This window comes from Sus scrofa, chromosome 17 (genome assembly GCF_054392235.1).
Source record: "Sus scrofa isolate SSC_HxYL_T2T_F1_AM1 chromosome 17, Sscrofa_HxYL_maternal_Yorkshire_Landrace_v2.0, whole genome shotgun sequence".
In the NCBI taxonomy this organism is placed as follows: domain Eukaryota; kingdom Metazoa; phylum Chordata; class Mammalia; order Artiodactyla; family Suidae; genus Sus; species Sus scrofa.
Window position 1 is genome coordinate 4,244,989 of NC_139399.1, and position 72,089 is coordinate 4,317,077.

Sequence of the window (72,089 nt, forward strand, 5' to 3'; positions counted from 1 at the left end):
CCTCTGCATTCAATGACGCTGCATGGAATCCACTGCATTCAAAAGGGATGGTTTGGGCCATGCTGCATAAAATCCACTGCATTCAATCGGGATGCATTGGGCCTCTCTGCATGGACTCCACAGCATTACATCTGGCTGCATGGACTCCACTGCATTATATCTCGCTGCATGGAATCCTCTGCATTCAATGACGCTGCATGGAATCCACTGCATTCAATCGGGATGCATTTTACCAGGCTGCATGGACTCCACTGCATTCAATCGGGATCCATTGCACCACAATGAATGGAATCCTCTGCATTCAATGACGCTACATGTAATCCACTGCTACCAATCGGGATGCATTTTACCAGGCTTCATGGAATGCACTGCATTCAATCACACTGCATGGAATCCACTGCTTTCAATCGGAATTCATTTTACCACGCTGCATGGATTACACTGCATTCAATCACAATGCATGGAATCCACTGCATTCAATGAAGCTGCATGGAATCCACTGCATTCAATCGGGATGCTTTGGGCCAGGCTGAATAAAATCCACTGCATTCACTCGGGATGCATGGGCCTCGCTGCATGGACTCCACTGCATTAAATCTCGCTGCATGGAATCCTCTGCATTCAATGACGCTACATGGAATCCACTGCGCTCAATCAGGATGCATTTTACAACGCTGCATGTATTACAATGCATTCAATCACAATGCATGGAATCCACTGCATTCAATCGGGATGCTTTCAGCCATGCTGCATAAAATCCACTACATTCAATTGGGATGCATTGGGTCTCACTGCATGGATTCCACCGCATAAAATCGGGATCCATTGCGCAACAATGCATGGAATCCTCTGCATTCAATGACGCTGCATTGAATCCACTGCATTCAATCGGGATGCTTTGGGCCATTCTGCATAAACTACACTGCAATCAATAGGGTTCCCTTTCTTCATGCTGCATGGAATACACTGATATCAATCACGCTGCATGGAATCCACTGCATTCAAGCAGGAGGCATTTTACCAAGCTGCATGGAATCCACTGCATTTAATCACGCTGCATGGAATCCACTGCATTCAATCAGGATGCATTTTTCCAGGGTGCATGGAATCCACTGCATTCAATAATGCTGCAGGAAACCACTGCATTCTATCATGCTGCATGGAATCCACTGCATTAAATAGGGTTCCATTTCTTCACCCTGCATGGAATCCACTGCATTCAATCACGCTGCATGTAAACCACTGCATTCAATCGGGATGCATTTAACCAGGCTGCATGGAATCCATGCATTCATCACGCTGCATGGACTCCACTGCATACAATCGGGATCCATTGCGCCACAAGGCATGGAATACTCTGCATTCAATCGGGATGCTTTGGGCCATGCTGCATAAAATCTACTGCATTCAATCATGCTGCATGAAATCCACTGCATTGAATGACGCTGCATAAAATCCACTGCATTCAATAGGGTTCCATTTCTTCACACTTCATGGAATACTGCATTCAATCACGCTTCATGGAATCCACTGCATTCAATCGGGATGTATTTTACAACCCTGAATGGAGTACACTGCATTCAATCACAATGCATGGAATCCACTGCATTCCATCGGGATGCTTTGGGCCATGCCTCATAAAATCCACTGAATTCAATCGGGATGCCTTGGGCCTCGCTGCATGGACTCCACTGCATACAATCAGGATCCATTGCGCCACAATGCATGGAATCCTCGCATTCATTGACGCTGCATGTAATCCAATGTATTCAATCGGGATGCTTTGGGCCATGCTGCATAAAATCCACTACATTCAATCATGCTTCATGGAATCCACTGCACTCAATCATGCTGCATAAAATCCACTGCATAAATAGGGTTCCATAACTTCACACTGTATGGAATACACTTCATTCCATCACGCTGCATGGAATCCACTGCATTTAATCGGGATGCATTTTACCACGCTGCATGGAGTACACTGCATTCAATCATGCTGCAGGGAATCCACTGTATTCAATCGGGATGTTTTGAGCCATGCTGCTTAAAATCCACTGCATTCAATCAGGATGCATTTGGCCTCGCTGCATGGACTCCACTGCATAAAATCTGGATCCATTGCGCAACAATGCATGGAATCCTCTGCATTCAATGACGCTGCATGGAATCCAGTGCATTCAATCGGGATGTTTTGGGCCATGCTGCATATAATCCACTGCATTCAATCGGGATGCCTTGGGCCTCACTGCATGGACTCCACTGCATACAATCGGGATCCATTGCGCCACAATGCATGGAATCCTCTGCATTCAATGACGCTGCATGGAATCCACTGCATTCAATCGGGATGCTTTGGGCCATGCTGTATAAAATCCACTGCATCAATCATGCTGCATGGAATCCACTGCATTCAATCATGCTGCATAATATTCACTGCATTCAATAGTGTACCTTTTCTTCACACTGCATGAAATACACTGCATTCAATCACGCTGTATGGAATAAACTGCATTCAATCGGGATGCATTTAACCACGCTGCATGGATTACACTGCATTCAATGACGCTGCATGGAATCCACTGCATTCAATCGGGATGCTTTGGGGCATGCTTCATGAAATCCACTGCATTCAATCATGCTGCATGGAATCCACTGCATTCAATAGGGTTCCATTTCTTCATGCTGAATGGAATACAGTGCATGCAATCACGCTGCATTGACTCCACTTGATAAAATCGGGATCCATTGCGCCACAATGCATGGAATCCTCTGAATTCAATGACGCTGCATGGAATCCACTGCAATCAATCGGGATGCTTTGGGCCATGGTGCATAAAATCCACTGCATGCAATCATGCTGCATGGAATCCACTGCATTCAATAGGGTTCCATTGCTTCACGCTGCATGGAATCCACTGCATTCAATCACGCTGCATGGAATCCACTGCATTCAATCGGGATGCATTTTACCACGCTGCATGGAGTACACTGCATTCAATCACAATGCATGTAATCCACTGCATTCAATCTGGATGCATTGGGCCATGCTGCATAAAATCCACTGCATTCAATCGTGCTGCATAAAATCCACTGCATTCAATTGGGTTCCATTTCGTAACACTACATGGAATACACTGCATTCAATCACGCTGTATGGAATAAACTGCATTCAATCGGGATGCATTTAACCACGCTGCATGGATTACACTTCATTCAATCACAATGCATGGAATCCACTGCATTCTATCAGGATGCTTTGGGCCATGCTGCATAAAATCCACTGCATTCAATAGGGTTCCATTTCTTCACGCTGCATGGAATCCACTGCATTCAATAGGGTTCCATTCCTTCACGCTGCATGGAATCCACCTCATTCAATAGGGATGCATTTTACCACGCTGCATGGATTACACTGCATTCAATCGCAATGCATAGAATCCACTGCATTCAATCGGGGTGCATTTTACACCGCTGAATGAAATCCACTGCATTTAATCACGCTGCATGTAATCCATGGAATTTAATCGGGATTCATTTTACTAAGCTGTATGGAATCGACTGTATTTAATCACGCTGCATGGAATCAACTGCATTCAATCGGGATTCATTTTACAAGGCTGCATGGAGTTCACTGCATTCAATCACAATGCATGGAATCCACTGCATTCAATCGGGATGCTTTGGGCCATGCTGCATAAAATCCACTGCATTCAATTGGGTTCCATGTCTTCACTCTGCATGGAATACACTGCATTCAATCACGCTGCATGGAATCCCCTGCATTCAATCGGGATGCATTCTACCTGGCTGCATGGAGTTCACTGCATCCAATAACAATGCATGGAATCCACTGCATTCAATCGGGATGCTTTCGGCCATGCTACATAAAATACACTGCATTCAATCATGCTGCATAATATCCGCTCCATAGTATCCCCTGCATTCATTCATGCTGTAAAAAAACCACTGCATTCAATAAGGTTCCATTTCTTCACAATGCATGTTATACACTGCATTCAATCATGCTGCATTTAATTCACTGCATTCAATCGGGATGCATTTTACCACGCTGCATGGATTAAACCGCATTCAATCACAATGCATGGAATCCACTGCATTCAATCGGGGTGATTTTGGCCATGCTGCATAAAATCCACTGCATTAGTTCGGGATGCATTGGGCCTCACTGCATGGACTCCACTGCATACAATCGGGATCCATTGCGCCAAAATGCATTGAATCTTCTGCATTCAATGACGCTGCATGGAATCCACTGCATTCAATCGGGATGCTTTGGGCCATGCTGCATAAAATCCACTGCATTCAATCATGCTGCATGGAATCCACTGCATTCAATCATGCTGCATAAAATTCACTGCATTCAATAGGGTTTCATTTTTTCATGCTGCATGGAATCCACTGCATTCAATCATGCTGCATGGAATCCAATGCATTCCATCGGGATGCATTTTACCAGGCTGCATGGAATTCACTGCATTCAATCAACATGCACGGAATCCACTGCATTCAATCGGGATGTATTTTAACACGCTGCGTGGTATCCACCGCAATGAATAACGCTGCATGGAATCCAATGCATTAAATCGGGATGAATTTTAAAAGGCCGCATGGAATCCAGTGCATTCAATCAGGAACCATTGCGCCTTGATGCATGGAATTAGTGCATTCAATGAGAATCAATTGCACCACACTGCATGAAATCCACTGACTCAATCGGGATGTTTTGGGCCATGCTGCATAAAATCCACTGCATTCAACGGGATGCATTGGGCCTCGCTGAATGGACTCCACTGCATACAATCGGGATCCATTGCGCCAAAATGCAAGGAATCCTCTGCATTCAATGACGCTGCATGGAATCCACTGCATTCAATCGGGATGCATTTTACCACGCTGCATGGATTACACTGCATTCAATCACAATGCATGGACTCCACCGCATAAAATCGGGATCCATTGCGCCACAATGCATGGAATCCTCTGCATTCAATGACGCTGCATGGAATCCACTGCATTCAAAAGGGATGGTTTGGGCCATGCTGCATAAAATCCACTGCATTCAATCGGGATGCATTGGGCCTCTCTGCATGGACTCCACAGCATTACATCTGGCTGCATGGACTCCACTGCATTATATCTCGCTGCATGGAATCCTCTGCATTCAATGACGCTGCATGGAATCCACTGCATTCAATCGGGATGCATTTTACCAGGCTGCATGGAATCCACTGCATTCAATCGGGATGCATTGGGCCTCACTGCATGGACTCCACTGCATTCAATCGGGATCCATTGCACCACAATGAATGGAATCCTCTGCATTCAATGACGCTACATGTAATCCACTGCTAACAATCGGGATGCATTTTACCAGGCTTCATGGAATGCACTGCATTCAATCACGCTGCATGGAATCCACTGCTTTCAATCGGAATTCATTTTACCACGCTGCATGGATTACACTGCATTCAATCACAATGCATGGAATCCACTGCATTCAATGAAGCTGCATGGAATCCACTGCATTCAATCGGGATGCTTTGGGCCAGGCTGAATAAAATCCACTGCATTCACTCGGGATGCATGGGCCTCGCTGCATGGACTCCACTGCATTAAATCTCGCTGCATGGAATCCTCTGCATTCAATGACGCTACATGGAATCCACTGCGCTCAATCAGGATGCATTTTACAACGCTGCATGTATTACAATGCATTCAATCACAATGCATGGAATCCACTGCATTCAATCGGGATGCTTTCAGCCATGCTGCATAAAATCCACTACATTCAATTGGGATGCATTGGGTCTCACTGCATGGACTCCACCGCATAAAATCGGGATCCATTGCGCAACAATGCATGGAATCCTCTGCATTCAATGACGCTGCATTGAATCCACTGCATTCAATCGGGATGCTTTGGGCCATTCTGCATAAACTACACTGCAATCAATAGGGTTCCCTTTCTTCATGCTGCATGGAATACACTGATATCAATCACGCTGCATGGAATCCACTGCATTCAAGCAGGAGGCATTTTACCAAGCTGCATGGAATCCACTGCATTTAATCACGCTGCATGGAATCCACTGCATTCAATCAGGATGCATTTTTCCAGGGTGCATGGAATCCACTGCATTCAATAATGCTGCAGGAAACCACTGCATTCTATCATGCTGCATGGAATCCACTGCATTAAATAGGGTTCCATTTCTTCACCCTGCATGGAATCCACTGCATTCAATCACGCTGCATGTAAACCACTGCATTCAATCGGGATGCATTTAACCAGGCTGCATGGAATCCATGCATTCATCACGCTGCATGGACTCCACTGCATACAATCGGGATCCATTGCGCCACAAGGCATGGAATACTCTGCATTCAATCAGGATGCTTTGGGCCATGCTGCATAAAATCCACTGCATTCAATCATGCTGCATGAAATCCACTGCATTGAATGATGCTGCATAAAATCCACTGCATTCAATAGGGTTCCATTTCTTCACACTTCATGGAATACTGCATTCAATCACGCTTCATGGAATCCACTGCATTCAATCGGGATGAATTTTACAACCCTGAATGGAGTACACTGCATTCAATCACAATGCATGGAATCCACTGCATTCCATCGGGATGCTTTGGGCCATGCCTCATAAAATCCACTGAATTCAATCGGGATGCCTTGGGCCTCGCTGCATGGACTCCACTGCATACAATCGGGATCCATTGCGCCACAATGCATGGAATCCTCGCATTCATTGACGCTGCATGTAATCCAATGTATTCAATCGGGATGCTTTGGGCCATGCTGCATAAAATCCACTACATTCAATCATGCTTCATGGAATCCACTGCACTCAATCATGCTGCATAAAATCCACTGCATAAATAGGGTTCCATAACTTCACACTGTATGGAATACACTTCATTCCATCACGCTGCATGGAATCCACTGCATTTAATCGGGATGCATTTTACCACGCTGCATGGAGTACACTGCATTCAATCATGCTGCAGGGAATCCACTGTATTCAATCGGGATGTTTTGAGCCATGCTGCTTAAAATCCACTGCATTCAATCAGGATGCATTTGGCCTCGCTGCATGGACTCCACTGCATAAAATCTGGATCCATTGCGCAACAATGCATGGAATCCTCTGCATTCAATGACGCTGCATGGAATCCACTGCATTCAATCGGGATGTTTTGGGCCATGCTGCATATAATCCACTGCATTCAATCGGGATGCCTTGGGCCTCACTGCATGGACTCCACTGCATACAATCGGGATCCATTGCGCCACAATGCATGGAATCCTCTGCATTCAATGACGCTGCATGGAATCCACTGCATTCAATCGGGATGCTTTGGGCCATGCTGTATAAAATCCACTGCATCAATCATGCTGCATGGAATCCACTGCATTCAATCATGCTGCATAATATTCACTGCATTCAATAGTGTACCTTTTCTTCACACTGCATGAAATACACTGCATTCAATCACGCTGTATGGAATAAACTGCATTCAATCGGGATGCATTTAACCACGCTGCATGGATTACACTGCATTCAATGACGCTGCATGGAATCCACTGCATTCAATCGGGATGCTTTGGGGCATGCTTCATGAAATCCACTGCATTCAATCATGCTGCATGGAATCCACTGCATTCAATAGGGTTCCATTTCTTCACGCTGAATGGAATACAGTGCATGCAATCACGCTGCATTGACTCCACTTGATAAAATCGGGATCCATTGCGCCACAATGCATGGAATCCTCTGAATTCAATGACGCTGCATGGAATCCACTGCAATCAATCGGGATGCTTTGGGCCATGGTGCATAAAATCCACTGCATGCAATCATGCTGCATGGAATCCACTGCATTCAATAGGGTTCCATTGCTTCACGCTGCATGGAATCCACTGCATTCAATCACGCTGCATGGAATCCACTGCATTCAATCGGGATGCATTTTACCACGCTGCATGGAGTACACTGCATTCAATCACAATGCATGTAATCCACTGCATTCAATCGGGATGCATTGGGCCATGCTGCATAAAATCCACTGCATTCAATCGTGCTGCATAAAATCCACTGCATTCAATTGGGTTCCATTTCGTAACACTACATGGAATACACTGCATTCAATCACGCTGTATGGAATAAACTGCATTCAATCGGGATGCATTTAACCACGCTGCATGGATTACACTTCATTCAATCACAATGCATGGAATCCACTGCATTCTATCAGGATGCTTTGGGCCATGCTGCATAAAATCCACTGCATTCAATAGGGTTCCATTTCTTCACGCTGCATGGAATCCACTGCATTCAATAGGGTTCCATTCCTTCACGCTGCATGGAATCCACCTCATTCAATCGGGATGCATTTTACCACGCTGCATGGATTACACTGCATTCAATCGCAATGCATAGAATCCACTGCATTCAATCGGGGTGCATTTTACACCGCTGAATGAAATCCACTGCATTTAATCACGCTGCATGTAATCCATGGAATTTAATCGGGATTCATTTTACTAAGCTGTATGGAATCGACTGTATTTAATCACGCTGCATGGAATCAACTGCATTCAATCGGGATTCATTTTACAAGGCTGCATGGAGTTCACTGCATTCAATCACAATGCATGGAATCCACTGCATTCAATCGGGATAATTTGGGCCATGCTGCATAAAATCCACTGCATTCAATCATGCTGCATGGAATCCACTGCATTCGACCATGCTGAATAAAATCCCATGCATTAAATATAGTTCAATTTCTTCACGCTGCATGGAATCCACTGCATTCAATCAGAATCCATTTTACAACGCTGCATGTATTACACTGTTTCAATCACGCTGCATGGAATCCACTGCATTCAATCGGGATGCTTTCGGCCATGCTACATAAAATACACTGCATTCAATCATGCTGCATAATATCCGCTCCATAGTATCCCCTGCATTCATTCATGCTGTAAAAAAACCACTGCATTCAATAAGGTTCCATTTCTTCACGATGCATGTTATACACTGCATTCAATCATGCTGCATTTAATTCACTGCATTCAATCGGGATGCATTTTACCACGCTGCATGGATTAAACCGCATTCAATCACAATGCATGGAATCCACTGCATTCAATCGGGGTGATTTTGGCCATGCTGCATAAAATCCACTGCATTAGTTCGGGATGCATTGGGCCTCACTGCATGGACTCCACTGCATACAATCGGGATCCATTGCGCCAAAATGCATTGAATCTTCTGCATTCAATGACGCTGCATGGAATCCACTGCATTCAATCGGGATGCTTTGGGCCATGCTGCATAAAATCCACTGCATTCAATCATGCTGCATGGAATCCACTGCATTCAATCATGCTGCATAAAATTCACTGCATTCAATAGGGTTTCATTTTTTCATGCTGCATGGAATCCACTGCATTCAATCATGCTGCATGGAATCCAATGCATTCCATCGGGATGCATTTTACCAGGCTGCATGGAATTCACTGCATTCAATCAACATGCACGGAATCCACTGCATTCAATCGGGATGCATTTTACTAGGCTGCATGGAATCCTCTGCATTCAATGATGCTGCATGGAATCCACTGCATTCAATCGGGATGTATTTTAACACGCTGCGTGGTATCCACCGCAATGAATAACGCTGCATGGAATCCAATGCATTCAATCGGGATGAATTTTAAAAGGCCGCATGGAATCCAGTGCATTCAATCAGGAACCATTGCGCCTTGATGCATGGAATTAGTGCATTCAATGAGAATCAATTGCACCACACTGCATGAAATCCACTGACTCAATCGGGATGTTTTGGGCCATGCTGCATAAAATCCACTGCATTCAACGGGATGCATTGGGCCTCGCTGAATGGACTCCACTGCATACAATCGGGATCCATTGCGCCAAAATGCAAGGAATCCTCTGCATTCAATGACGCTGCATGGAATCCACTGCATTCAATCGGGATGCATTTTACCACGCTGCATGGATTACACTGCATTCAATCACAATGCATGGACTCCACCGCATAAAATCGGGATCCATTGCGCCACAATGCATGGAATCCTCTGCATTCAATGACGCTGCATGGAATCCTCTGCATTCAAAAGGGATGGTTTGGGCCATGCTGCATAAAATCCACTGCATTCAATCGGGATGCATTGGGCCTCTCTGCATGGACTCCACAGCATTACATCTGGCTGCATGGACTCCACTGCATTATATCTCGCTGCATGGAATCCTCTGCATTCAATGACGCTGCATGGAATCCACTGCATTCAATCGGGATGCATTGGGCCTCACTGCATGGACTCCACTGCATTCAATCGGGATCCATTGCACCACAATGAATGGAATCCTCTGCATTCAATGACGCTACATGTAATCCACTGCTACCAATCGGGATGCATTTTACCAGGCTTCATGGAATGCACTGCATTCAATCACGCTGCATGGAATCCACTGCTTTCAATCGGAATTCATTTTACCACGCTGCATGGATTACACTGCATTCAATCACAATGCATGGAATCCACTGCATTCAATGAAGCTGCATGGAATCCACTGCATTCAATCGGGATGCTTTGGGCCAGGCTGAATAAAATCCACTGCATTCACTCGGGATGCATGGGCCTCGCTGCATGGACTCCACTGCATTAAATCTCGCTGCATGGAATCCTCTGCATTCAATGACGCTACATGGAATCCACTGCGCTCAATCAGGATGCATTTTACAACGCTGCATGTATTACAATGCATTCAATCACAATGCATGGAATCCACTGCATTCAATCGGGATGCTTTCAGCCATGCTGCATAAAATCCACTACATTCAATTGGGATGCATTGGGTCTCACTGCATGGACTCCACCGCATAAAATCGGGATCCATTGCACAACAATGCATGGAATCCTCTGCATTCAATGACGCTGCATTGAATCCACTGCATTCAATCGGGATGCTTTGGGCCATTCTGCATAAACTCCACTGCATTCAATAGGGTTCCCTTTCTTCATGCTGCATGGAATACACTGATATCAATCACGCTGCATGGAATCCACTGCATTCAAGCAGGAGGCATTTTACCAAGCTGCATGGAATCCACTGCATTTAATCACGCTGCATGGAATCCACTGCATTCAATCAGGATGCATTTTTCCAGGGTGCATGGAATCCACTGCATTCAATAATGCTGCAGGAAACCACTGCATTCTATCATGCTGCATGGAATCCACTGCATTAAATAGGGTTCCATTTCTTCACCCTGCATGGAATCCACTGCATTCAATCACGCTGCATGTAAACCACTGCATTCAATCTGGATGCATTTAACCAGGCTGCATGGAATCCATGCATTCATCACGCTGCATGGACTCCACTGCATACAATCGGGATCCATTGCGCCACAAGGCATGGAATACTCTGCATTCAATCGGGATGCTTTGGGCCATGCTGCATAAAATCTACTGCATTCAATCATGCTGCATGAAATCCACTGCATTGAATGACGCTGCATAAAATCCACTGCATTCAATAGGGTTCCATTTCTTCACACTTCATGGAATACTGCATTCAATCACGCTTCATGGAATCCACTGCATTCAATCGGGATGAATTTTACAACCCTGAATGGAGTACACTGCATTCAAACACGCTGCATGGAATCCACTGCATTCCATCGGGATGCTTTGGGCCATGCTGCATAAAATACACTGCATTCAATCGGGATGCATTGGGCCTCGCTGCATGGACTCCACTGCATACAATCGGGATCCATTGCGCCACAATGCATGGAATCCTCTGCATTCAATCACGCTGCATGGAATCCACTGCATTCAATCGGGATGCTTTGGGCCATGCTGCATAAAATCCACTGCATTCAATCATGCTGCATGGAATCCACTGCACTCAATCATGTTGCATAAAATTCACTGCATTCAATAGGGTTTCATTTTTTCATGCTGCATGGAATCCACTGCATTCAATCATGCTGCATGGAATCCACTGCATTCGACCATGCTGAATAAAATCCCATGCATTAAATATAGTTCAATTTCTTCACGCTGCATGGAATCCACTGCATTCAATCAGAATCCATTTTACAACGCTGCATGTATTACACTGTTTCAATCACGCTGCATGGAATCCACTGCATTCAATCGGGATGCTTTCGGCCATGCTACATAAAATACACTGCATTCAATCATGCTGCATAATATCCGCTCCATAGTATCCCCTGCATTCATTCATGCTGTAAAAAAACCACTGCATTCAATAAGGTTCCATTTCTTCACGATGCATGTTATACACTGCATTCAATCATGCTGCATTTAATTCACTGCATTCAATCGGGATGCATTTTACCACGCTGCATGGATTAAACCGCATTCAATCACAATGCATGGAATCCACTGCATTCAATCGGGGTGATTTTGGCCATGCTGCATAAAATCCACTGCATTAGTTCGGGATGCATTGGGCCTCACTGCATGGACTCCACTGCATACAATCGGGATCCATTGCGCCAAAATGCATTGAATCTTCTGCATTCAATGACGCTGCATGGAATCCACTGCATTCAATCGGGATGCTTTGGGCCATGCTGCATAAAATCCACTGCATTCAATCATGCTGCATGGAATCCACTGCATTCAATCATGCTGCATAAAATTCACTGCATTCAATAGGGTTTCATTTTTTCATGCTGCATGGAATCCACTGCATTCAATCATGCTGCATGGAATCCAATGCATTCCATCGGGATGCATTTTACCAGGCTGCATGGAATTCACTGCATTCAATCAACATGCACGGAATCCACTGCATTCAATCGGGATGCATTTTACTAGGCTGCATGGAATCCTCTGCATTCAATGATGCTGCATGGAATCCACTGCATTCAATCGGGATGTATTTTAACACGCTGCGTGGTATCCACCGCAATGAATAACGCTGCATGGAATCCAATGCATTCAATCGGGATGAATTTTAAAAGGCCGCATGGAATCCAGTGCATTCAATCAGGAACCATTGCGCCTTGATGCATGGAATTAGTGCATTCAATGAGAATCAATTGCACCACACTGCATGAAATCCACTGACTCAATCGGGATGTTTTGGGCCATGCTGCATAAAATCCACTGCATTCAACGGGATGCATTGGGCCTCGCTGAATGGACTCCACTGCATACAATCGGGATCCATTGCGCCAAAATGCAAGGAATCCTCTGCATTCAATGACGCTGCATGGAATCCACTGCATTCAATCGGGATGCATTTTACCACGCTGCATGGATTACACTGCATTCAATCACAGTGCATGGACTCCACCGCATAAAATCGGGATCCATTGCGCCACAATGCATGGAATCCTCTGCATTCAATGACGCTGCATGGAATCCACTGCATTCAAAAGGGATGGTTTGGGCCATGCTGCATAAAATCCACTGCATTCAATCGGGATGCATTGGGCCTCTCTGCATGGACTCCACAGCATTACATCTGGCTGCATGGACTCCACTGCATTATATCTCGCTGCATGGAATCCTCTGCATTCAATGACGCTGCATGGAATCCACTGCATTCAATCGGGATGCATTTTACCAGGCTGCATGGAATCCACTGCATTCAAAAGGGATGGTTTGGGCCATGCTGCATAAAATCCACTGCATTCACTCGGGATGCATGGGCCTCGCTGCATGGACTCCACTGCATTAAATCTCGCTGCATGGAATCCTCTGCATTCAATGACGCTACATGGAATCCACTGCGCTCAATCAGGATGCATTTTACAACGCTGCATATATTACAATGCATTCAATCACAATGCATGAAATCCACTGCATTCAATCGGGATGCTTTCAGCCATGCTGCATAAAATCCACTACATTCAATTGGGATGCATTGGGTCTCACTGCATGGACTCCACCGCATAAAATCGGGATCCATTGCGCAACAATGCATGGAATCCTCTGCATTCAATGACGCTGCATTGAATCCACTGCATTCAATCGGGATGCTTTGGGCCATTCTGCATAAACTACACTGCAATCAATAGGGTTCCCTTTCTTCATGCTGCATGGAATACACTGATATCAATCACGCTGCATGGAATCCACTGCATTCAAGCAGGAGGCATTTTACCAAGCTTCATGGAATCCACTGCATTTAATCACGCTGCATGGAATCCACTGCATTCAATCAGGATGCATTTTTCCAGGGTGCATGGAATCCACTGCATTCAATAATGCTGCAGGAAACCACTGCATTCTATCATGCTGCATGGAATCCACTGCATTAAATAGGGTTCCATTTCTTCACCCTGCATGGAATCCACTGCATTCAATCACGCTGCATGTAAACCACTGCATTCAATCGGGATGCATTTAACCAGGCTGCATGGAATCCATGCATTCATCACGCTGCATGGACTCCACTGCATACAATCGGGATCCATTGCGCCACAAGGCATGGAATACTCTGCATTCAATCGGGATGCTTTGGGCCATGCTGCATAAAATCTACTGCATTCAATCATGCTGCATGAAATCCACTGCATTGAATGACGCTGCATAAAATCCACTGCATTCAATAGGGTTCCATTTCTTCACACTTCATGGAATACTGCATTCAATCACGCTTCATGGAATCCACTGCATTCAATCGGGATGTATTTTACAACCCTGAATGGAGTACACTGCATTCAATCACAATGCATGGAATCCACTGCATTCCATCGGGATGCTTTGGGCCATGCCTCATAAAATCCACTGAATTCAATCGGGATGCCTTGGGCCTCGCTGCATGGACTCCACTGCATACAATCAGGATCCATTGCGCCACAATGCATGGAATCCTCGCATTCATTGACGCTGCATGTAATCCAATGTATTCAATCGGGATGCTTTGGGCCATGCTGCATAAAATCCACTACATTCAATCATGCTTCATGGAATCCACTGCACTCAATCATGCTGCATAAAATCCACTGCATAAATAGGGTTCCATAACTTCACACTGTATGGAATACACTTCATTCCATCACGCTGCATGGAATCCACTGCATTTAATCGGGATGCATTTTACCACGCTGCATGGAGTACACTGCATTCAATCATGCTGCAGGGAATCCACTGTATTCAATCGGGATGTTTTGAGCCATGCTGCTTAAAATCCACTGCATTCAATCAGGATGCATTTGGCCTCGCTGCATGGACTCCACTGCATAAAATCTGGATCCATTGCGCAACAATGCATGGAATCCTCTGCATTCAATGACGCTGCATGGAATCCACTGCATTCAATCGGGATGTTTTGGGCCATGCTGCATATAATCCACTGCATTCAATCGGGATGCCTTGGGCCTCACTGCATGGACTCCACTGCATGCAATCGGGATCCATTGCGCCACAATGCATGGAATCCTCTGCATTCAATGACGCTGCATGGAATCCACTGCATTCAATCGGGATGCTTTGGGCCATGCTGTATAAAATCCACTGCATCAATCATGCTGCATGGAATCCACTGCATTCAATCATGCTGCATAATATTCACTGCATTCAATAGTGTACCTTTTCTTCACACTGCATGAAATACACTGCATTCAATCACGCTGTATGGAATAAACTGCATTCAATCGGGATGCATTTAACCACGCTGCATGGATTACACTGCATTCAATGACGCTGCATGGAATCCACTGCATTCAATCGGGATGCTTTGGGGCATGCTTCATGAAATCCACTGCATTCAATCATGCTGCATGGAATCCACTGCATTCAATAGGGTTCCATTTCTTCACGCTGAATGGAATACAGTGCATGCAATCACGCTGCATTGACTCCACTTGATAAAATCGGGATCCATTGCGCCACAATGCATGGAATCCTCTGAATTCAATGACGCTGCATGGAATCCACTGCAATCAATCGGGATGCTTTGGGCCATGGTGCATAAAATCCACTGCATGCAATTATGCTGCATGGAATCCACTGCATTCAATAGGGTTCCATTGCTTCACGCTGCATGGAATCCACTGCATTCAATCACGCTGCATGGAATCCACTGCATTCAATCGGGATGCATTTTACCACGCTGCATGGAGTACACTGCATTCAATCACAATGCATGTAATCCACTGCATTCAATCGGGATGCATTGGGCCATGCTGCATAAAATCCACTGCATTCAATCGTGCTGCATAAAATCCACTGCATTCAATTGGGTTCCATTTCGTAACACTACATGGAATACACTGCATTCAATCACGCTGTATGGAATAAACTGCATTCAATCGGGATGCATTTAACCACGCTGCATGGATTACACTTCATTCAATCACAATGCATGGAATCCACTGCATTCTATCAGGATGCTTTGGGCCATGCTGCATAAAATCCACTGCATTCAATAGGGTTCCATTTCTTCACGCTGCATGGAATCCACTGCATTCAATAGGGTTCCATTCCTTCACGCTGCATGGAATCCACCTCATTCAATAGGGATGCATTTTACCACGCTGCATGGATTACACTGCATTCAATCGCAATGCATAGAATCCACTGCATTCAATCGGGGTGCATTTTACACCGCTGAATGAAATCCACTGCATTTAATCACGCTGCATGTAATCCATGGAATTTAATCGGGATTCATTTTACTAAGCTGTATGGAATCGACTGTATTTAATCACGCTGCATGGAATCAACTGCATTCAATCGGGATTCATTTTACAAGGCTGCATGGAGTTCACTGCATTCAATCACAATGCATGGAATCCACTGCATTCAATCGGGATAATTTGGGCCATGCTGCATAAAATCCACTGCATTCAATCATGCTGCATGGAATCCACTGCATTCAATCGGGATGCTTTCGGCCATGCTACATAAAATACACTGCATTCAATCATGCTGCATAATATCCGCTCCATAGTATCCCCTGCATTCATTCATGCTGTAAAAAAACCACTGCATTCAATAAGGTTCCATTTCTTCACGATGCATGTTATACACTGCATTCAATCATGCTGCATTTAATTCACTGCATTCAATCGGGATGCATTTTACCACGCTGCATGGATTAAACCGCATTCAATCACAATGCATGGAATCCACTGCATTCAATCGGGGTGATTTTGGCCATGCTGCATAAAATCCACTGCATTAGTTCGGGATGCATTGGGCCTCACTGCATGGACTCCACTGCATACAATCGGGATCCATTGCGCCAAAATGCATTGAATCTTCTGCATTCAATGACGCTGCATGGAATCCACTGCATTCAATCGGGATGCTTTGGGCCATGCTGCATAAAATCCACTGCATTCAATCATGCTGCATGGAATCCACTGCATTCAATCATGCTGCATAAAATTCACTGCATTCAATAGGGTTTCATTTTTTCATGCTGCATGGAATCCACTGCATTCAATCATGCTGCATGGAATCCAATGCATTCCATCGGGATGCATTTTACCAGGCTGCATGGAATTCACTGCATTCAATCAACATGCACGGAATCCACTGCATTCAATCGGGATGCATTTTACTAGGCTGCATGGAATCCTCTGCATTCAATGATGCTGCATGGAATCCACTGCATTCAATCGGGATGTATTTTAACACGCTGCGTGGTATCCACCGCAATGAATAACGCTGCATGGAATCCAATGCATTCAATCGGGATGAATTTTAAAAGGCCGCATGGAATCCAGTGCATTCAATCAGGAACCATTGCGCCTTGATGCATGGAATTAGTGCATTCAATGAGAATCAATTGCACCACACTGCATGAAATCCACTGACTCAATCGGGATGTTTTGGGCCATGCTGCATAAAATCCACTGCATTCAACGGGATGCATTGGGCCTCGCTGAATGGACTCCACTGCATACAATCGGGATCCATTGCGCCAAAATGCAAGGAATCCTCTGCATTCAATGACGCTGCATGGAATCCACTGCATTCCATCGGGATGCATTTTACCACGCTGCATGGATTACACTGCATTCAATCACAATGCATGGACTCCACCGCATAAAATCGGGATCCATTGCGCCACAATGCATGGAATCCTCTGCATTCAATGACGCTGCATGGAATCCACTGCATTCAAAAGGGATGGTTTGGGCCATGCTGCATAAAATCCACTGCATTCAATCGGGATGCATTGGGCCTCTCTGCATGGACTCCACAGCATTACATCTGGCTGCATGGACTCCACTGCATTATATCTCGCTGCATGGAATCCTCTGCATTCAATGACGCTGCATGGAATCCACTGCATTCAATCGGGATGCATTTTACCAGGCTGCATGGAATCCACTGCATTCAATCGGGATGCATTGGGCCTCACTGCATGGACTCCACTGCATTCAATCGGGATCCATTGCACCACAATGAATGGAATCCTCTGCATTCAATGACGCTACATGTAATCCACTGCTACCAATCGGGATGCATTTTACCAGGCTTCATGGAATGCACTGCATTCAATCACGCTGCATGGAATCCACTGCTTTCAATCGGAATTCATTTTACCACGCTGCATGGATTACACTGCATTCAATCACAATGCATGGAATCCACTGCATTCAATGAAGCTGCATGGAATCCACTGCATTCAATCGGGATGCTTTGGGCCAGGCTGAATAAAATCCACTGCATTCACTCGGGATGCATGGGCCTCGCTGCATGGACTCCACTGCATTAAATCTCGCTGCATGGAATCCTCTGCATTCAATGACGCTACATGGAATCCACTGCGCTCAATCAGGATGCATTTTACAACGCTGCATGTATTACAATGCATTCAATCACAATGCATGGAATCCACTGCATTCAATCGGGATGCTTTCAGCCATGCTGCATAAAATCCACTACATTCAATTGGGATGCATTGGGTCTCACTGCATGGACTCCACCGCATAAAATCGGGATCCATTGCACAACAATGCATGGAATCCTCTGCATTCAATGACGCTGCATGGAATCCACTGCATTCAATCGGGATGCTTTGGGCCATTCTGCATAAACTACACTGCAATCAATAGGGTTCCCTTTCTTCATGCTGCATGGAATACACTGATATCAATCACGCTGCATGGAATCCACTGCATTCAAGCAGGAGGCATTTTACCAAGCTGCATGGAATCCACTGCATTTAATCACGCTGCATGGAATCCACTGCATTCAATCAGGATGCATTTTTCCAGGGTGCATGGAATCCACTGCATTCAATAATGCTGCAGGAAACCACTGCATTCTATCATGCTGCATGGAATCCACTGCATTAAATAGGGTTCCATTTCTTCACCCTGCATGGAATCCACTGCATTCAATCACGCTGCATGTAAACCACTGCATTCAATCGGGATGCATTTAACCAGGCTGCATGGAATCCATGCATTCATCACGCTGCATGGACTCCACTGCATACAATCGGGATCCATTGCGCCACAAGGCATGGAATACTCTGCATTCAATCGGGATGCTTTGGGCCATGCTGCATAAAATCTACTGCATTCAATCATGCTGCATGAAATCCACTGCATTGAATGACGCTGCATAAAATCCACTGCATTCAATAGGGTTCCATTTCTTCACACTTCATGGAATACTGCATTCAATCACGCTTCATGGAATCCACTGCATTCAATCGGGATGAATTTTACAACCCTGAATGGAGTACACTGCATTCAATCACAATGCATGGAATCCACTGCATTCCATCGGGATGCTTTGGGCCATGCCTCATAAAATCCACTGAATTCAATCGGGATGCCTTGGGCCTCGCTGCATGGACTCCACTGCATACAATCAGGATCCATTGCGCCACAATGCATGGAATCCTCGCATTCATTGACGCTGCATGTAATCCAATGTATTCAATCGGGATGCTTTGGGCCATGCTGCATAAAATCCACTACATTCAATCATGCTTCATGGAATCCACTGCACTCAATCATGCTGCATAAAATCCACTGCATAAATAGGGTTCCATAACTTCACACTGTATGGAATACACTTCATTCCATCACGCTGCATGGAATCCACTGCATTTAATCGGGATGCATTTTACCACGCTGCATGGAGTACACTGCATTCAATCATGCTGCAGGGAATCCACTGTATTCAATCGGGATGTTTTGAGCCATGCTGCTTAAAATCCACTGCATTCAATCAGGATGCATTTGGCCTCGCTGCATGGACTCCACTGCATAAAATCTGGATCCATTGCGCAACAATGCATGGAATCCTCTGCATTCAATGACGCTGCATGGAATCCACTGCATTCAATCGGGATGTTTTGGGCCATGCTGCATATAATCCACTGCATTCAATCGGGATGCCTTGGGCCTCACTGCATGGACTCCACTGCATACAATCGGGATCCATTGCGCCACAATGCATGGAATCCTCTGCATTCAATGACGCTGCATGGAATCCACTGCATTCAATCGGGATGCTTTGGGCCATGCTGTATAAAATCCACTGCATCAATCATGCTGCATGGAATCCACTGCATTCAATCATGCTGCATAATATTCACTGCATTCAATAGTGTACCTTTTCTTCACACTGCATGAAATACACTGCATTCAATCACGCTGTATGGAATAAACTGCATTCAATCGGGATGCATTTAACCACGCTGCATGGATTACACTGCATTCAATGACGCTGCATGGAATCCACTGCATTCAATCGGGATGCTTTGGGGCATGCTTCATGAAATCCACTGCATTCAATCATGCTGCATGGAATCCACTGCATTCAATAGGGTTCCATTTCTTCACGCTGAATGGAATACAGTGCATGCAATCACGCTGCATTGACTCCACTTGATAAAATCGGGATCCATTGCGCCACAATGCATGGAATCCTCTGAATTCAATGACGCTGCATGGAATCCACTGCAATCAATCGGGATGCTTTGGGCCATGGTGCATAAAATCCACTGCATGCAATCATGCTGCATGGAATCCACTGCATTCAATAGGGTTCCATTGCTTCACGCTGCATGGAATCCACTGCATTCAATCACGCTGCATGGAATCCACTGCATTCAATCGGGATGCATTTTACCACGCTGCATGGAGTACACTGCATTCAATCACAATGCATGTAATCCACTGCATTCAATCTGGATGCATTGGGCCATGCTGCATAAAATCCACTGCATTCAATCGTGCTGCATAAAATCCACTGCATTCAATTGGGTTCCATTTCGTAACACTACATGGAATACACTGCATTCAATCACGCTGTATGGAATAAACTGCATTCAATCGGGATACATTTAACCACGCTGCATGGATTACACTTCATTCAATCACAATGCATGGAATCCACTGCATTCTATCAGGATGCTTTGGGCCATGCTGCATAAAATCCACTGCATTCAATAGGGTTCCATTTCTTCACGCTGCATGGAATCCACTGCATTCAATAGGGTTCCATTCCTTCACGCTGCATGGAATCCACCTCATTCAATCGGGATGCATTTTACCACGCTGCATGGATTACACTGCATTCAATCGCAATGCATAGAATCCACTGCATTCAATCGGGGTGCATTTTACACCGCTGAATGAAATCCACTGCATTTAATCACGCTGCATGTAATCCATGGAATTTAATCGGGATTCATTTTACTAAGCTGTATGGAATCGACTGTATTTAATCACGCTGCATGGAATCAACTGCATTCAATCGGGATTCATTTTACAAGGCTGCATGGAGTTCACTGCATTCAATCACAATGCATGGAATCCACTGCATTCAATCGGGATAATTTGGGCCATGCTGCATAAAATCCACTGCATTCAATCATGCTGCATGGAATCCACTGCATTCGACCATGCTGAATAAAATCCCATGCATTAAATATAGTTCAATTTCTTCACGCTGCATGGAATCCACTGCATTCAATCAGAATCCATTTTACAACGCTGCATGTATTACACTGTTTCAATCACGCTGCATGGAATCCACTGCATTCAATCGGGATGCTTTCGGCCATGCTACATAAAATACACTGCATTCAATCATGCTGCATAATATCCGCTCCATAGTATCCCCTGCATTCATTCATGCTGTAAAAAAACCACTGCATTCAATAAGGTTCCATTTCTTCACGATGCATGTTATACACTGCATTCAATCATGCTGCATTTAATTCACTGCATTCAATCGGGATGCATTTTACCACGCTGCATGGATTAAACCGCATTCAATCACAATGCATGGAATCCACTGCATTCAATCGGGGTGATTTTGGCCATGCTGCATAAAATCCACTGCATTAGTTCGGGATGCATTGGGCCTCACTGCATGGACTCCACTGCATACAATCGGGATCCATTGCGCCAAAATGCATTGAATCTTCTGCATTCAATGACGCTGCATGGAATCCACTGCATTCAATCGGGATGCTTTGGGCCATGCTGCATAAAATCCACTGCATTCAATCATGCTGCATGGAATCCACTGCATTCAATCATGCTGCATAAAATTCACTGCATTCAATAGGGTTTCATTTTTTCATGCTGCATGGAATCCACTGCATTCAATCATGCTGCATGGAATCCAATGCATTCCATCGGGATGCATTTTACCAGGCTGCATGGAATTCACTGCATTCAATCAACATGCACGGAATCCACTGCATTCAATCGGGATGCATTTTACTAGGCTGCATGGAATCCTCTGCATTCAATGATGCTGCATGGAATCCACTGCATTCAATCGGGATGTATTTTAACACGCTGCGTGGTATCCACCGCAATGAATAACGCTGCATGGAATCCAATGCATTCAATCGGGATGAATTTTAAAGGCCGCATGGAATCCAGTGCATTCAATCAGGAACCATTGCGCCTTGATGCATGGAATTAGTGCATTCAATGAGAATCAATTGCACCACACTGCATGAAAACCACTGACTCAATCGGGATGTTTTGGGCCATGCTGCATAAAATCCACTGCATTCAACGGGATGCATTGGGCCTCGCTGAATGGACTCCACTGCATACAATCGGGATCCATTGCGCCAAAATGCAAGGAATCCTCTGCATTCAATGACGCTGCATGGAATCCACTGCATTCAATCGGGATGCATTTTACCACGCTGCATGGATTACACTGCATTCAATCACAATGCATGGACTCCACCGCATAAAATCGGGATCCATTGCGCCACAATGCATGGAATCCTCTGCATTCAATGACGCTGCATGGAATCCACTGCATTCAAAAGGGATGGTTTGGGCCATGCTGCATAAAATCCACTGCATTCAATCGGGATGCATTGGGCCTCTCTGCATGGACTCCACAGCATTACATCTGGCTGCATGGACTCCACTGCATTATATCTCGCTGCATGGAATCCTCTGCATTCAATGACGCTGCATGGAATCCACTGCATTCAATCGGGATGCATTGGGCCTCACTGCATGGACTCCACTGCATTCAATCGGGATCCATTGCACCACAATGAATGGAATCCTCTGCATTCAATGACGCTACATGTAATCCACTGCTACCAATCGGGATGCATTTTACCAGGCTTCATGGAATGCACTGCATTCAATCACGCTGCATGGAATCCACTGCTTTCAATCGGAATTCATTTTACCACGCTGCATGGATTACACTGCATTCAATCACAATGCATGGAATCCACTGCATTCAATGAAGCTGCATGGAATCCACTGCATTCAATCGGGATGCTTTGGGCCAGGCTGAATAAAATCCACTGCATTCACTCGGGATGCATGGGCCTCGCTGCATGGACTCCACTGCATTAAATCTCGCTGCATGGAATCCTCTGCATTCAATGACGCTACATGGAATCCACTGCGCTCAATCAGGATGCATTTTACAACGCTGCATGTATTACAATGCATTCAATCACAATGCATGGAATCCACTGCATTCAATCGGGATGCTTTCAGCCATGCTGCATAAAATCCACTACATTCAATTGGGATGCATTGGGTCTCACTGCATGGACTCCACCGCATAAAATCGGGATCCATTGCACAACAATGCATGGAATCCTCTGCATTCAATGACGCTGCATTGAATCCACTGCATTCAATCGGGATGCTTTGGGCCATTCTGCATAAACTCCACTGCATTCAATAGGGTTCCCTTTCTTCATGCTGCATGGAATACACTGATATCAATCACGCTGCATGGAATCCACTGCATTCAAACAGGAGGCATTTTACCAAGCTGCATGGAATCCACTGCATTTAATCACGCTGCATGGAATCCACTGCATTCAATCAGGATGCATTTTTCCAGGGTGCATGGAATCCACTGCATTCAATAATGCTGCAGGAAACCACTGCATTCTATCATGCTGCATGGAATCCACTGCATTAAATAGGGTTCCATTTCTTCACCCTGCATGGAATCCACTGCATTCAATCACGCTGCATGTAAACCACTGCATTCAATCGGGATGCATTTAACCAGGCTGCATGGAATCCATGCATTCATCACGCTGCATGGACTCCACTGCATACAATCGGGATCCATTGCGCCACAAGGCATGGAATACTCTGCATTCAATCGGGATGCTTTGGGCCATGCTGCATAAAATCTACTGCATTCAATCATGCTGCATGAAATCCACTGCATTGAATGACGCTGCATAAAATCCACTGCATTCAATAGGGTTCCATTTCTTCACACTTCATGGAATACTGCATTCAATCACGCTTCATGGAATCCACTGCATTCAATCGGGATGAATTTTACAACCCTGAATGGAGTACACTGCATTCAAACACGCTGCATGGAATCCACTGCATTCCATCGGGATGCTTTGGGCCATGCTGCATAAAATACACTGCATTCAATCGGGATGCATTGGGCCTCGCTGCATGGACTCCACTGCATACAATCGGGATCCATTGCGCCACAATGCATGGAATCCTCTGCATTCAATCACGCTGCATGGAATCCACTGCATTCAATCGGGATGCTTTGGGCCATGCTGCATAAAATCCACTGCATTCAATCATGCTGCATGGAATCCACTGCACTCAATCATGTTGCATAAAATTCACTGCATTCAATAGGGTTTCATTTTTTCATGCTGCATGGAATCCACTGCATTCAATCATGCTGCATGGAATCCACTGCATTCGACCATGCTGAATAAAATCCCATGCATTAAATATAGTTCAATTTCTTCACGCTGCATGGAATCCACTGCATTCAATCAGAATCCATTTTACAACGCTGCATGTATTACACTGTTTCAATCACGCTGCATGGAATCCACTGCATTCAATCGGGATGCTTTCGGCCATGCTACATAAAATACACTGCATTCAATCATGCTGCATAATATCCGCTCCATAGTATCCCCTGCATTCATTCATGCTGTAAAAAAACCACTGCATTCAATAAGGTTCCATTTCTTCACGATGCATGTTATACACTGCATTCAATCATGCTGCATTTAATTCACTGCATTCAATCGGGATGCATTTTACCACGCTGCATGGATTAAACCGCATTCAATCACAATGCATGGAATCCACTGCATTCAATCGGGGTGATTTTGGCCATGCTGCATAAAATCCACTGCATTAGTTCGGGATGCATTGGGCCTCACTGCATGGACTCCACTGCATACAATCGGGATCCATTGCGCCAAAATGCATTGAATCTTCTGCATTCAATGACGCTGCATGGAATCCACTGCATTCAATCGGGATGCTTTGGGCCATGCTGCATAAAATCCACTGCATTCAATCATGCTGCATAAAATTCACTGCATTCAATAGGGTTTCATTTTTTCATGCTGCATGGAATCCACTGCATTCAATCATGCTGCATGGAATCCAATGCATTCCATCGGGATGCATTTTACCAGGCTGCATGGAATTCACTGCATTCAATCAACATGCACGGAATCCACTGCATTCAATCGGGATGCATTTTACTAGGCTGCATGGAATCCTCTGCATTCAATGATGCTGCATGGAATCCACTGCATTCAATCGGGATGTATTTTAACCCGCTGCGTGGTATCCACCGCAATGAATAACGCTGCATGGAATCCAATGCATTCAATCGGGATGAATTTTAAAAGGCCGCATGGAATCCAGTGCATTCAATCAGGAACCATTGCGCCTTGATGCATGGAATTAGTGCATTCAATGAGAATCAATTGCACCACACTGCATGAAATCCACTGACTCAATCGGGATGTTTTGGGCCATGCTGCATAAAATCCACTGCATTCAACGGGATGCATTGGGCCTCGCTGAATGGACTCCACTGCATACAATCGGGATCCATTGCGCCAAAATGCAAGGAATCCTCTGCATTCAATGACGCTGCATGGAATCCACTGCATTCAATCGGGATGCATTTTACCACGCTGCATGGATTACACTGCATTCAATCACAATGCATGGACTCCACCGCATAAAATCGGGATCCATTGCGCCACAATGCATGGAATCCTCTGCATTCAATGACGCTGCATGGAATCCACTGCATTCAAAAGGGATGGTTTGGGCCATGCTGCATAAAATCCACTGCATTCAATCGGGATGCATTGGGCCTCTCTGCATGGACTCCACAGCATTACATCTGGCTGCATGGACTCCACTGCATTATATCTCGCTGCATGGAATCCTCTGCATTCAATGACGCTGCATGGAATCCACTGCATTCAATCGGGATGGATTTTACCAGGCTGCATGGAATCCACTGCATTCAATCGGGATGCATTGGGCCTCACTGCATGGACTCCACTGCATTCAATCGGGATCCATTGCACCACAATGAATGGAATCCTCTGCATTCAATGACGCTACATGTAATCCACTGCTACCAATCGGGATGCATTTTACCAGGCTTCATGGAATGCACTGCATTCAATCACGCTGCATGGAATCCACTGCTTTCAATCGGAATTCATTTTACCACGCTGCATGGATTACACTGCATTCAATCACAATGCATGGAATCCACTGCATTCAATGAAGCTGCATGGAATCCACTGCATTCAATCGGGATGCTTTGGGCCAGGCTGAATAAAATCCACTGCATTCACTCGGGATGCATGGGCCTCGCTGCATGGACTCCACTGCATTAAATCTCGCTGCATGGAATCCTCTGCATTCAATGACGCTACATGGAATCCACTGCGCTCAATCAGGATGCATTTTACAACGCTGCATGTATTACAATGCATTCAATCACAATGCATGGAATCCACTGCATTCAATCGGGATGCATTTTACCACGCTGCATGGAGTACACTGCATTCAATCACAATGCATGTAATCCACTGCATTCAATCTGGATGCATTGGGCCATGCTGCATAAAATCCACTGCATTCAATCGTGCTGCATAAAATCCACTGCATTCAATTGGGTTCCATTTCGTAACACTACATGGAATACACTGCATTCAATCACGCTGTATGGAATAAACTGCATTCAATCGGGATACATTTAACCACGCTGCATGGATTACACTTCATTCAATCACAATGCATGGAATCCACTGCATTCTATCAGGATGCTTTGGGCCATGCTGCATAAAATCCACTGCATTCAATAGGGTTCCATTTCTTCACGCTGCATGGAATCCACTGCATTCAATAGGGTTCCATTCCTTCACGCTGCATGGAATCCACCTCATTCAATCGGGATGCATTTTACCACGCTGCATGGATTACACTGCATTCAATCGCAATGCATAGAATCCACTGCATTCAATCGGGGTGCATTTTACACCGCTGAATGAAATCCACTGCATTTAATCACGCTGCATGTAATCCATGGAATTTAATCGGGATTCATTTTACTAAGCTGTATGGAATCGACTGTATTTAATCACGCTGCATGGAATCAACTGCATTCAATCGGGATTCATTTTACAAGGCTGCATGGAGTTCACTGCATTCAATCACAATGCATGGAATCCACTGCATTCAATCGGGATAATTTGGGCCATGCTGCATAAAATCCACTGCATTCAATCATGCTGCATGGAATCCACTGCATTCGACCATGCTGAATAAAATCCCATGCATTAAATATAGTTCAATTTCTTCACGCTGCATGGAATCCACTGCATTCAATCAGAATCCATTTTACAACGCTGCATGTATTACACTGTTTCAATCACGCTGCATGGAATCCACTGCATTCAATCGGGATGCTTTCGGCCATGCTACATAAAATACACTGCATTCAATCATGCTGCATAATATCCGCTCCATAGTATCCCCTGCATTCATTCATGCTGTAAAAAAACCACTGCATTCAATAAGGTTCCATTTCTTCACGATGCATGTTATACACTGCATTCAATCATGCTGCATTTAATTCACTGCATTCAATCGGGATGCATTTTACCACGCTGCATGGATTAAACCGCATTCAATCACAATGCATGGAATCCACTGCATTCAATCGGGGTGATTTTGGCCATGCTGCATAAAATCCACTGCATTAGTTCGGGATGCATTGGGCCTCACTGCATGGACTCCACTGCATACAATCGGGATCCATTGCGCCAAAATGCATTGAATCTTCTGCATTCAATGACGCTGCATGGAATCCACTGCATTCAATCGGGATGCTTTGGGCCATGCTGCATAAAATCCACTGCATTCAATCATGCTGCATGGAATCCACTGCATTCAATCATGCTGCATAAAATTCACTGCATTCAATAGGGTTTCATTTTTTCATGCTGCATGGAATCCACTGCATTCAATCATGCTGCATGGAATCCAATGCATTCCATCGGGATGCATTTTACCAGGCTGCATGGAATTCACTGCATTCAATCAACATGCACGGAATCCACTGCATTCAATCGGGATGCATTTTACTAGGCTGCATGGAATCCTCTGCATTCAATGATGCTGCATGGAATCCACTGCATTCAATCGGGATGTATTTTAACACGCTGCGTGGTATCCACCGCAATGAATAACGCTGCATGGAATCCAATGCATTCAATCGGGATGAATTTTAAAGGCCGCATGGAATCCAGTGCATTCAATCAGGAACCATTGCGCCTTGATGCATGGAATTAGTGCATTCAATGAGAATCAATTGCACCACACTGCATGAAAACCACTGACTCAATCGGGATGTTTTGGGCCATGCTGCATAAAATCCACTGCATTCAACGGGATGCATTGGGCCTCGCTGAATGGACTCCACTGCATACAATCGGGATCCATTGCGCCAAAATGCAAGGAATCCTCTGCATTCAATGACGCTGCATGGAATCCACTGCATTCAATCGGGATGCATTTTACCACGCTGCATGGATTACACTGCATTCAATCACAATGCATGGACTCCACCGCATAAAATCGGGATCCATTGCGCCACAATGCATGGAATCCTCTGCATTCAATGACGCTGCATGGAATCCACTGCATTCAAAAGGGATGGTTTGGGCCATGCTGCATAAAATCCACTGCATTCAATCGGGATGCATTGGGCCTCTCTGCATGGACTCCACAGCATTACATCTGGCTGCATGGACTCCACTGCATTATATCTCGCTGCATGGAATCCTCTGCATTCAATGACGCTGCATGGAATCCACTGCATTCAATCGGGATGCATTGGGCCTCACTGCATGGACTCCACTGCATTCAATCGGGATCCATTGCACCACAATGAATGGAATCCTCTGCATTCAATGACGCTACATGTAATCCACTGCTACCAATCGGGATGCATTTTACCAGGCTTCATGGAATGCACTGCATTCAATCACGCTGCATGGAATCCACTGCTTTCAATCGGAATTCATTTTACCACGCTGCATGGATTACACTGCATTCAATCACAATGCATGGAATCCACTGCATTCAATGAAGCTGCATGGAATCCACTGCATTCAATCGGGATGCTTTGGGCCAGGCTGAATAAAATCCACTGCATTCACTCGGGATGCATGGGCCTCGCTGCATGGACTCCACTGCATTAAATCTCGCTGCATGGAATCCTCTGCATTCAATGACGCTACATGGAATCCACTGCGCTCAATCAGGATGCATTTTACAACGCTGCATGTATTACAATGCATTCAATCACAATGCATGGAATCCACTGCATTCAATCGGGATGCTTTCAGCCATGCTGCATAAAATCCACTACATTCAATTGGGATGCATTGGGTCTCACTGCATGGACTCCACCGCATAAAATCGGGATCCATTGCACAACAATGCATGGAATCCTCTGCATTCAATGACGCTGCATTGAATCCACTGCATTCAATCGGGATGCTTTGGGCCATTCTGCATAAACTCCACTGCATTCAATAGGGTTCCCTTTCTTCATGCTGCATGGAATACACTGATATCAATCACGCTGCATGGAATCCACTGCATTCAAACAGGAGGCATTTTACCAAGCTGCATGGAATCCACTGCATTTAATCACGCTGCATGGAATCCACTGCATTCAATCAGGATGCATTTTTCCAGGGTGCATGGAATCCACTGCATTCAATAATGCTGCAGGAAACCACTGCATTCTATCATGCTGCATGGAATCCACTGCATTAAATAGGGTTCCATTTCTTCACCCTGCATGGAATCCACTGCATTCAATCACGCTGCATGTAAACCACTGCATTCAATCGGGATGCATTTAACCAGGCTGCATGGAATCCATGCATTCATCACGCTGCATGGACTCCACTGCATACAATCGGGATCCATTGCGCCACAAGGCATGGAATACTCTGCATTCAATCGGGATGCTTTGGGCCATGCTGCATAAAATCTACTGCATTCAATCATGCTGCATGAAATCCACTGCATTGAATGACGCTGCATAAAATCCACTGCATTCAATAGGGTTCCATTTCTTCACACTTCATGGAATACTGCATTCAATCACGCTTCATGGAATCCACTGCATTCAATCGGGATGAATTTTACAACCCTGAATGGAGTACACTGCATTCAAACACGCTGCATGGAATCCACTGCATTCCATCGGGATGCTTTGGGCCATGCTGCATAAAATACACTGCATTCAATCGGGATGCATTGGGCCTCGCTGCATGGACTCCACTGCATACAATCGGGATCCATTGCGCCACAATGCATGGAATCCTCTGCATTCAATCACGCTGCATGGAATCCACTGCATTCAATCGGGATGCTTTGGGCCATGCTGCATAAAATCCACTGCATTCAATCATGCTGCATGGAATCCACTGCACTCAATCATGTTGCATAAAATTCACTGCATTCAATAGGGTTTCATTTTTTCATGCTGCATGGAATCCACTGCATTCAATCATGCTGCATGGAATCCACTGCATTCGACCATGCTGAATAAAATCCCATGCATTAAATATAGTTCAATTTCTTCACGCTGCATGGAATCCACTGCATTCAATCAGAATCCATTTTACAACGCTGCATGTATTACACTGTTTCAATCACGCTGCATGGAATCCACTGCATTCAATCGGGATGCTTTCGGCCATGCTACATAAAATACACTGCATTCAATCATGCTGCATAATATCCGCTCCATAGTATCCCCTGCATTCATTCATGCTGTAAAAAAACCACTGCATTCAATAAGGTTCCATTTCTTCACGATGCATGTTATACACTGCATTCAATCATGCTGCATTTAATTCACTGCATTCAATCGGGATGCATTTTACCACGCTGCATGGATTAAACCGCATTCAATCACAATGCATGGAATCCACTGCATTCAATCGGGGTGATTTTGGCCATGCTGCATAAAATCCACTGCATTAGTTCGGGATGCATTGGGCCTCACTGCATGGACTCCACTGCATACAATCGGGATCCATTGCGCCAAAATGCATTGAATCTTCTGCATTCAATGACGCTGCATGGAATCCACTGCATTCAATCGGGATGCTTTGGGCCATGCTGCATAAAATCCACTGCATTCAATCATGCTGCATAAAATTCACTGCATTCAATAGGGTTTCATTTTTTCATGCTGCATGGAATCCACTGCATTCAATCATGCTGCATGGAATCCAATGCATTCCATCGGGATGCATTTTACCAGGCTGCATGGAATTCACTGCATTCAATCAACATGCACGGAATCCACTGCATTCAATCGGGATGCATTTTACTAGGCTGCATGGAATCCTCTGCATTCAATGATGCTGCATGGAATCCACTGCATTCAATCGGGATGTATTTTAACCCGCTGCGTGGTATCCACCGCAATGAATAACGCTGCATGGAATCCAATGCATTCAATCGGGATGAATTTTAAAAGGCCGCATGGAATCCAGTGCATTCAATCAGGAACCATTGCGCCTTGATGCATGGAATTAGTGCATTCAATGAGAATCAATTGCACCACACTGCATGAAATCCACTGACTCAATCGGGATGTTTTGGGCCATGCTGCATAAAATCCACTGCATTCAACGGGATGCATTGGGCCTCGCTGAATGGACTCCACTGCATACAATCGGGATCCATTGCGCCAAAATGCAAGGAATCCTCTGCATTCAATGACGCTGCATGGAATCCACTGCATTCAATCGGGATGCATTTTACCACGCTGCATGGATTACACTGCATTCAATCACAATGCATGGACTCCACCGCATAAAATCGGGATCCATTGCGCCACAATGCATGGAATCCTCTGCATTCAATGACGCTGCATGGAATCCACTGCATTCAAAAGGGATGGTTTGGGCCATGCTGCATAAAATCCACTGCATTCAATCGGGATGCATTGGGCCTCTCTGCATGGACTCCACAGCATTACATCTGGCTGCATGGACTCCACTGCATTATATCTCGCTGCATGGAATCCTCTGCATTCAATGACGCTGCATGGAATCCACTGCATTCAATCGGGATGGATTTTACCAGGCTGCATGGAATCCACTGCATTCAATCGGGATGCATTGGGCCTCACTGCATGGACTCCACTGCATTCAATCGGGATCCATTGCACCACAATGAATGGAATCCTCTGCATTCAATGACGCTACATGTAATCCACTGCTACCAATCGGGATGCATTTTACCAGGCTTCATGGAATGCACTGCATTCAATCACGCTGCATGGAATCCACTGCTTTCAATCGGAATTCATTTTACCACGCTGCATGGATTACACTGCATTCAATCACAATGCATGGAATCCACTGCATTCAATGAAGCTGCATGGAATCCACTGCATTCAATCGGGATGCTTTGGGCCAGGCTGAATAAAATCCACTGCATTCACTCGGGATGCATGGGCCTCGCTGCATGGACTCCACTGCATTAAATCTCGCTGCATGGAATCCTCTGCATTCAATGACGCTACATGGAATCCACTGCGCTCAATCAGGATGCATTTTACAACGCTGCATGTATTACAATGCATTCAATCACAATGCATGGAATCCACTGCATTCAATCGGGATGCTTTCAGCCATGCTGCATAAAATCCACTACATTCAATTGGGATGCATTGGGTCTCACTGCATGGATTCCACCGCATAAAATCGGGATCCATTGCGCAACAATGCATGGAATCCTCTGCATTCAATGACGCTGCATTGAATCCACTGCATTCAATCGGGATGCTTTGGGCCATTCTGCATAAACTACACTGCAATCAATAGGGTTCCCTTTCTTCATGCTGCATGGAATACACTGATATCAATCACGCTGCATGGAATCCACTGCATTCAAGCAGGAGGCATTTTACCAAGCTGCATGGAATCCACTGCATTTAATCACGCTGCATGGAATCCACTGCATTCAATCAGGATGCATTTTTCCAGGGTGCATGGAATCCACTGCATTCAATAATGCTGCAGGAAACCACTGCATTCTATCATGCTGCATGGAATCCACTGCATTAAATAGGGTTCCATTTCTTCACCCTGCATGGAATCCACTGCATTCAATCACGCTGCATGTAAACCACTGCATTCAATCGGGATGCATTTAACCAGGCTGCATGGAATCCATGCATTCATCACGCTGCATGGACTCCACTGCATACAATCGGGATCCATTGCGCCACAAGGCATGGAATACTCTGCATTCAATCGGGATGCTTTGGGCCATGCTGCATAAAATCTACTGCATTCAATCATGCTGCATGAAATCCACTGCATTGAATGATGCTGCATAAAATCCACTGCATTCAATAGGGTTCCATTTCTTCACACTTCATGGAATACTGCATTCAATCACGCTTCATGGAATCCACTGCATTCAATCGGGATGAATTTTACAACCCTGAATGGAGTACACTGCATTCAATCACAATGCATGGAATCCACTGCATTCCATCGGGATGCTTTGGGCCATGCCTCATAAAATCCACTGAATTCAATCGGGATGCCTTGGGCCTCGCTGCATGGACTCCACTGCATACAATCAGGATCCATTGCGCCACAATGCATGGAATCCTCGCATTCATTGACGCTGCATGTAATCCAATGTATTCAATCGGGATGCTTTGGGCCATGCTGCATAAAATCCACTACATTCAATCATGCTTCATGGAATCCACTGCACTCAATCATGCTGCATAAAATCCACTGCATAAATAGGGTTCCATAACTTCACACTGTATGGAATACACTTCATTCCATCACGCTGCATGGAATCAACTGCATTTAATCGGGATGCATTTTACCACGCTGCATGGAGTACACTGCATTCAATCATGCTGCAGGGAATCCACTGTATTCAATCGGGATGTTTTGAGCCATGCTGCTTAAAATCCACTGCATTCAATCAGGATGCATTTGGCCTCGCTGCATGGACTCCACTGCATAAAATCTGGATCCATTGCGCAACAATGCATGGAATCCTCTGCATTCAATGACGCTGCATGGAATCCACTGCATTCAATCGGGATGTTTTGGGCCATGCTGCATATAATCCACTGCATTCAATCGGGATGCCTTGGGCCTCACTGCATGGACTCCACTGCATGCAATCGGGATCCATTGCGCCACAATGCATGGAATCCTCTGCATTCAATCACGCTGCATGGAATCCACTGCATTCAATCGGGATGCTTTGGGCCATGCTGTATAAAATCCACTGCATCAATCATGCTCCATGGAATCCACTGCATTCAATCATGCTGCATAATATTCACTGCATTCAATAGTGTACCTTTTCTTCACACTGCATGAAATACACTGCATTCAATCATGCTGCATGGAATCCACTGCATTCGACCATGCTGAATAAAATCCCATGCATTAAATATAGTTCAATTTCTTCACGCTGCATGGAATCCACTGCATTCAATCAGAATCCATTTTACAACGCTGCATGTATTACACTGTTTCAATCACGCTGCATGGAATCCACTGCATTCAATCGGGATGCTTTCGGCCATGCTACATAAAATACACTGCATTCAATCATGCTGCATAATATCCGCTCCATAGTATCCCCTGCATTCATTCATGCTGTAAAAAAACCACTGCATTCAATAAGGTTCCATTTCTTCACGATGCATGTTATACACTGCATTCAATCATGCTGCATTTAATTCACTGCATTCAATCGGGATGCATTTTACCACGCTGCATGGATTAAACCGCATTCAATCACAATGCATGGAATCCACTGCATTCAATCGGGGTGATTTTGGCCATGCTGCATAAAATCCACTGCATTAGTTCGGGATGCATTGGGCCTCACTGCATGGACTCCACTGCATACAATCGGGATCCATTGCGCCAAAATGCATTGAATCTTCTGCATTCAATGACGCTGCATGGAATCCACTGCATTCAATCGGGATGCTTTGGGCCATGCTGCATAAAATCCACTGCATTCAATCATGCTGCATGGAATCCACTGCATTCAATCATGCTGCATAAAATTCACTGCATTCAATAGGGTTTCATTTTTTCATGCTGCATGGAATCCACTGCATTCAATCATGCTGCATGGAATCCAATGCATTCCATCGGGATGCATTTTACCAGGCTGCATGGAATTCACTGCATTCAATCAACATGCACGGAATCCACTGCATTCAATCGGGATGCATTTTACTAGGCTGCATGGAATCCTCTGCATTCAATCATGCTGCATGGAATCCACTGCATTCAATCGGGATGTATTTTAACACGCTGCGTGGTATCCACCGCAATGAATAACGCTGCATGGAATCCAATGCATTCAATCGGGATGAATTTTAAAAGGCCGCATGGAATCCAGTGCATTCAATCAGGAACCATTGCGCCTTGATGCATGGAATTAGTGCATTCAATGAGAATCAATTGCACCACACTGCATGAAATCCACTGACTCAATCGGGATGTTTTGGGCCATGCTGCATAAAATCCACTGCATTCAACGGGATGCATTGGGCCTCGCTGAATGGACTCCACTGCATACAATCGGGATCCATTGCGCCAAAATGCAAGGAATCCTCTGCATTCAATGACGCTGCATGGAATCCACTGCATTCAATCGGGATGCATTTTACCACGCTGCATGGATTACACTGCATTCAATCACAATGCATGGACTCCACCGCATAAAATCGGGATCCATTGCGCCACAATGCATGGAATCCTCTGCATTCAATGACGCTGCATGGAATCCACTGCATTCAAAAGGGATGGTTTGGGCCATGCTGCATAAAATCCACTGCATTCAATCGGGATGCATTGGGCCTCTCTGCATGGACTCCACAGCATTACATCTGGCTGCATGGACTCCACTGCATTATATCTCGCTGCATGGAATCCTCTGCATTCAATGACGCTGCATGGAATCCACTGCATTCAATCGGGATGCATTGGGCCTCACTGCATGGACTCCACTGCATTCAATCGGGATCCATTGCACCACAATGAATGGAATCCTCTGCATTCAATGACGCTACATGTAATCCACTGCTACCAATCGGGATGCATTTTACCAGGCTTCATGGAATGCACTGCATTCAATCACGCTGCATGGAATCCACTGCTTTCAATCGGAATTCATTTTACCACGCTGCATGGATTACACTGCATTCAATCACAATGCATGGAATCCACTGCATTCAATGAAGCTGCATGGAATCCACTGCATTCAATCGGGATGCTTTGGGCCAGGCTGAATAAAATCCACTGCATTCACTCGGGATGCATGGGCCTCGCTGCATGGACTCCACTGCATTAAATCTCGCTGCATGGAATCCTCTGCATTCAATGACGCTACATGGAATCCACTGCGCTCAATCAGGATGCATTTTACAACGCTGCATGTATTACAATGCATTCAATCACAATGCATGGAATCCACTGCATTCAATCGGGATGCTTTCAGCCATGCTGCATAAAATCCACTACATTCAATTGGGATGCATTGGGTCTCACTGCATGGACTCCACCGCATAAAATCGGGATCCATTGCACAACAATGCATGGAATCCTCTGCATTCAATGACGCTGCATTGAATCCACTGCATTCAATCGGGATGCTTTGGGCCATTCTGCATAAACTCCACTGCATTCAATAGGGTTCCCTTTCTTCATGCTGCATGGAATACACTGATATCAATCACGCTGCATGGAATCCACTGCATTCAAACAGGAGGCATTTTACCAAGCTGCATGGAATCCACTGCATTTAATCACGCTGCATGGAATCCACTGCATTCAATCAGGATGCATTTTTCCAGGGTGCATGGAATCCACTGCATTCAATAATGCTGCAGGAAACCACTGCATTCTATCATGCTGCATGGAATCCACTGCATTAAATAGGGTTCCATTTCTTCACCCTGCATGGAATCCACTGCATTCAATCACGCTGCATGTAAACCACTGCATTCAATCGGGATGCATTTAACCAGGCTGCATGGAATCCATGCATTCATCACGCTGCATGGACTCCACTGCATACAATCGGGATCCATTGCGCCACAAGGCATGGAATACTCTGCATTCAATCGGGATGCTTTGGGCCATGCTGCATAAAATCTACTGCATTCAATCATGCTGCATGAAATCCACTGCATTGAATGACGCTGCATAAAATCCACTGCATTCAATAGGGTTCCATTTCTTCACACTTCATGGAATACTGCATTCAATCACGCTTCATGGAATCCACTGCATTCAATCGGGATGAATTTTACAACCCTGAATGGAGTACACTGCATTCAAACACGCTGCATGGAATCCACTGCATTCCATCGGGATGCTTTGGGCCATGCTGCATAAAATACACTGCATTCAATCGGGATGCATTGGGCCTCGCTGCATGGACTCCACTGCATACAATCGGGATCCATTGCGCCACAATGCATGGAATCCTCTGCATTCAATCACGCTGCATGGAATCCACTGCATTCAATCGGGATGCTTTGGGCCATGCTGCATAAAATCCACTGCATTCAATCATGCTGCATGGAATCCACTGCACTCAATCATGTTGCATAAAATTCACTGCATTCAATAGGGTTTCATTTTTTCATGCTGCATGGAATCCACTGCATTCAATCATGCTGCATGGAATCCACTGCATTCGACCATGCTGAATAAAATCCCATGCATTAAATATAGTTCAATTTCTTCACGCTGCATGGAATCCACTGCATTCAATCAGAATCCATTTTACAACGCTGCATGTATTACACTGTTTCAATCACGCTGCATGGAATCCACTGCATTCAATCGGGATGCTTTCGGCCATGCTACATAAAATACACTGCATTCAATCATGCTGCATAATATCCGCTCCATAGTATCCCCTGCATTCATTCATGCTGTAAAAAAACCACTGCATTCAATAAGGTTCCATTTCTTCACGATGCATGTTATACACTGCATTCAATCATGCTGCATTTAATTCACTGCATTCAATCGGGATGCATTTTACCACGCTGCATGGATTAAACCGCATTCAATCACAATGCATGGAATCCACTGCATTCAATCGGGGTGATTTTGGCCATGCTGCATAAAATCCACTGCATTAGTTCGGGATGCATTGGGCCTCACTGCATGGACTCCACTGCATACAATCGGGATCCATTGCGCCAAAATGCATTGAATCTTCTGCATTCAATGACGCTGCATGGAATCCACTGCATTCAATCGGGATGCTTTGGGCCATGCTGCATAAAATCCACTGCATTCAATCATGCTGCATGGAATCCACTGCATTCAATCATGCTGCATAAAATTCACTGCATTCAATAGGGTTTCATTTTTTCATGCTGCATGGAATCCACTGCATTCAATCATGCTGCATGGAATCCAATGCATTCCATCGGGATGCATTTTACCAGGCTGCATGGAATTCACTGCATTCAATCAACATGCACGGAATCCACTGCATTCAATCGGGATGCATTTTACTAGGCTGCATGGAATCCTCTGCATTCAATCATGCTGCATGGAATCCACTGCATTCAATCGGGATGTATTTTAACACGCTGCGTGGTATCCACCGCAATGAATAACGCTGCATGGAATCCAATGCATTCAATCGGGATGAATTTTAAAAGGCCGCATGGAATCCAGTGCATTCAATCAGGAACCATTGCGCCTTGATGCATGGAATTAGTGCATTCAATGAGAATCAATTGCACCACACTGCATGAAATCCACTGACTCAATCGGGATGTTTTGGGCCATGCTGCATAAAATCCACTGCATTCAACGGGATGCATTGGGCCTCGCTGAATGGACTCCACTGCATACAATCGGGATCCATTGCGCCAAAATGCAAGGAATCCTCTGCATTCAATGACGCTGCATGGAATCCACTGCATTCAATCGGGATGCATTTTACCACGCTGCATGGATTACACTGCATTCAATCACAATGCATGGACTCCACCGCATAAAATCGGGATCCATTGCGCCACAATGCATGGAATCCTCTGCATTCAATGACGCTGCATGGAATCCACTGCATTCAAAAGGGATGGTTTGGGCCATGCTGCATAAAATCCACTGCATTCAATCGGGATGCATTGGGCCTCTCTGCATGGACTCCACAGCATTACATCTGGCTGCATGGACTCCACTGCATTATATCTCGCTGCATGGAATCCTCTGCATTCAATGACGCTGCATGGAATCCACTGCATTCAATCGGGATGGATTTTACCAGGCTGCATGGAATCCACTGCATTCAATCGGGATGCATTGGGCCTCACTGCATGGACTCCACTGCATTCAATCGGGATCCATTGCACCACAATGAATGGAATCCTCTGCATTCAATGACGCTACATGTAATCCACTGCTACCAATCGGGATGCATTTTACCAGGCTTCATGGAATGCACTGCATTCAATCACGCTGCATGGAATCCACTGCTTTCAATCGGAATTCATTTTACCACGCTGCATGGATTACACTGCATTCAATCACAATGCATGGAATCCACTGCATTCAATCGGGATGCATTGGGCCTCTCTGCATGGACTCCACAGCATTACATCTGGCTGCATGGACTCCACTGCATTATATCTCGCTGCATGGAATCCTCTGCATTCAATGACGCTGCATGGAATCCACTGCATTCAATCGGGATGCATTGGGCCTCACTGCATGGACTCCACTGCATTCAATCGGGATCCATTGCACCACAATGAATGGAATCCTCTGCATTCAATGACGCTACATGTAATCCACTGCTACCAATCGGGATGCATTTTACCAGGCTTCATGGAATGCACTGCATTCAATCACGCTGCATGGAATCCACTGCTTTCAATCGGAATTCATTTTACCACGCTGCATGGATTACACTGCATTCAATCACAATGCATGGAATCCACTGCATTCAATGAAGCTGCATGGAATCCACTGCATTCAATCGGGATGCTTTGGGCCAGGCTGAATAAAATCCACTGCATTCACTCGGGATGCATGGGCCTCGCTGCATGGACTCCACTGCATTAAATCTCGCTGCATGGAATCCTCTGCATTCAATGACGCTACATGGAATCCACTGCGCTCAATCAGGATGCATTTTACAACGCTGCATGTATTACAATGCATTCAATCACAATGCATGGAATCCACTGCATTCAATCGGGATGCTTTCAGCCATGCTGCATAAAATCCACTACATTCAATTGGGATGCATTGGGTCTCACTGCATGGACTCCACCGCATAAAATCGGGATCCATTGCGCAACAATGCATGGAATCCTCTGCATTCAATGACGCTGCATTGAATCCACTGCATTCAATCGGGATGCTTTGGGCCATTCTGCATAAACTACACTGCAATCAATAGGGTTCCCTTTCTTCATGCTGCATGGAATACACTGATATCAATCACGCTGCATGGAATCCACTGCATTCAAGCAGGAGGCATTTTACCAAGCTGCATGGAATCCACTGCATTTAATCACGCTGCATGGAATCCACTGCATTCAATCAGGATGCATTTTTCCAGGGTGCATGGAATCCACTGCATTCAATAATGCTGCAGGAAACCACTGCATTCTATCATGCTGCATGGAATCCACTGCATTAAATAGGGTTCCATTTCTTCACCCTGCATGGAATCCACTGCATTCAATCACGCTGCATGTAAACCACTGCATTCAATCGGGATGCATTTAACCAGGCTGCATGGAATCCATGCATTCATCACGCTGCATGGACTCCACTGCATACAATCGGGATCCATTGCGCCACAAGGCATGGAATACTCTGCATTCAATCGGGATGCTTTGGGCCATGCTGCATAAAATCTACTGCATTCAATCATGCTGCATGAAATCCACTGCATTGAATGACGCTGCATAAAATCCACTGCATTCAATAGGGTTCCATTTCTTCACACTTCATGGAATACTGCATTCAATCACGCTTCATGGAATCCACTGCATTCAATCGGGATGAATTTTACAACCCTGAATGGAGTACACTGCATTCAATCACAATGCATGGAATCCACTGCATTCCATCGGGATGCTTTGGGCCATGCCTCATAAAATCCACTGAATTCAATCGGGATGCCTTGGGCCTCGCTGCATGGACTCCACTGCATACAATCAGGATCCATTGCGCCACAATGCATGGAATCCTCGCATTCATTGACGCTGCATGTAATCCAATGTATTCAATCGGGATGCTTTGGGCCATGCTGCATAAAATCCACTACATTCAATCATGCTTCATGGAATCCACTGCACTCAATCATGCTGCATAAAATCCACTGCATACAATAGGGTTCCATAACTTCACACTGTATGGAATACACTTCATTCCATCACGCTGCATGGAATCCACTGCATTTAATCGGGATGCATTTTACCACGCTGCATGGAGTACACTGCATTCAATCATGCTGCAGGGAATCCACTGTATTCAATCGGGATGTTTTGAGCCATGCTGCTTAAAATCCACTGCATTCAATCAGGATGCATTTGGCCTCGCTGCATGGACTCCACTGCATAAAATCTGGATCCATTGCGCAACAATGCATGGAATCCTCTGCATTCAATGACGCTGCATGGAATCCACTGCATTCAATCGGGATGTTTTGGGCCATGCTGCATATAATCCACTGCATTCAATCGGGATGCCTTGGGCCTCACTGCATGGACTCCACTGCATGCAATCGGGATCCATTGCGCCACAATGCATGGAATCCTCTGCATTCAATCACGCTGCATGGAATCCACTGCATTCAATCGGGATGCTTTGGGCCATGCTGTATAAAATCCACTGCATCAATCATGCTCCATGGAATCCACTGCATTCAATCATGCTGCATAATATTCACTGCATTCAATAGTGTACCTTTTCTTCACACTGCATGAAATACACTGCATTCAATCATGCTGCATGGAATCCACTGCATTCGACCATGCTGAATAAAATCCCATGCATTAAATATAGTTCAATTTCTTCACGCTGCATGGAATCCACTGCATTCAATCAGAATCCATTTTACAACGCTGCATGTATTACACTGTTTCAATCACGCTGCATGGAATCCACTGCATTCAATCGGGATGCTTTCGGCCATGCTACATAAAATACACTGCATTCAATCATGCTCCATAATATCCGCTCCATAGTATCCCCTGCATTCATTCATGCTGTAAAAAAACCACTGCATTCAATAAGGTTCCATTTCTTCACGATGCATGTTATACACTGCATTCAATCATGCTGCATTTAATTCACTGCATTCAATCGGGATGCATTTTACCACGCTGCATGGATTAAACCGCATTCAATCACAATGCATGGAATCCACTGCATTCAATCGGGGTGATTTTGGCCATGCTGCATAAAATCCACTGCATTAGTTCGGGATGCATTGGGCCTCACTGCATGGACTCCACTGCATACAATCGGGATCCATTGCGCCAAAATGCATTGAATCTTCTGCATTCAATGACGCTGCATGGAATCCACTGCATTCAATCGGGATGCTTTGGGCCATGCTGCATAAAATCCACTGCATTCAATCATGCTGCATGGAATCCACTGCATTCAATCATGCTGCATAAAATTCACTGCATTCAATAGGGTTTCATTTTTTCATGCTGCATGGAATCCACTGCATTCAATCATGCTGCATGGAATCCAATGCATTCCATCGGGATGCATTTTACCAGGCTGCATGGAATTCACTGCATTCAATCAACATGCACGGAATCCACTGCATTCAATCGGGATGCATTTTACTAGGCTGCATGGAATCCTCTGCATTCAATCATGCTGCATGGAATCCACTGCATTCAATCGGGATGTATTTTAACACGCTGCGTGGTATCCACCGCAATGAATAACGCTGCATGGAATCCAATGCATTCAATCGGGATGAATTTTAAAAGGCCGCATGGAATCCAGTGCATTCAATCAGGAACCATTGCGCCTTGATGCATGGAATTAGTGCATTCAATGAGAATCAATTGCACCACACTGCATGAAATCCACTGACTCAATCGGGATGTTTTGGGCCATGCTGCATAAAATCCACTGCATTCAACGGGATGCATTGGGCCTCGCTGAATGGACTCCACTGCATACAATCGGGATCCATTGCGCCAAAATGCAAGGAATCCTCTGCATTCAATGACGCTGCATGGAATCCACTGCATTCCATCGGGATGCATTTTACCACGCTGCATGGATTACACTGCATTCAATCACAATGCATGGACTCCACCGCATAAAATCGGGATCCATTGCGCCACAATGCATGGAATCCTCTGCATTCAATGACGCTGCATGGAATCCACTGCATTCAAAAGGGATGGTTTGGGCCATGCTGCATAAAATCCACTGCATTCAATCGGGATGCATTGGGCCTCTCTGCATGGACTCCACAGCATTACATCTGGCTGCATGGACTCCACTGCATTATATCTCGCTGCATGGAATCCTCTGCATTCAATGACGCTGCATGGAATCCACTGCATTCAATCGGGATGCATTGGGCCTCACTGCATGGACTCCACTGCATTCAATCGGGATCCATTGCACCACAATGAATGGAATCCTCTGCATTCAATGACGCTACATGTAATCCACTGCTACCAATCGGGATGCATTTTACCAGGCTTCATGGAATGCACTGCATTCAATCACGCTGCATGGAATCCACTGCTTTCAATCGGAATTCATTTTACCACGCTGCATGGATTACACTGCATTCAATCACAATGCATGGAATCCACTGCATTCAATGAAGCTGCATGGAATCCACTGCATTCAATCGGGATGCTTTGGGCCAGGCTGAATAAAATCCACTGCATTCACTCGGGATGCATGGGCCTCGCTGCATGGACTCCACTGCATTAAATCTCGCTGCATGGAATCCTCTGCATTCAATGACGCTACATGGAATCCACTGCGCTCAATCAGGATGCATTTTACAACGCTGCATGTATTACAATGCATTCAATCACAATGCATGGAATCCACTGCATTCAATCGGGATGCTTTCAGCCATGCTGCATAAAATCCACTACATTCAATTGGGATGCATTGGGTCTCACTGCATGGACTCCACCGCATAAAATCGGGATCCATTGCACAACAATGCATGGAATCCTCTGCATTCAATGACGCTGCATTGAATCCACTGCATTCAATCGGGATGCTTTGGGCCATTCTGCATAAACTCCACTGCATTCAATAGGGTTCCCTTTCTTCATGCTGCATGGAATACACTGATATCAATCACGCTGCATGGAATCCACTGCATTCAAACAGGAGGCATTTTACCAAGCTGCATGGAATCCACTGCATTTAATCACGCTGCATGGAATCCACTGCATTCAATCAGGATGCATTTTTCCAGGGTGCATAGAATCCACTGCATTCAATAATGCTGCAGGAAACCACTGCATTCTATCATGCTGCATGGAATCCACTGCATTAAATAGGGTTCCATTTCTTCACCCTGCATGGAATCCACTGCATTCAATCACGCTGCATGTAAACCACTGCATTCAATCGGGATGCATTTAACCAGGCTGCATGGAATCCATGCATTCATCACGCTGCATGGACTCCACTGCATACAATCGGGATCCATTGCGCCACAAGGCATGGAATACTCTGCATTCAATCGGGATGCTTTGGGCCATGCTGCATAAAATCTACTGCATTCAATCATGCTGCATGAAATCCACTGCATTGAATGACGCTGCATAAAATCCACTGCATTCAATAGGGTTCCATTTCTTCACACTTCATGGAATACTGCATTCAATCACGCTTCATGGAATCCACTGCATTCAATCGGGATGAATTTTACAACCCTGAATGGAGTACACTGCATTCAAACACGCTGCATGGAATCCACTGCATTCCATCGGGATGCTTTGGGCCATGCTGCATAAAATACACTGCATTCAATCGGGATGCATTGGGCCTCGCTGCATGGACTCCACTGCATACAATCGGGATCCATTGCGCCACAATGCATGGAATCCTCTGCATTCAATCACGCTGCATGGAATCCACTGCATTCAATCGGGATGCTTTGGGCCATGCTGCATAAAATCCACTGCATTCAATCATGCTGCATGGAATCCACTGCACTCAATCATGTTGCATAAAATTCACTGCATTCAATAGGGTTTCATTTTTTCATGCTGCATGGAATCCACTGCATTCAATCATGCTGCATGGAATCCACTGCATTCAATAGGGTTTCATTTTTTCATGCTGCATGGAATCCACTGCATTCAATCATGCTGCATGGAATCCAATGCATTCCATCGGGATGCATTTTACCAGGCTGCATGGAATTCACTGCATTCAATCAACATGCACGGAATCCACTGCATTCAATCGGGATGCATTTTACTAGGCTGCATGGAATCCTCTGCATTCAATGATGCTGCATGGAATCCACTGCATTCAATCGGGATGTATTTTAACACGCTGCGTGGTATCCACCGCAATGAATAACGCTGCATGGAATCCAATGCATTCAATCGGGATGAATTTTAAAAGGCCGCATGGAATCCAGTGCATTCAATCAGGAACCATTGCGCCTTGATGCATGGAATTAGTGCATTCAATGAGAATCAATTGCACCACACTGCATGAAATCCACTGACTCAATCGGGATGTTTTGGGCCATGCTGCATAAAATCCACTGCATTCAACGGGAGGCATTGGGCCTCGCTGAATGGACTCCACTGCATACAATCGGGATGCATTGCGCCAAAATGCAAGGAATCCTCTGCATTCAATGACGCTGCATGGAATCCACTGCATTCCATCGGGATGCATTTTACCACGCTGCATGGATTACACTGCATTCAATCACAATGCATGGACTCCACCGCATAAAATCGGGATCCATTGCGCCACAATGCATGGAATCCTCTGCATTCAATGACGCTGCATGGAATCCACTGCATTCAAAAGGGATGGTTTGGGCCATGCTGCATAAAATCCACTGCATTCAATCGGGATGCATTGGGCCTCTCTGCATGGACTCCACAGCATTACATCTGGCTGCATGGACTCCACTGCATTATATCTCGCTGCATGGAATCCTCTGCATTCAATGACGCTGCATGGAATCCACTGCATTCAATCGGGATGCATTGGGCCTCACTGCATGGACTCCACTGCATTCAATCGGGATCCATTGCACCACAATGAATGGAATCCTCTGCATTCAATGACGCTACATGTAATCCACTGCTACCAATCGGGATGCATTTTACCAGGCTTCATGGAATGCACTGCATTCAATCACGCTGCATGGAATCCACTGCTTTCAATCGGAATTCATTTTACCACGCTGCATGGATTACACTGCATTCAATCACAATGCATGGAATCCACTGCATTCAATGAAGCTGCATGGAATCCACTGCATTCAATCGGGATGCTTTGGGCCAGGCTGAATAAAATCCACTGCATTCACTCGGGATGCATGGGCCTCGCTGCATGGACTCCACTGCATTAAATCTCGCTGCATGGAATCCTCTGCATTCAATGACGCTACATGGAATCCACTGCGCTCAATCAGGATGCATTTTACAACGCTGCATGTATTACAATGCATTCAATCACAATGCATGGAATCCACTGCATTCAATCGGGATGCTTTCAGCCATGCTGCATAAAATCCACTACATTCAATTGGGATGCATTGGGTCTCACTGCATGGACTCCACCGCATAAAATCGGGATCCATTGCACAACAATGCATGGAATCCTCTGCATTCAATGACGCTGCATTGAATCCACTGCATTCAATCGGGATGCTTTGGGCCATTCTGCATAAACTCCACTGCATTCAATAGGGTTCCCTTTCTTCATGCTGCATGGAATACACTGATATCAATCACGCTGCATGGAATCCACTGCATTCAAACAGGAGGCATTTTACCAAGCTGCATGGAATCCACTGCATTTAATCACGCTGCATGGAATCCACTGCATTCAATCAGGATGCATTTTTCCAGGGTGCATGGAATCCACTGCATTCAATAATGCTGCAGGAAACCACTGCATTCTATCATGCTGCATGGAATCCACTGCATTAAATAGGGTTCCATTTCTTCACCCTGCATGGAATCCACTGCATTCAATCACGCTGCATGTAAACCACTGCATTCAATCGGGATGCATTTAACCAGGCTGCATGGAATCCATGCATTCATCACGCTGCATGGACTCCACTGCATACAATCGGGATCCATTGCGCCACAAGGCATGGAATACTCTGCATTCAATCGGGATGCTTTGGGCCATGCTGCATAAAATCTACTGCATTCAATCATGCTGCATGAAATCCACTGCATTGAATGACGCTGCATAAAATCCACTGCATTCAATAGGGTTCCATTTCTTCACACTTCATGGAATACTGCATTCAATCACGCTTCATGGAATCCACTGCATTCAATCGGGATGAATTTTACAACCCTGAATGGAGTACACTGCATTCAAACACGCTGCATGGAATCCACTGCATTCCATCGGGATGCTTTGGGCCATGCTGCATAAAATACACTGCATTCAATCGGGATGCATTGGGCCTCGCTGCATGGACTCCACTGCATACAATCGGGATCCATTGCGCCACAATGCATGGAATCCTCTGCATTCAATCACGCTGCATGGAATCCACTGCATTCAATCGGGATGCTTTGGGCCATGCTGCATAAAATCCACTGCATTCAATCATGCTGCATGGAATCCACTGCACTCAATCATGTTGCATAAAATTCACTGCATTCAATAGGGTTTCATTTTTTCATGCTGCATGGAATCCACTGCATTCAATCATGCTGCATGGAATCCACTGCATTCGACCATGCTGAATAAAATCCCATGCATTAAATATAGTTCAATTTCTTCACGCTGCATGGAATCCACTGCATTCAATCAGAATCCATTTTACAACGCTGCATGTATTACACTGTTTCAATCACGCTGCATGGAATCCACTGCATTCAATCGGGATGCTTTCGGCCATGCTACATAAAATACACTGCATTCAATCATGCTGCATAATATCCGCTCCATAGTATCCCCTGCATTCATTCATGCTGTAAAAAAACCACTGCATTCAATAAGGTTCCATTTCTTCACGATGCATGTTATACACTGCATTCAATCATGCTGCATTTAATTCACTGCATTCAATCGGGATGCATTTTACCACGCTGCATGGATTAAACCGCATTCAATCACAATGCATGGAATCCACTGCATTCAATCGGGGTGATTTTGGCCATGCTGCATAAAATCCACTGCATTAGTTCGGGATGCATTGGGCCTCACTGCATGGACTCCACTGCATACAATCGGGATCCATTGCGCCAAAATGCATTGAATCTTCTGCATTCAATGACGCTGCATGGAATCCACTGCATTCAATCGGGATGCTTTGGGCCATGCTGCATAAAATCCACTGCATTCAATCATGCTGCATGGAATCCACTGCATTCAATCATGCTGCATAAAATTCACTGCATTCAATAGGGTTTCATTTTTTCATGCTGCATGGAATCCACTGCATTCAATCATGCTGCATGGAATCCAATGCATTCCATCGGGATGCATTTTACCAGGCTGCATGGAATTCACTGCATTCAATCAACATGCACGGAATCCACTGCATTCAATCGGGATGCATTTTACTAGGCTGCATGGAATCCTCTGCATTCAATGATGCTGCATGGAATCCACTGCATTCAATCGGGATGTATTTTAACACGCTGCGTGGTATCCACTGCAATGAATAACGCTGCATGGAATCCAATGCATTCAATCGGGATGAATTTTAAAAGGCCGCATGGAATCCAGTGCATTCAATCAGGAACCATTGCGCCTTGATGCATGGAATTAGTGCATTCAATGAGAATCAATTGCACCACACTGCATGAAATCCACTGACTCAATCGGGATGTTTTGGGCCATGCTGCATAAAATCCACTGCATTCAACGGGATGCATTGGGCCTCGCTGAATGGACTCCACTGCATACAATCGGGATCCATTGCGCCAAAATGCAAGGAATCCTCTGCATTCAATGACGCTGCATGGAATCCACTGCATTCAATCGGGATGCATTTTACCACGCTGCATGGATTACACTGCATTCAATCACAATGCATGGACTCCACCGCATAAAATCGGGATCCATTGCGCCACAATGCATGGAATCCTCTGCATTCAATGACGCTGCATGGAATCCACTGCATTCAAAAGGGATGGTTTGGGCCATGCTGCATAAAATCCACTGCATTCAATCGGGATGCATTGGGCCTCTCTGCATGGACTCCACAGCATTACATCTGGCTGCATGGACTCCACTGCATTATATCTCGCTGCATGGAATCCTCTGCATTCAATGACGCTGCATGGAATCCACTGCATTCAATCGGGATGGATTTTACCAGGCTGCATGGAATCCACTGCATTCAATCGGGATGCATTGGGCCTCACTGCATGGACTCCACTGCATTCAATCGGGATCCATTGCACCACAATGAATGGAATCCTCTGCATTCAATGACGCTACATGTAATCCACTGCTACCAATCGGGATGCATTTTACCAGGCTTCATGGAATGCACTGCATTCAATCACGCTGCATGGAATCCACTGCTTTCAATCGGAATTCATTTTACCACGCTGCATGGATTACACTGCATTCAATCACAATGCATGGAATCCACTGCATTCAATCGGGATGCATTGGGCCTCTCTGCATGGACTCCACAGCATTACATCTGGCTGCATGGACTCCACTGCATTATATCTCGCTGCATGGAATCCTCTGCATTCAATGACGCTGCATGGAATCCACTGCATTCAATCGGGATGCATTGGGCCTCACTGCATGGACTCCACTGCATTCAATCGGGATCCATTGCACCACAATGAATGGAATCCTCTGCATTCAATGACGCTACATGTAATCCACTGCTACCAATCGGGATGCATTTTACCAGGCTTCATGGAATGCACTGCATTCAATCACGCTGCATGGAATCCACTGCTTTCAATCGGAATTCATTTTACCACGCTGCATGGATTACACTGCATTCAATCACAATGCATGGAATCCACTGCATTCAATGAAGCTGCATGGAATCCACTGCATTCAATCGGGATGCTTTGGGCCAGGCTGAATAAAATCCACTGCATTCACTCGGGATGCATGGGCCTCGCTGCATGGACTCCACTGCATTAAATCTCGCTGCATGGAATCCTCTGCATTCAATGACGCTACATGGAATCCACTGCGCTCAATCAGGATGCATTTTACAACGCTGCATGTATTACAATGCATTCAATCACAATGCATGGAATCCACTGCATTCAATCGGGATGCTTTCAGCCATGCTGCATAAAATCCACTACATTCAATTGGGATGCATTGGGTCTCACTGCATGGACTCCACCGCATAAAATCGGGATCCATTGCACAACAATGCATGGAATCCTCTGCATTCAATGACGCTGCATTGAATCCACTGCATTCAATCGGGATGCTTTGGGCCATTCTGCATAAACTCCACTGCATTCAATAGGGTTCCCTTTCTTCATGCTGCATGGAATACACTGATATCAATCACGCTGCATGGAATCCACTGCATTCAAACAGGAGGCATTTTACCAAGCTGCATGGAATCCACTGCATTTAATCACGCTGCATGGAATCCACTGCATTCAATCAGGATGCATTTTTCCAGGGTGCATGGAATCCACTGCATTCAATAATGCTGCAGGAAACCACTGCATTCTATCATGCTGCATGGAATCCACTGCATTAAATAGGGTTCCATTTCTTCACCCTGCATGGAATCCACTGCATTCAATCACGCTGCATGTAAACCACTGCATTCAATCGGGATGCATTTAACCAGGCTGCATGGAATCCATGCATTCATCACGCTGCATGGACTCCACTGCATACAATCGGGATCCATTGCGCCACAAGGCATGGAATACTCTGCATTCAATCGGGATGCTTTGGGCCATGCTGCATAAAATCTACTGCATTCAATCATGCTGCATGAAATCCACTGCATTGAATGACGCTGCATAAAATCCACTGCATTCAATAGGGTTCCATTTCTTCACACTTCATGGAATACTGCATTCAATCACGCTTCATGGAATCCACTGCATTCAATCGGGATGAATTTTACAACCCTGAATGGAGTACACTGCATTCAAACACGCTGCATGGAATCCACTGCATTCCATCGGGATGCTTTGGGCCATGCTGCATAAAATACACTGCATTCAATCGGGATGCATTGGGCCTCGCTGCATGGACTCCACTGCATACAATCGGGATCCATTGCGCCACAATGCATGGAATCCTCTGCATTCAATCACGCTGCATGGAATCCACTGCATTCAATCGGGATGCTTTGGGCCATGCTGCATAAAATCCACTGCATTCAATCATGCTGCATGGAATCCACTGCACTCAATCATGTTGCATAAAATTCACTGCATTCAATAGGGTTTCATTTTTTCATGCTGCATGGAATCCACTGCATTCAATCATGCTGCATGGAATCCACTGCATTCGACCATGCTGAATAAAATCCCATGCATTAAATATAGTTCAATTTCTTCACGCTGCATGGAATCCACTGCATTCAATCAGAATCCATTTTACAACGCTGCATGTATTACACTGTTTCAATCACGCTGCATGGAATCCACTGCATTCAATCGGGATGCTTTCGGCCATGCTACATAAAATACACTGCATTCAATCATGCTGCATAATATCCGCTCCATAGTATCCCCTGCATTCATTCATGCTGTAAAAAAACCACTGCATTCAATAAGGTTCCATTTCTTCACGATGCATGTTATACACTGCATTCAATCATGCTGCATTTAATTCACTGCATTCAATCGGGATGCATTTTACCACGCTGCATGGATTAAACCGCATTCAATCACAATGCATGGAATCCACTGCATTCAATCGGGGTGATTTTGGCCATGCTGCATAAAATCCACTGCATTAGTTCGGGATGCATTGGGCCTCACTGCATGGACTCCACTGCATACAATCGGGATCCATTGCGCCAAAATGCATTGAATCTTCTGCATTCAATGACGCTGCATGGAATCCACTGCATTCAATCGGGATGCTTTGGGCCATGCTGCATAAAATCCACTGCATTCAATCATGCTGCATGGAATCCACTGCATTCAATCATGCTGCATAAAATTCACTGCATTCAATAGGGTTTCATTTTTTCATGCTGCATGGAATCCACTGCATTCAATCATGCTGCATGGAATCCAATGCATTCCATCGGGATGCATTTTACCAGGCTGCATGGAATTCACTGCATTCAATCAACATGCACGGAATCCACTGCATTCAATCGGGATGCATTTTACTAGGCTGCATGGAATCCTCTGCATTCAATGATGCTGCATGGAATCCACTGCATTCAATCGGGATGTATTTTAACACGCTGTGTGGTATCCACCGCAATGAATAACGCTGCATGGAATCCAATGCATTCAATCGGGATGAATTTTAAAAGGCCGCATGGAATCCAGTGCATTCAATCAGGAACCATTGCGCCTTGATGCATGGAATTAGTGCATTCAATGAGAATCAATTGCACCACACTGCATGAAATCCACTGACTCAATCGGGATGTTTTGGGCCATGCTGCATAAAATCCACTGCATTCAACGGGATGCATTGGGCCTCGCTGAATGGACTCCACTGCATACAATCGGGATCCATTGCGCCAAAATGCAAGGAATCCTCTGCATTCAATGACGCTGCATGGAATCCACTGCATTCAATCGGGATGCATTTTACCACGCTGCATGGATTACACTGCATTCAATCACAATGCATGGACTCCACCGCATAAAATCGGGATCCATTGCGCCACAATGCATGGAATCCTCTGCATTCAATGACGCTGCATGGAATCCACTGCATTCAAAAGGGATGGTTTGGGCCATGCTGCATAAAATCCACTGCATTCAATCGGGATGCATTGGGCCTCTCTGCATGGACTCCACAGCATTACATCTGGCTGCATGGACTCCACTGCATTATATCTCGCTGCATGGAATCCTCTGCATTCAATGACGCTGCATGGAATCCACTGCATTCAATCGGGATGCATTTTACCAGGCTGCATGGAATCCACTGCATTCAAAAGGGATGGTTTGGGCCATGCTGCATAAAATCCACTGCATTCACTCGGGATGCATGGGCCTCGCTGCATGGACTCCACTGCATTAAATCTCGCTGCATGGAATCCTCTGCATTCAATGACGCTACATGGAATCCACTGCGCTCAATCAGGATGCATTTTACAACGCTGCATGTATTACAATGCATTCAATCACAATGCATGGAATCCACATGCATTCAATCGGGATGCTTTCAGCCATGCTGCATAAAATCCACTACATTCAATTGGGATGCATTGGGTCTCACTGCATGGACTCCACCGCATAAAATCGGGATCCATTGCGCAACAATGCATGGAATCCTCTGCATTCAATGACGCTGCATTGAATCCACTGCATTCAATCGGGATGCTTTGGGCCATTCTGCATAAACTACACTGCAATCAATAGGGTTCCCTTTCTTCATGCTGCATGGAATACACTGATATCAATCACGCTGCATGGAATCCACTGCATTCAAGCAGGAGGCATTTTACCAAGCTGCATGGAATCCACTGCATTTAATCACGCTGCATGGAATCCACTGCATTCAATCAGGATGCATTTTTCCAGGGTGCATGGAATCCACTGCATTCAATAATGCTGCAGGAAACCACTGCATTCTATCATGCTGCATGGAATCCACTGCATTAAATAGGGTTCCATTTCTTCACCCTGCATGGAATCCACTGCATTCAATCACGCTGCATGTAAACCACTGCATTCAATCGGGATGCATTTAACCAGGCTGCATGGAATCCATGCATTCATCACGCTGCATGGACTCCACTGCATACAATCGGGATCCATTGCGCCACAAGGCATGGAATACTCTGCATTCAATCGGGATGCTTTGGGCCATGCTGCATAAAATCTACTGCATTCAATCATGCTGCATGAAATCCACTGCATTGAATGACGCTGCATAAAATCCACTGCATTCAATAGGGTTCCATTTCTTCACACTTCATGGAATACTGCATTCAATCACGCTTCATGGAATCCACTGCATTCAATCGGGATGTATTTTACAACCCTGAATGGAGTACACTGCATTCAATCACAATGCATGGAATCCACTGCATTCCATCGGGATGCTTTGGGCCATGCCTCATAAAATCCACTGAATTCAATCGGGATGCCTTGGGCCTCGCTGCATGGACTCCACTGCATACAATCAGGATCCATTGCGCCACAATGCATGGAATCCTCGCATTCATTGACGCTGCATGTAATCCAATGTATTCAATCGGGATGCTTTGGGCCATGCTGCATAAAATCCACTACATTCAATCATGCTTCATGGAATACACTGCACTCAATCATGCTGCATAAAATCCACTGCATAAATAGGGTTCCATAACTTCACACTGTATGGAATACACTTCATTCCATCACGCTGCATGGAATCCACTGCATTTAATCGGGATGCATTTTACCACGCTGCATGGAGTACACTGCATTCAATCATGCTGCAGGGAATCCACTGTATTCAATCGGGATGTTTTGAGCCATGCTGCTTAAAATCCACTGCATTCAATCAGGATGCATTTGGCCTCGCTGCATGGACTCCACTGCATAAAATCTGGATCCATTGCGCAACAATGCATGGAATCCTCTGCATTCAATGACGCTGCATGGAATCCACTGCATTCAATCGGGATGTTTTGGGCCATGCTGCATATAATCCACTGCATTCAATCGGGATGCCTTGGGCCTCACTGCATGGACTCCACTGCATGCAATCGGGATCCATTGCGCCACAATGCATGGAATCCTCTGCATTCAATGACGCTGCATGGAATCCACTGCATTCAATCGGGATGCTTTGGGCCATGCTGTATAAAATCCACTGCATCAATCATGCTGCATGGAATCCACTGCATTCAATCATGCTGCATAATATTCACTGCATTCAATAGTGTACCTTTTCTTCACACTGCATGAAATACACTGCATTCAATCACGCTGTATGGAATAAACTGCATTCAATCGGGATGCATTTAACCACGCTGCATGGATTACACTGCATTCAATGACGCTGCATGGAATCCACTGCATTCAATCGGGATGCTTTGGGGCATGCTTCATGAAATCCACTGCATTCAATCATGCTGCATGGAATCCACTGCATTCAATAGGGTTCCATTTCTTCACGCTGAATGGAATACAGTGCATGCAATCACGCTGCATTGACTCCACTTGATAAAATCGGGATCCATTGCGCCACAATGCATGGAATCCTCTGAATTCAATGACGCTGCATGGAATCCACTGCAATCAATCGGGATGCTTTGGGCCATGGTGCATAAAATCCACTGCATGCAATCATGCTGCATGGAATCCACTGCATTCAATAGGGTTCCATTGCTTCACGCTGCATGGAATCCACTGCATTCAATCACGCTGCATGGAATCCACTGCATTCAATCGGGATGCATTTTACCACGCTGCATGGAGTACACTGCATTCAATCACAATGCATGTAATCCACTGCATTCAATCGGGATGCATTGGGCCATGCTGCATAAAATCCACTGCATTCAATCGTGCTGCATAAAATCCACTGCATTCAATTGGGTTCCATTTCGTAACACTACATGGAATACACTGCATTCAATCACGCTGTATGGAATAAACTGCATTCAATCGGGATGCATTTAACCACGCTGCATGGATTACACTTCATTCAATCACAATGCATGGAATCCACTGCATTCTATCAGGATGCTTTGGGCCATGCTGCATAAAATCCACTGCATTCAATAGGGTTCCATTTCTTCACGCTGCATGGAATCCACTGCATTCAATAGGGTTCCATTCCTTCACGCTGCATGGAATCCACCTCATTCAATCGGGATGCATTTTACCACGCTGCATGGATTACACTGCATTCAATCGCAATGCATAGAATCCACTGCATTCAATCGGGGTGCATTTTACACCGCTGAATGAAATCCACTGCATTTAATCACGCTGCATGTAATCCATGGAATTTAATCGGGATTCATTTTACTAAGCTGTATGGAATCGACTGTATTTAATCACGCTGCATGGAATCAACTGCATTCAATCGGGATTCATTTTACAAGGCTGCATGGAGTTCACTGCATTCAATCACAATGCATGGAATCCACTGCATTCAATCGGGATAATTTGGGCCATGCTGCATAAAATCCACTGCATTCAATCATGCTGCATGGAATCCACTGCATTCGACCATGCTGAATAAAATCCCATGCATTAAATATAGTTCAATTTCTTCACGCTGCATGGAATCCACTGCATTCAATCAGAATCCATTTTACAACGCTGCATGTATTACACTGTTTCAATCACGCTGCATGGAATCCACTGCATTCAATCGGGATGCTTTCGGCCATGCTACATAAAATACACTGCATTCAATCATGCTGCATAATATCCGCTCCATAGTATCCCCTGCATTCATTCATGCTGTAAAAAAACCACTGCATTCAATAAGGTTCCATTTCTTCACGATGCATGTTATACACTGCATTCAATCATGCTGCATTTAATTCACTGCATTCAATCGGGATGCATTTTACCACGCTGCATGGATTAAACCGCATTCAATCACAATGCATGGAATCCACTGCATTCAATCGGGGTGATTTTGGCCATGCTGCATAAAATCCACTGCATTAGTTCGGGATGCATTGGGCCTCACTGCATGGACTCCACTGCATACAATCGGGATCCATTGCGCCAAAATGCATTGAATCTTCTGCATTCAATGACGCTGCATGGAATCCACTGCATTCAATCGGGATGCTTTGGGCCATGCTGCATAAAATCCACTGCATTCAATCATGCTGCATGGAATCCACTGCATTCAATCATGCTGCATAAAATTCACTGCATTCAATAGGGTTTCATTTTTTCATGCTGCATGGAATCCACTGCATTCAATCATGCTGCATGGAATCCAATGCATTCCATCGGGATGCATTTTACCAGGCTGCATGGAATTCACTGCATTCAATCAACATGCACGGAATCCACTGCATTCAATCGGGATGCATTTTACTAGGCTGCATGGAATCCTCTGCATTCAATGATGCTGCATGGAATCCACTGCATTCAATCGGGATGTATTTTAACACGCTGCGTGGTATCCACCGCAATGAATAACGCTGCATGGAATCCAATGCATTCAATCGGGATGAATTTTAAAAGGCCGCATGGAATCCAGTGCATTCAATCAGGAACCATTGCGCCTTGATGCATGGAATTAGTGCATTCAATGAGAATCAATTGCACCACACTGCATGAAATCCACTGACTCAATCGGGATGTTTTGGGCCATGCTGCATAAAATCCACTGCATTCAACGGGATGCATTGGGCCTCGCTGAATGGACTCCACTGCATACAATCGGGATCCATTGCGCCAAAATGCAAGGAATCCTCTGCATTCAATGACGCTGCATGGAATCCACTGCATTCAATCGGGATGCATTTTACCACGCTGCATGGATTACACTGCATTCAATCACAATGCATGGACTCCACCGCATAAAATCGGGATCCATTGCGCCACAATGCATGGAATCCTCTGCATTCAATGACGCTGCATGGAATCCACTGCATTCAAAAGGGATGGTTTGGGCCATGCTGCATAAAATCCACTGCATTCAATCGGGATGCATTGGGCCTCTCTGCATGGACTCCACAGCATTACATCTGGCTGCATGGACTCCACTGCATTATATCTCGCTGCATGGAATCCTCTGCATTCAATGACGCTGCATGGAATCCACTGCATTCAATCGGGATGCATTTTACCAGGCTGCATGGAATCCACTGCATTCAATCGGGATGCATTGGGCCTCACTGCATGGACTCCACTGCATTCAATCGGGATCCATTGCACCACAATGAATGGAATCCTCTGCATTCAATGACGCTACATGTAATCCACTGCTACCAATCGGGATGCATTTTACCAGGCTTCATGGAATGCACTGCATTCAATCACGCTGCATGGAATCCACTGCTTTCAATCGGAATTCATTTTACCACGCTGCATGGATTACACTGCATTCAATCACAATGCATGGAATCCACTGCATTCAATGAAGCTGCATGGAATCCACTGCATTCAATCGGGATGCTTTGGGCCAGGCTGAATAAAATCCACTGCATTCACTCGGGATGCATGGGCCTCGCTGCATGGACTCCACTGCATTAAATCTCGCTGCATGGAATCCTCTGCATTCAATGACGCTACATGGAATCCACTGCGCTCAATCAGGATGCATTTTACAACGCTGCATGTATTACAATGCATTCAATCACAATGCATGGAATCCACTGCATTCAATCGGGATGCTTTCAGCCATGCTGCATAAAATCCACTACATTCAATTGGGATGCATTGGGTCTCACTGCATGGACTCCACCGCATAAAATCGGGATCCATTGCGCAACAATGCATGGAATCCTCTGCATTCAATGACGCTGCATTGAATCCACTGCATTCAATCGGGATGCTTTGAGCCATTCTGCATAAACTACACTGCAATCAATAGGGTTCCCTTTCTTCATGCTGCATGGAATACACTGATATCAATCACGCTGCATGGAATCCACTGCATTCAAGCAGGAGGCATTTTACCAAGCTGCATGGAATCCACTGCATTTAATCACGCTGCATGGAATCCACTGCATTCAATCAGGATGCATTTTTCCAGGGTGCATGGAATCCACTGCATTCAATAATGCTGCAGGAAACCACTGCATTCTATCATGCTGCATGGAATCCACTGCATTAAATAGGGTTCCATTTCTTCACCCTGCATGGAATCCACTGCATTCAATCACGCTGCATGTAAACCACTGCATTCAATCGGGATGCATTTAACCAGGCTGCATGGAATCCATGCATTCATCACGCTGCATGGACTCCACTGCATACAATCGGGATCCATTGCGCCACAAGGCATGGAATACTCTGCATTCAATCGGGATGCTTTGGGCCATGCTGCATAAAATCTACTGCATTCAATCATGCTGCATGAAATCCACTGCATTGAATGACGCTGCATAAAATCCACTGCATTCAATAGGGTTCCATTTCTTCACACTTCATGGAATACTGCATTCAATCACGCTTCATGGAATCCACTGCATTCAATCGGGATGAATTTTACAACCCTGAATGGAGTACACTGCATTCAATCACAATGCATGGAATCCACTGCATTCCATCGGGATGCTTTGGGCCATGCCTCATAAAATCCACTGAATTCAATCGGGATGCCTTGGGCCTCGCTGCATGGACTCCACTGCATACAATCAGGATCCATTGCGCCACAATGCATGGAATCCTCGCATTCATTGACGCTGCATGTAATCCAATGTATTCAATCGGGATGCTTTGGGCCATGCTGCATAAAATCCACTACATTCAATCATGCTTCATGGAATCCACTGCACTCAATCATGCTGCATAAAATCCACTGCATAAATAGGGTTCCATAACTTCACACTGTATGGAATACACTTCATTCCATCACGCTGCATGGAATCCACTGCATTTAATCGGGATGCATTTTACCACGCTGCATGGAGTACACTGCATTCAATCATGCTGCAGGGAATCCACTGTATTCAATCGGGATGTTTTGAGCCATGCTGCTTAAAATCCACTGCATTCAATCAGGATGCATTTGGCCTCGCTGCATGGACTCCACTGCATAAAATCTGGATCCATTGCGCAACAATGCATGGAATCCTCTGCATTCAATGACGCTGCATGGAATCCACTGCATTCAATCGGGATGTTTTGGGCCATGCTGCATATAATCCACTGCATTCAATCGGGATGCCTTGGGCCTCACTGCATGGACTCCACTGCATACAATCGGGATCCATTGCGCCACAATGCATGGAATCCTCTGCATTCAATGACGCTGCATGGAATCCACTGCATTCAATCGGGATGCTTTGGGCCATGCTGTATAAAATCCACTGCATCAATCATGCTGCATGGAATCCACTGCATTCAATCATGCTGCATAATATTCACTGCATTCAATAGTGTACCTTTTCTTCACACTGCATGAAATACACTGCATTCAATCACGCTGTATGGAATAAACTGCATTCAATCGGGATGCATTTAACCACGCTGCATGGATTACACTGCATTCAATGACGCTGCATGGAATCCACTGCATTCAATCGGGATGCTTTGGGGCATGCTTCATGAAATCCACTGCATTCAATCATGCTGCATGGAATCCACTGCATTCAATAGGGTTCCATTTCTTCACGCTGAATGGAATACAGTGCATGCAATCACGCTGCATTGACTCCACTTGATAAAATCGGGATCCATTGCGCCACAATGCATGGAATCCTCTGAATTCAATGACGCTGCATGGAATCCACTGCAATCAATCGGGATGCTTTGGGCCATGGTGCATAAAATCCACTGCATGCAATCATGCTGCATGGAATCCACTGCATTCAATAGGGTTCCATTGCTTCACGCTGCATGGAATCCACTGCATTCAATCACGCTGCATGGAATCCACTGCATTCAATCGGGATGCATTTTACCACGCTGCATGGAGTACACTGCATTCAATCACAATGCATGTAATCCACTGCATTCAATCTGGATGCATTGGGCCATGCTGCATAAAATCCACTGCATTCAATCGTGCTGCATAAAATCCACTGCATTCAATTGGGTTCCATTTCGTAACACTACATGGAATACACTGCATTCAATCACGCTGTATGGAATAAACTGCATTCAATCGGGATACATTTAACCACGCTGCATGGATTACACTTCATTCAATCACAATGCATGGAATCCACTGCATTCTATCAGGATGCTTTGGGCCATGCTGCATAAAATCCACTGCATTCAATAGGGTTCCATTTCTTCACGCTGCATGGAATCCACTGCATTCAATAGGGTTCCATTCCTTCACGCTGCATGGAATCCACCTCATTCAATCGGGATGCATTTTACCACGCTGCATGGATTACACTGCATTCAATCGCAATGCATAGAATCCACTGCATTCAATCGGGGTGCATTTTACACCGCTGAATGAAATCCACTGCATTTAATCACGCTGCATGTAATCCATGGAATTTAATCGGGATTCATTTTACTAAGCTGTATGGAATCGACTGTATTTAATCACGCTGCATGGAATCAACTGCATTCAATCGGGATTCATTTTACAAGGCTGCATGGAGTTCACTGCATTCAATCACAATGCATGGAATCCACTGCATTCAATCGGGATAATTTGGGCCATGCTGCATAAAATCCACTGCATTCAATCATGCTGCATGGAATCCACTGCATTCGACCATGCTGAATAAAATCCCATGCATTAAATATAGTTCAATTTCTTCACGCTGCATGGAATCCACTGCATTCAATCAGAATCCATTTTACAACGCTGCATGTATTACACTGTTTCAATCACGCTGCATGGAATCCACTGCATTCAATCGGGATGCTTTCGGCCATGCTACATAAAATACACTGCATTCAATCATGCTGCATAATATCCGCTCCATAGTATCCCCTGCATTCATTCATGCTGTAAAAAAACCACTGCATTCAATAAGGTTCCATTTCTTCACGATGCATGTTATACACTGCATTCAATCATGCTGCATTTAATTCACTGCATTCAATCGGGATGCATTTTACCACGCTGCATGGATTAAACCGCATTCAATCACAATGCATGGAATCCACTGCATTCAATCGGGGTGATTTTGGCCATGCTGCATAAAATCCACTGCATTAGTTCGGGATGCATTGGGCCTCACTGCATGGACTCCACTGCATACAATCGGGATCCATTGCGCCAAAATGCATTGAATCTTCTGCATTCAATGACGCTGCATGGAATCCACTGCATTCAATCGGGATGCTTTGGGCCATGCTGCATAAAATCCACTGCATTCAATCATGCTGCATGGAATCCACTGCATTCAATCATGCTGCATAAAATTCACTGCATTCAATAGGGTTTCATTTTTTCATGCTGCATGGAATCCACTGCATTCAATCATGCTGCATGGAATCCAATGCATTCCATCGGGATGCATTTTACCAGGCTGCATGGAATTCACTGCATTCAATCAACATGCACGGAATCCACTGCATTCAATCGGGATGCATTTTACTAGGCTGCATGGAATCCTCTGCATTCAATGATGCTGCATGGAATCCACTGCATTCAATCGGGATGTATTTTAACACGCTGCGTGGTATCCACCGCAATGAATAACGCTGCATGGAATCCAATGCATTCAATCGGGATGAATTTTAAAAGGCCGCATGGAATCCAGTGCATTCAATCAGGAACCATTGCGCCTTGATGCATGGAATTAGTGCATTCAATGAGAATCAATTGCACCACACTGCATGAAAACCACTGACTCAATCGGGATGTTTTGGGCCATGCTGCATAAAATCCACTGCATTCAACGGGATGCATTGGGCCTCGCTGAATGGACTCCACTGCATACAATCGGGATCCATTGCGCCAAAATGCAAGGAATCCTCTGCATTCAATGACGCTGCATGGAATCCACTGCATTCAATCGGGATGCATTTTACCACGCTGCATGGATTACACTGCATTCAATCACAATGCATGGACTCCACCGCATAAAATCGGGATCCATTGCGCCACAATGCATGGAATCCTCTGCATTCAATGACGCTGCATGGAATCCACTGCATTCAAAAGGGATGGTTTGGGCCATGCTGCATAAAATCCACTGCATTCAATCGGGATGCATTGGGCCTCTCTGCATGGACTCCACAGCATTACATCTGGCTGCATGGACTCCACTGCATTATATCTCGCTGCATGGAATCCTCTGCATTCAATGACGCTGCATGGAATCCACTGCATTCAATCGGGATGCATTGGGCCTCACTGCATGGACTCCACTGCATTCAATCGGGATCCATTGCACCACAATGAATGGAATCCTCTGCATTCAATGACGCTACATGTAATCCACTGCTACCAATCGGGATGCATTTTACCAGGCTTCATGGAATGCACTGCATTCAATCACGCTGCATGGAATCCACTGCTTTCAATCGGAATTCATTTTACCACGCTGCATGGATTACACTGCATTCAATCACAATGCATGGAATCCACTGCATTCAATGAAGCTGCATGGAATCCACTGCATTCAATCGGGATGCTTTGGGCCAGGCTGAATAAAATCCACTGCATTCACTCGGGATGCATGGGCCTCGCTGCATGGACTCCACTGCATTAAATCTCGCTGCATGGAATCCTCTGCATTCAATGACGCTACATGGAATCCACTGCGCTCAATCAGGATGCATTTTACAACGCTGCATGTATTACAATGCATTCAATCACAATGCATGGAATCCACTGCATTCAATCGGGATGCTTTCAGCCATGCTGCATAAAATCCACTACATTCAATTGGGATGCATTGGGTCTCACTGCATGGACTCCACCGCATAAAATCGGGATCCATTGCACAACAATGCATGGAATCCTCTGCATTCAATGACGCTGCATTGAATCCACTGCATTCAATCGGGATGCTTTGGGCCATTCTGCATAAACTCCACTGCATTCAATAGGGTTCCCTTTCTTCATGCTGCATGGAATACACTGATATCAATCACGCTGCATGGAATCCACTGCATTCAAACAGGAGGCATTTTACCAAGCTGCATGGAATCCACTGCATTTAATCACGCTGCATGGAATCCACTGCATTCAATCAGGATGCATTTTTCCAGGGTGCATGGAATCCACTGCATTCAATAATGCTGCAGGAAACCACTGCATTCTATCATGCTGCATGGAATCCACTGCATTAAATAGGGTTCCATTTCTTCACCCTGCATGGAATCCACTGCATTCAATCACGCTGCATGTAAACCACTGCATTCAATCGGGATGCATTTAACCAGGCTGCATGGAATCCATGCATTCATCACGCTGCATGGACTCCACTGCATACAATCGGGATCCATTGCGCCACAAGGCATGGAATACTCTGCATTCAATCGGGATGCTTTGGGCCATGCTGCATAAAATCTACTGCATTCAATCATGCTGCATGAAATCCACTGCATTGAATGACGCTGCATAAAATCCACTGCATTCAATAGGGTTCCATTTCTTCACACTTCATGGAATACTGCATTCAATCACGCTTCATGGAATCCACTGCATTCAATCGGGATGAATTTTACAACCCTGAATGGAGTACACTGCATTCAAACACGCTGCATGGAATCCACTGCATTCCATCGGGATGCTTTGGGCCATGCTGCATAAAATACACTGCATTCAATCGGGATGCATTGGGCCTCGCTGCATGGACTCCACTGCATACAATCGGGATCCATTGCGCCACAATGCATGGAATCCTCTGCATTCAATCACGCTGCATGGAATCCACTGCATTCAATCGGGATGCTTTGGGCCATGCTGCATAAAATCCACTGCATTCAATCGGGATGCATTGGGCCTCTCTGCATGGACTCCACAGCATTACATCTGGCTGCATGGACTCCACTGCATTATATCTCGCTGCATGGAATCCTCTGCATTCAATGACGCTGCATGGAATCCACTGCATTCAATCGGGATGCATTGGGCCTCACTGCATGGACTCCACTGCATTCAATCGGGATCCATTGCACCACAATGAATGGAATCCTCTGCATTCAATGACGCTACATGTAATCCACTGCTACCAATCGGGATGCATTTTACCAGGCTTCATGGAATGCACTGCATTCAATCACGCTGCATGGAATCCACTGCTTTCAATCGGAATTCATTTTACCACGCTGCATGGATTACACTGCATTCAATCACAATGCATGGAATCCACTGCATTCAATGAAGCTGCATGGAATCCACTGCATTCAATCGGGATGCTTTGGGCCAGGCTGAATAAAATCCACTGCATTCACTCGGGATGCATGGGCCTCGCTGCATGGACTCCACTGCATTAAATCTCGCTGCATGGAATCCTCTGCATTCAATGACGCTACATGGAATCCACTGCGCTCAATCAGGATGCATTTTACAACGCTGCATGTATTACAATGCATTCAATCACAATGCATGGAATCCACTGCATTCAATCGGGATGCTTTCAGCCATGCTGCATAAAATCCACTACATTCAATTGGGATGCATTGGGTCTCACTGCATGGACTCCACCGCATAAAATCGGGATCCATTGCACAACAATGCATGGAATCCTCTGCATTCAATGACGCTGCATTGAATCCACTGCATTCAATCGGGATGCTTTGGGCCATTCTGCATAAACTCCACTGCATTCAATAGGGTTCCCTTTCTTCATGCTGCATGGAATACACTGATATCAATCACGCTGCATGGAATCCACTGCATTCAAACAGGAGGCATTTTACCAAGCTGCATGGAATCCACTGCATTTAATCACGCTGCATGGAATCCACTGCATTCAATCAGGATGCATTTTTCCAGGGTGCATGGAATCCACTGCATTCAATAATGCTGCAGGAAACCACTGCATTCTATCATGCTGCATGGAATCCACTGCATTAAATAGGGTTCCATTTCTTCACCCTGCATGGAATCCACTGCATTCAATCACGCTGCATGTAAACCACTGCATTCAATCGGGATGCATTTAACCAGGCTGCATGGAATCCATGCATTCATCACGCTGCATGGACTCCACTGCATACAATCGGGATCCATTGCGCCACAAGGCATGGAATACTCTGCATTCAATCGGGATGCTTTGGGCCATGCTGCATAAAATCTACTGCATTCAATCATGCTGCATGAAATCCACTGCATTGAATGACGCTGCATAAAATCCACTGCATTCAATAGGGTTCCATTTCTTCACACTTCATGGAATACTGCATTCAATCACGCTTCATGGAATCCACTGCATTCAATCGGGATGAATTTTACAACCCTGAATGGAGTACACTGCATTCAAACACGCTGCATGGAATCCACTGCATTCCATCGGGATGCTTTGGGCCATGCTGCATAAAATACACTGCATTCAATCGGGATGCATTGGGCCTCGCTGCATGGACTCCACTGCATACAATCGGGATCCATTGCGCCACAATGCATGGAATCCTCTGCATTCAATCACGCTGCATGGAATCCACTGCATTCAATCGGGATGCTTTGGGCCATGCTGCATAAAATCCACTGCATTCAATCATGCTGCATGGAATCCACTGCACTCAATCATGTTGCATAAAATTCATTGCATTCAATAGGGTTTCATTTTTTCATGCTGCATGGAATCCACTGCATTCAATCATGCTGCATGGAATCCACTGCATTCGACCATGCTGAATAAAATCCCATGCATTAAATATAGTTCAATTTCTTCACGCTGCATGGAATCCACTGCATTCAATCAGAATCCATTTTACAACGCTGCATGTATTACACTGTTTCAATCACGCTGCATGGAATCCACTGCATTCAATCGGGATGCTTTCGGCCATGCTACATAAAATACACTGCATTCAATCATGCTGCATAATATCCGCTCCATAGTATCCCCTGCATTCATTCATGCTGTAAAAAAACCACTGCATTCAATAAGGTTCCATTTCTTCACGATGCATGTTATACACTGCATTCAATCATGCTGCATTTAATTCACTGCATTCAATCGGGATGCATTTTACCACGCTGCATGGATTAAACCGCATTCAATCACAATGCATGGAATCCACTGCATTCAATCGGGGTGATTTTGGCCATGCTGCATAAAATCCACTGCATTAGTTCGGGATGCATTGGGCCTCACTGCATGGACTCCACTGCATACAATCGGGATCCATTGCGCCAAAATGCATTGAATCTTCTGCATTCAATGACGCTGCATGGAATCCACTGCATTCAATCGGGATGCTTTGGGCCATGCTGCATAAAATCCACTGCATTCAATCATGCTGCATGGAATCCACTGCATTCAATCATGCTGCATAAAATTCACTGCATTCAATAGGGTTTCATTTTTTCATGCTGCATGGAATCCACTGCATTCAATCATGCTGCATGGAATCCAATGCATTCCATCGGGATGCATTTTACCAGGCTGCATGGAATTCACTGCATTCAATCAACATGCACGGAATCCACTGCATTCAATCGGGATGCATTTTACTAGGCTGCATGGAATCCTCTGCATTCAATGATGCTGCATGGAATCCACTGCATTCAATCGGGATGTATTTTAACACGCTGCGTGGTATCCACCGCAATGAATAACGCTGCATGGAATCCAATGCATTCAATCGGGATGAATTTTAAAAGGCCGCATGGAATCCAGTGCATTCAATCAGGAACCATTGCGCCTTGATGCATGGAATTAGTGCATTCAATGAGAATCAATTGCACCACACTGCATGAAATCCACTGACTCAATCGGGATGTTTTGGGCCATGCTGCATAAAATCCACTGCATTCAACGGGATGCATTGGGCCTCGCTGAATGGACTCCACTGCATACAATCGGGATCCATTGCGCCAAAATGCAAGGAATCCTCTGCATTCAATGACGCTGCATGGAATCCACTGCATTCAATCGGGATGCATTTTACCACGCTGCATGGATTACACTGCATTCAATCACAATGCATGGACTCCACCGCATAAAATCGGGATCCATTGCGCCACAATGCATGGAATCCTCTGCATTCAATGACGCTGCATGGAATCCACTGCATTCAAAAGGGATGGTTTGGGCCATGCTGCATAAAATCCACTGCATTCAATCGGGATGCATTGGGCCTCTCTGCATGGACTCCACAGCATTACATCTGGCTGCATGGACTCCACTGCATTATATCTCGCTGCATGGAATCCTCTGCATTCAATGACGCTGCATGGAATCCACTGCATTCAATCGGGATGGATTTTACCAGGCTGCATGGAATCCACTGCATTCAATCGGGATGCATTGGGCCTCACTGCATGGACTCCACTGCATACAATCGGGATCCATTGCGCCACAATGCATGGAATCCTCTGCATTCAATGACGCTGCATGGAATCCACTGCATTCAATCGGGATGCTTTGGGCCATGCTGTATAAAATCCACTGCATCAATCATGCTGCATGGAATCCACTGCATTCAATCATGCTGCATAATATTCACTGCATTCAATAGTGTACCTTTTCTTCACACTGCATGAAATACACTGCATTCAATCACGCTGTATGGAATAAACTGCATTCAATCGGGATGCATTTAACCACGCTGCATGGATTACACTGCATTCAATGACGCTGCATGGAATCCACTGCATTCAATCGGGATGCTTTGGGGCATGCTTCATGAAATCCACTGCATTCAATCATGCTGCATGGAATCCACTGCATTCAATAGGGTTCCATTTCTTCACGCTGAATGGAATACAGTGCATGCAATCACGCTGCATTGACTCCACTTGATAAAATCGGGATCCATTGCACCACAATGCATGGAATCCTCTGAATTCAATGACGCTGCATGGAATCCACTGCAATCAATCGGGATGCTTTGGGCCATGGTGCATAAAATCCACTGCATGCAATCATGCTGCATGGAATCCACTGCATTCAATAGGGTTCCATTGCTTCACGCTGCATGGAATCCACTGCATTCAATCACGCTGCATGGAATCCACTGCATTCAATCGGGATGCATTTTACCACGCTGCATGGAGTACACTGCATTCAATCACAATGCATGTAATCCACTGCATTCAATCTGGATGCATTGGGCCATGCTGCATAAAATCCACTGCATTCAATCGTGCTGCATAAAATCCACTGCATTCAATTGGGTTCCATTTCGTAACACTACATGGAATACACTGCATTCAATCACGCTGTATGGAATAAACTGCATTCAATCGGGATACATTTAACCACGCTGCATGGATTACACTTCATTCAATCACAATGCATGGAATCCACTGCATTCTATCAGGATGCTTTGGGCCATGCTGCATAAAATCCACTGCATTCAATAGGGTTCCATTTCTTCACGCTGCATGGAATCCACTGCATTCAATAGGGTTCCATTCCTTCACGCTGCATGGAATCCACCTCATTCAATCGGGATGCATTTTACCACGCTGCATGGATTACACTGCATTCAATCGCAATGCATAGAATCCACTGCATTCAATCGGGGTGCATTTTACACCGCTGAATGAAATCCACTGCATTTAATCACGCTGCATGTAATCCATGGAATTTAATCGGGATTCATTTTACTAAGCTGTATGGAATCGACTGTATTTAATCACGCTGCATGGAATCAACTGCATTCAATCGGGATTCATTTTACAAGGCTGCATGGAGTTCACTGCATTCAATCACAATGCATGGAATCCACTGCATTCAATCGGGATAATTTGGGCCATGCTGCATAAAATCCACTGCATTCAATCATGCTGCATGGAATCCACTGCATTCGACCATGCTGAATAAAATCCCATGCATTAAATATAGTTCAATTTCTTCACGCTGCATGGAATCCACTGCATTCAATCAGAATCCATTTTACAACGCTGCATGTATTACACTGTTTCAATCACGCTGCATGGAATCCACTGCATTCAATCGGGATGCTTTCGGCCATGCTACATAAAATACACTGCATTCAATCATGCTGCATAATATCCGCTCCATAGTATCCCCTGCATTCATTCATGCTGTAAAAAAACCACTGCATTCAATAAGGTTCCATTTCTTCACGATGCATGTTATACACTGCATTCAATCATGCTGCATTTAATTCACTGCATTCAATCGGGATGCATTTTACCACGCTGCATGGATTAAACCGCATTCAATCACAATGCATGGAATCCACTGCATTCAATCGGGGTGATTTTGGCCATGCTGCATAAAATCCACTGCATTAGTTCGGGATGCATTGGGCCTCACTGCATGGACTCCACTGCATACAATCGGGATCCATTGCGCCAAAATGCATTGAATCTTCTGCATTCAATGACGCTGCATGGAATCCACTGCATTCAATCGGGATGCTTTGGGCCATGCTGCATAAAATCCACTGCATTCAATCATGCTGCATGGAATCCACTGCATTCAATCATGCTGCATAAAATTCACTGCATTCAATAGGGTTTCATTTTTTCATGCTGCATGGAATCCACTGCATTCAATCATGCTGCATGGAATCCAATGCATTCCATCGGGATGCATTTTACCAGGCTGCATGGAATTCACTGCATTCAATCAACATGCACGGAATCCACTGCATTCAATCGGGATGCATTTTACTAGGCTGCATGGAATCCTCTGCATTCAATGATGCTGCATGGAATCCACTGCATTCAATCGGGATGTATTTTAACACGCTGCGTGGTATCCACCGCAATGAATAACGCTGCATGGAATCCAATGCATTCAATCGGGATGAATTTTAAAAGGCCGCATGGAATCCAGTGCATTCAATCAGGAACCATTGCGCCTTGATGCATGGAATTAGTGCATTCAATGAGAATCAATTGCACCACACTGCATGAAAACCACTGACTCAATCGGGATGTTTTGGGCCATGCTGCATAAAATCCACTGCATTCAACGGGATGCATTGGGCCTCGCTGAATGGACTCCACTGCATACAATCGGGATCCATTGCGCCAAAATGCAAGGAATCCTCTGCATTCAATGACGCTGCATGGAATCCACTGCATTCAATCGGGATGCATTTTACCACGCTGCATGGATTACACTGCATTCAATCACAA